General features: G+C 40.0%; 1 protein-coding gene across 1 annotated transcript; it reads right to left on the bottom strand.

Moving 5' to 3' along the window:
* Positions 1-14,763: 14,763 nt before the first annotated feature.
* LOC136882404 (myoneurin) lies at positions 14,764-43,465 on the bottom strand. The gene is made up of 4 exons (XM_067155032.2): positions 43,407-43,465; positions 38,359-38,442; positions 26,173-26,252; positions 14,764-18,119 (listed from the first exon to the last, which is right to left on the bottom strand). The coding sequence occupies exons 2-4, from the start codon at positions 38,419-38,421 to the stop codon at positions 17,501-17,503; spliced, it is 762 nt and encodes a 253-aa protein (XP_067011133.2). The 5' UTR covers positions 38,422-38,442; positions 43,407-43,465; the 3' UTR covers positions 14,764-17,500.
* Positions 43,466-72,089: the final 28,624 nt, after the last annotated feature.

Raw genomic sequence — 72,089 nt, forward strand, 5'->3', positions numbered from 1 at the left:
TCCTCCAACCTTTACTGTTAAGATGGTAATTGTTAAGAATGATGATATGCTTTATTTGTTTGTGACCGAGCTCGATAGCTGCAGTCGCTTAAATGCGGCCAGTATCCAGTATTCGGGAGATAGTAGGTTCGAACCCCACTGTCGGCAGCCCTGAAAATGGTTTTCCGTGGTTTCCCATTTTCACACCAGGCAAATGCTGGGGCTGTACCTTAATTAAGGCCACGGCCGATTCCTTCCCACTCCTAGCCCTTTCCTGTCCCATCGTCGCCGTAAGACCTATCTGTGTCGGTGCGACGTAAAACAACTAGCAAAAAAAAAAAAAAAAAAATGTTTGTGATTATGAAGCTTGCGACATGGAATGTTCATGGCTATTACAGGCAGGAAAGCTTCCAATTACTGAAAGAGAAATGCACTTACGTGGTTTGGGCTTTCTAGGACTCAGTGAGACACATTGGAATGGTAGTGGTCATTTCATTACCAATGGAGAGAATACAGTGTACTTTTCAGGGTGTGAGAATGAAAGCCGGAGTGGTGTCGCTGTAGTTGTTTCAAAGAGACTGTTCAGTGCCGTCTTGGGATATGAACCCATTTCTGATAGGATCATCTGCATTAAGTTTAATGCTTCTCCTTGTAAAATCAATCTGGTTCAGGTTTATGCTCCTACGTCAGCAGCATCTGAGGACGAGATTAACAAATTTTATGAGCTACTAGGACATGTCATCATGAGAATACCAAACAAGAAAATGTTAATAATCAGAGGTGATTTCAATGCTAAGGTAGGAGACGCCGACAAAGAGAGCCACATGAGGTCTGTGGTTGGACACTATGCCCTGCGTGAGAGAAATGAATGAGGTGAGCTCTTATTGGAATTCATCTATTCCTAAACCAAATACTAGACTTTCAAATGCAAAACACCCTTGGATTTCACACACCATATTGTTGCTAATTGAAGAGAGAAATAATTTGAAGAAATGTGGTATACATACCATGGAGGACAACGATAAATACTTTGCCGTGAAATACAGTGTAATTTCGGATCTGGCAGGACACGCATTCTCAACAATGTATGCGAGGAACTAGAAGAACATCAAAAGCAGAACCAGGTATACGACCTCTACAAAAAATTGCACAGTATTACCCGAGAGTTTAAACCACGCACAGGGGTAATAAATGATGAAAATGGCAACCTCATCGGAGATAAAAAGGAAGCTGTAGAAAGGTGGAAACAATGCTGCAAAAAACTACATTCTAAAAGAAAATAACATATAAATAATGAAACAACCTCAATTGGAACCTGATATTTTTTCAGTGAAATAGAGAATGCAATTAAACCTTTGAAGAATAACAAATCCCCAGGTATCGATATTGTTTCAGGAGAAATGCTTAAAGAGATGGGAGAGGAAGGCATCCACGTATTGCGCTCATGCAACAAGGTTTGGAGAACACAGGAGTGGCCAAAAGCCTGGACTAATTCTATCTTAATTCCCCTGCAAAAGAAAGGGTCCGTTAGGGATTGCTCTAACTACCAAACCATAGCACTTGTACCCCCATGCAAGCAAAGTCCTACTACACATACTGAATCAACGCTTGAAGCCTTTCTTACAACCTCAGATATCCCTGGAACAAGCAGGTTTTCTGGAAGGTAAAGGTACACGAGAGCAAATTCTGAACATGAGGCAAATAACTGAAAAATGTTGTGAGTTTTGTGTTCCTGTTTTTGTCTGCATTGTGGATAACAAAAAGGTTTCTCTTCTTAAGCAGCTGTATAATCTATCACACATTCCCAGGACTTGTTAACATCACTATTTTATCTTGCCTTACAAATAACTTACTAGATAGTGTGAGGAAGGTCCACTTATTCAATACCATTATATTACTATTATTATAAACATACTAAACATAGTATAATGCCTTCCTTTCATAATATCAAAGTGGCGATTTATAAATTTGGTTTTATTTTAGGATCAAAAGACAAAGTTTACGTTCAACTGGCTCGCACGACTCCACGAATTTCAATCAGAGGACAAGGTCAAATACATAGGAGACAACAGTGTACTTAAGTCAAGCTGTTTGTAAAAGTCCTCGAAGCAATGGAATAGAGGAATGCTCAACAGGAGGAGTTACAGATATAAACATTTACAAACACATCTATTAGAGTGGATGCCTCAAATTTACAAGACCATTTGTTTTTAGACAAAATATTTTTAACAAGTAGATAATTGATAAATTTATTAATTTTTTGGAACACTAGGCCATTTAATAACTTCCAATAATTTTTATTTCAGTTGACATATGATAATTTTATTTCTTAGACTTAGTTTATAATATTTTATTTAGAATAACAAATAATTTGTAATTTATTTGTAAGGCTAGATAAAATAGTGATGGTAACAAGTCCTGGGAATGCTTGGTAGATTATACAGCCACTGACAAAGAGAACATATAGGTTCTGGAAACATGTACGGTGTTTAGCCAATAAAAGATTATAATAAGTATTGACTAGGTAGATTATAAGTTTTAAGTTATAGCTCACAGATTACTACGTTATTATAATGTGCAAGGTGATGACACCAAAGCGTATGTAACTGCGCCTGTACAGCATGTGTTAAAAAATGTGTACCCTTACGTCTTGTACAATGTTCATAATGGTCCTGCAGATTGTCAGACGTGTTGACGAGCACAGGTTGCCGCAAGTATTAAAAAAAAAAAAAAAAACCAAACCTTGTATCTTCTCTCATAATTCAGGGCATGCTGGAAGCATTTTTCTGGTCAGATAACTCACCTAGGAACATTCCCAAACTACGAGAGAAGAGTTTATTAACTTAACCATTGTGGTTTGATTTTATAATGGTCTGTATTGACTACAATCTCTACTCCAATAATTACACATTTGAAATTTAAAACCAGCCTTGTCAATAAGAGTTATTTAATTATTTGTTATCACCTAATACACCGTACATGTTTCGAGGACCTTGCTGTCCTCTTCCTCAGTGGTTTTTTCACACTACCAAATATCTCTTGGACCTCTTTACTTATTATTAAACACCAAAGTTTTAAAAATTTCTTAATTGATATCTAATATGTCATAAATAAAATAAATCATAAATGTCATAAAAGAACACTAAAACTACACTATTCTATTAACAATCTTCTTAAAATGTCATCCTTGTCTATTATCTAAAAATTTAATCAATTTATTAAAATGAGCATCTCTTAAAATTTTACTAAAATCTTCCAATTCAGAGAGTACATAATTTAAATGTTGCTGGTATTTCCATCTGTCCTCGAACACTCCCTAGAGTGGTAGCTCTTCACTCCAACCTAAATTAATATGCTGTTGTCCATACATCGATATTGATCCTGATATCGATGTTCTACTGATAGGCATGTTGCCCAATGGTAAGGTCAAGGCCAATGTTGGGGATTCGAGAAGAACAAATAAAGACGCTACTTTTTGGGAGTGACATATCTTTGGATATCCTTTTGCTATATATGATCTGAGCAGTAGCCATCTGGTGGGAAAGGATGATTGGCTCCACCAAGCTATATCTGAGGAAGACTTTGGGACTATCCTCAGTAGGTCAAGACAGTTTGCAGACGGTACTTATATCTATAGAAGCCGCGCTGAACTCCAGACTACTGACTAAGGATGACGACGTAGATGTTCTTACTCCAGCACATTTCCTCATCGGTGGACAACTCACTGCACTACCCTGTGGACCTGAACCCCAGGCAAGCTTTCCCATTAAAGAATTCAGGCTCCAGCAGCAACTGGCGGATCTTTTCTGGAAACGGAGTAAAGAGTACCTGCTACATCTGCAAAACTTCCAAGTACGATGCCCAAGAGGAACACTCCCTGTCGTCAGAGTAGGAGACATCGTCCTTTTGCAGGAAGATCACCGACCACGTCATATGTAGAATAAGGCTCGTGTCGTGCAGTTATATCATGGATGAGGTGGACATGCCCGGATAGTTGTGCTCTCCAAGATGGATGGCACTCGCCACTCGCATTGTCAGGCCTTTTCAGCTGGTCATACCTCTGGAGGTTGACCAGGGTGGGAAGGATGTTGGAGATTCAAGATGAACAAATAAAGACACTACTTTCCAGGAGTGACATATCTTTGGATATCCTTTTGTTATGTATGATCTGAGCGGTAGTCATTTGTAAATAAAGTAGTTTAATAATAAATCGTGTGCAACGTAAGGTATACGGTAACTTATTCCCCATCTATTCACAACAGCCAATTATGTTTATGTATGGACAACGGCATATTCATTTAGGTTGGAGTGAAGAGCTACCACTCTCAGGAGTGTTCGAGGACAGATGGAAATACCAGCAACATTTAACTGACATAATCTCTGAATTGGAAGATGTACAATTTTAAGACTCTAATTTTAATAAATTGATTATATTTTTAGGTAATAGACAAGGATAGAATACTCAATCTAAAGTTAGATTCAGAAATGAGTTATCTAAATCATTTGCAATTACAACAGGCCTCCGCCAGGGAGATGGACTTTCGCCATTATTGTTCAATTGTGTATTGGAAAAGGTCATGCGAGAGTGGACTAAGGTATGTCCTCCAAAAGTCAAAATTGGAAAAAATATCAAACTAAATTGCTTGGCATTCGCGGATGATCTTGCGATACTGGCAAATGGTTTCGAAGAAGCTAAAGTTCAATTGGAAGAACTTGCAAATGTTGGATTGCAAATTTCGTATGATAAAACAAAAATAATGCCTACTTTCAGAACTCTAAATTCAGAGCTATTATTAAATAATAATAAACGAATTGAAATTGTAAGTACATTTAAGTATTTGGTGAAAATCTCACTTGGAATTGCAATGAAAAACCATCAATAGAGAGCAGAATATATAAACTGAAGCAGGCACAATGGATAACTTGGCCTACATACAAAAAGAAATGTCTTTTGATTAATGCTAAATTTAGGCATTATAACTCTGTTATTAAACCAGAAGCAACTTATGCTTGTGAAACATTATTTAAACTCAATACTAGATCAACAACAGAACGCTTACAACAAGTTGATCGAAGGATACTCAGGACGATCATAAACAAGAAACATCAGGTGGATGGACAGTGGAGATTGTTGCCGAATGAGGTTATCTATCGGGAAAGTGAGTCCATCAAAGACACGATGAGAAAAAGAAGAATTGCCTTTTTTGGTCATATATTTCGACTAAGTGATAACAGAGTTTTAAAACAATTATTTAATTACTTTTGGAATAGTAAATCAAAAAACAATTAGTTTAAAGAAGTTCGAAGTGATTTGGAGGAGTTGAATATTACCATGCAAACCATAGAAAACAGAGGCGAGAAAAGTATTTTGAAGAATAAATGCATCAGGCTTCCTCTGACCACTGTACAGAGGAAACAATATGTTATAACGGATGCGGAGAGGGCAGCCAGGTCAACCAGACTCAAGACTTTTTGGGAGAAGAAAAGGAAGACAAATTCGTTGTAGTCTGATTTAAGTGCTCCAATGTGGGCGTAAACTCTGTAAATAAATAAATAAATAAATAGACAAGGATGACATTTTAAGAAGATTGTTAATAGAATAGTGTAGTTTTAATGTTCATTTATGATATTTATGATGTATTTTATTTCATTTATGACACATATTAGATATCAATTAAGAGATTTTTAGAACTTTGGTGTTTGGTGTTCAATAATAAGTAAAGAGGTCCAAGAGATATTTGGTAGTGTGAAAAACTGCTGAGGAAGAGGACAATAAGGTCCTCGAAATATGTACGGTGTATAAGTTAATAACACATGATTAATTAAATAACTCTTATTGACAAGGCTTATTTTAAATATCAAACGTGTAATTATTATTGGAATAGTTACGAGAGAAGATAAAGGAGTTTTTTGTGTACGTTTAGCAACCTGTTTTCATCAACTTGTTTAACAATCTAGAGAACACATGCTGCCCTGATGCAGTTAGATATATGTTGCCATCATCACCTTGCATGTTATAATGATGTACTTTGTGTTCAGAGCATGTTTGTAGTTTTAGTACCATTTGTTTTGCCGCATACTATGACAAAGGCGACTGTTAATCTTTAAATACATTTATTTAACTTCAGCTTACAATATTAACTATTTTTACACAATCTTCTTCAAAAAATATATGCAAATCTTCAATACTATATCTATATACTCCTGTTTTTGTTAATAATAAATAGAGCACAGATTTTTAAGCAGTAATAGGTCAGAATACAGACTTACGAAAGCGAGTATCAATTTTGAAAGATTCCCTCTGAATTGTACAAAATCATCTATATATAACTTAAAGTAATTTGAATAAATAGAACCCATCAGAGGGGTAGCTGCCCCAAAGTAATGAATATTGAAACATTCCTAAAATCCCAACGAAAATTAATTAAATATATTTTAATTTCTGTTGTCTTCATAGATTAATCACTAATAATAATGTTATTTGCTTTACATCCCACTAACTACTTTTACGATTTTCGGAGACGCCGAGGTACGAGCCAGTAAATCTAATGACACGAGGCTGACGTATTTGAGCACTTTCAAGTACCAGAGGACTGAGCCAGGATCGAACCTGCCAAGTTGGGGTCAGAAGGCCAGTGCCTCAACCGTCTGAGCCACTCAGCCCGGCGATTAATCAGGAGGCTGAACTTTTGTGGTTTCCGTAAAATTAGGGCATTGTGGATTTTCTCTCTCTAGCCTGTACAATTGTTAAGCTATAAGATTTGCATAAACTTCAGGAGTATGGCCTATTAGAACCTCTAGAATTTGTTTCTCCCTCTACATTTCCAGGGCTAAACTATTACTTCCAAAAAATATGAGGTCTAATAATAACTATATAAAAATTTTATTTAAAAATATGTTTGAAAATAATCTTTTAATAAGTGTACCCTGTCAAGTTCATTTGTGCCATATAATAGGTTCTTTCCAGCACAGCCCTGTACCAGTACATGTTCTTCTTGATCATGTGCAACATGAAAAATGCTTTCCAACACAGCCAACATTTTTTTAAGATATTCGTTTATGAACTAGAGTTTGGCTTTCCAATTAACTTTCGGTATTAATCACTGATGATCGGAAGTCACGGGTTAAAGCTTGTACTAGTCATATATCTTGGTGACGTGCACAGAAAATTTGAATCTCTGCCTCCTAACATTTTCTTGTTTCCTCCATATGATGTTTATTTTTTTAGATAAGTTGCTATTTTTTTTGCAAAAAAGAAAATTATTTATGTAATTAATTAACAAACTTACTTATTATATTAATTTACAAGGAAGAAGGCATTCCTCCATCTTCTTCTTTATGTACCATATCCTCATCGGAAGTTGGCTGTCATTAGGGCAATCTGATGTTCGGCCCCGCGGTGTATGGGGCAACGCGTCTGCCTGTCACCCGGCGGCCCCGGGTTCAATTCCCAGCAGGGTCAGGGTTTTTTAATTGTACATGATTAATAACCCTGGCGTGGGGACTGGGTTTTTGTGTCGTCCTTAATGTTCCTTGCCTAACATTCAACGCTTTACACTTCTGCAATTTCCAAATACACGCGGGTTCATAACATATGGTGCAAAGTAGAGGCAAAAGATCTTCTTAGGTCGACGCCCCAAATAAATAGCATAAAAAGAGAAAAAAAAATCAATCTGATTCTTGTTCTCAGCAAGTTGTCCATGCCAGTTCATAAAATAAGAGAAAGCCTTCCAACACAGCCCATTCATGTATCAATTCCGTAAGCAATACAAAGTCAGCATATGCAGATAAAGCAATATGTGAACATGTTGAAGTACGGCCAATGAAAAGTGTTGGAAAGAACCTTATGATTTCTTAGTTTAGCACTACAAATTTCTCCTATCATATACATACAGTAGATAATTTGAGACTTCTCTTCATGGCATCCAAAAATGTTCTTACAGTCTGTCTTATCTAATCTTCAATGTAGTTAAAGAAAAGCATGTGATAGAAATTGAAATGATTAGTTCATGTTCTTTATTGTCTTCGTGCACTTTCACAATACAGTTTGTTAGTTAAATGGCAGTTACCTTTCAGCACTGCAAATAATTAATTATAATATTTATCCAGAGTGAGTATGTGAATTACTTAGCTTAACAGGATATGCAGTTATACCAACAAATAACATTTTAACTCTTTCACTGTGATAGTAGATTCCATTCAATGTTATGTTCAACTTATTGTTTTCCTGTGGCTGTTCACACCAGCGTTGTAAACAAGGCAATACTTAATTTGTACATGGTTATGCATGTCTTGGGTATGTTCTGAGAATATTACTGGAGTCAAAATCACAATATGCTTTTCTCACACCGTATTTTTCAAATTTTGGCATCTCTTTTAATACTTTTCTAAGTAGTTACTGTAAATGTATCATATGTTGCTTGTATAACACTGCGTAACAAACAAATATTTATTTCTTTGTGTTTTTATTGTATAAAAGCGATATGCTGAACGTGAATATGTCATTAGTATTTTTTAGATGTTTACACTTTTTGATATTTTAATGGTTTTTGAATAGTTATACATTTACCATTTTTTCCTGGCAATTGTAGTTGTTCAAAGTAGGGAGACCATGGAATCGATGGATAGACACAGTGAAATCAGAGATCAGTAAGAGGAGTATCAAGTGGGAGGATATAGAGGAACAGAAACTACATGTACTTTGACAGGAAGAACTGGCGAGCGCTTGTACACCACACTAGGGAAACTGGAGCTGGAAAAGAATGATGATGATAATGACCAGTAGCTCATTCTGCACAACTCAGACACTTATGAAAATATCAAGCTCCTCTTGGGAAAACTAAAATATGGATGTTACAAATGGGATTTTTGTGGTGATTTTAAGATGTTGGGTTTCCTTCTGGGGCTTCGAGGTAGCTACACCAAATATTCTTGCTATGGTATAACAGAGCAGATGGTCAGCATACACTAGGAAAGAATGGCCAAAAGAAAAGAACTCATTCCAAGTGCACACAACATACGAAATGAGCCCCTTGTGTCCACAGAGAAGATTCTGCTACCACCACTCTGTATCAAACTTGTTGTTAAGCAATTCATCAAAGGTTTAGATAATAACAGTGAGGTTCTGAGCCTCATGAGACAAATGTTCCTCAGCTTATTTAAAGCAAAAATAAAAGAGGAAATTTCAACTGGACTTCAAATTCACATGATGTCAAAAAATCAAAAGAACTTTTCTTCTATAAGCATGTAATATTAGTAGCTTTAAAAACATAGAAAAATTCATTATCACATTCAAAATATTGATACTTAAGAAAAACTACTTCTATATTCATAATCAGCATCGCCAAATGAAAGTCCACCTCTGTAACGTAACGGTTAGCACTCAGGTACCTGGCTTCGATTCCCCGTACCGCCAGAAATTTAAGAATGACAGGAGGGCTGGGATGTAGTTAAAAGTTTACTTACCAAATTAAAAGGGGGAGAGGGGGTGGGGGTGAAAACTTTGTTAAATTTTGTTAGGTAATGTAATGTTTTCACAACTTCCAGAACTAGTTTTTATTGCTCTTTTGATTACGTGGCTTCATAATTAGTCAAATTTAAAAACTTACTTTTTCTTAATTTAATTTCTACACTAATTATTTCTTAAAATGAAGATTAAATTTTGCATTGTTGCAAAAACTTACAGAAAGTTAGATTGTAATGTTTTTCACTTTCTGGAAAGGTTTAATTTTATAACTGTAAAAACAGAGGAAATACAAAACTTTCTTCCTGAAAGCCTGTATTCTTCACACAATCCACCTAGCACTTTTAGAACAACTTTGCATTATTGCCTGACACTAAGAGGATTAAGGTTTCTTGTGTTGTGAGAAATGCAGTTGCAAAAGAGTTGAAGCATTTTAACATGAATGGTTATAATGGCTTGCCTCACTGCTGTTTTTGTTTGTTATGTGAAAACATGTTTTTAAAACGTTTGCAGGGAAGTACAGTATTTGACCGTAGCTTTAAACAATCTTGTAGAATTACGATCGAAGTTCACAAGAGAGTTGTTGAGGATAGGTCACGGAAGATCTACGCATTCTTACCTCCTAAAGCGGAAAGTTACATAAGATCTAGAATTGCAGCAGCATTCTCCCAGAAAGGTTATGAGGTACATGAAGAGGTGCCATGTGTTGCTGACAATGCAAGCAACCGGAGAATAGATATAATCGCAATTGACCGAGAAAAGGACTTTGCATATACTTTGGACACTACCATTAGATGTGAGGTCGACTCCAGTCAGCCAGCAGAGGTAGACGCGGAAAAGCGGAGCCATCTATGAACAAACCATTAGCTACATCAAAGAATCATACATCATCTCCTGTATAAGGTTTGTAGGACTTTTCATCTGAGCAAAAGAAACCACATCAAAATATTCTTAGTTCAGTTTTTCAAAAGTGTGGGCTTTTCCAAGAATCTATACTGTGATTTGGCCATCTTGGCCATTAAAGGCTCCATCCAAATTGTTAGAAATACCTATATAGTACTTTGTACGAGAAGGATTAACTCCAGAAAACTCTTCATGGTTAAACATACATTTGGTATTCTTTGTCAGATTTAGGTAGCCTATCGATATAGGAAGTACAAATAAATAATAGTAATAATAACAGCAATAACTAATAATATGTGACCTCATACTCTGTCAAGATATAGTCATCTTGAAATACAAGTCTCCATGAAACTGCTTTGGTACTGATCTTCAAGGTTTTCATGAAAAGATTTAAGGCCTTGTATAAACATTCAAAAAATGCCTTCATTGTTGCAGAATTAGCGTCTTTGGCATCCCTCTCTCAGGGCTTACAAGCCACGTGGGGAATGCTGATAATGAACAGGTGGATCGAGCTGCAAAAGAAGCGGTACTTTTACCACCTAGACCTATGAACGTACCTACTGTATTGGGGATATTTGTACCTGGCATACCAAACCATATTGGCAACCTGGGAATCAGAGTAACTAGCTATCCAAAGTCCCAACAAGCTGCAAGCAATTAGGAAGACAATTGCTGTGTAGTAGTCCTCTTTCCAGCCTTCATGGAGAGAGGCTGAGGATAGGTCATGGAAGATCTACACATTCTTACCTCTTAAAGGGGGAAAAACCCTCCACTATGTTCATGTGGTGCTGAGTTCACCGTGTCCCACATATTCACAGAGTGCCCTGTTCTCTCTGGCCTAAAACAGAACCTTGGCATGCAGGAAACATTCAAACTCGTACTAGCCAATGACTAGGATATGGAGTATTTTGCTTTATTGTGAAAGTGGTTTAATCAATTCTCTTACTCAGGGAACATGCATCTGTTTTGATGTGTTTGTGTACATTTTGACTTGCTGTGTGAGTCATCAGTCCATAGACTGGTAAAAAATGTAGGAACACCGGAAGCAATCCTGACTTTAAGTCTGATCTTAGAGGATTGAATTAAAAAGGACAAGCCCTCATACATGGTGTTTGTAGATCTAGAAAAGGCATTTGAATATGTTGATTGGACCAAGCTACTTGAGATTCTGAAGACGACCATGATTGGATACCCCCCTCTATACAATGTTTATATAGAACAAGCAGTAAAGGAAATCAAAGAGGAAGTTTGGGAAGAGAATCACAATCCAAGGAGAGGAAATCAGAACCCTGAGATTTGCTGATGATATTGTTATTTTGAGATTGCAGAAGATCTGAAGAAGTTGCTTGCTGAATGGTACGGACAGAATCTTGGGTAAGGAGTACAAGATGAAAATAAGTAAGTCCAAAACAAAAGTAATGGAGTGCAGTCGAATGAAGGCAGGTGATGCAGGAAATATTAGATTAGGAAATGAAGTCTTAAAGGAAGTATATGAAAACTGTTACCTGGGTAGTAAAATAACTAGCAGTGGCAGAAGTAAGGAGGACATAAAATGCAGACTAGCACAAGCAAGGAAAAGCTTTGTTAAAAAAACAAATTTGCTCACTTCGAACATTGATGTGAGGATAAGAAAGATGTTTTTGAAGAATTTCGTCTGGAGTGTGGCATTGTATGGAAGTGAAACATGGACAATAACTACCAGTAGCTCAGAAAGATAACAGAAGCTTTTGAAATGTGATGCTACAGAAGAATGCTGATGGTGAAATGGATAGATTGAATCACAAATGAAGAGATACTGAATCGAATTGTGAAAGGAGATTTATTTGGCTAAATTTGACGAGAATATGAGATAGAATGATAGGACACATCTTAAGACACCCAGGACTTGTGGAGTTGGTTTTTAAGGGAAGTGTAGGTGGTAAGAACAGTAGGGGTACACCAAGGTATGAAAGTGACAAGCATATTAGAGCAGATGTAGGATGCAGCAGTTACGCAGAAATGAAAACGTTATCACAGGATAGCCTGGCATGGAGAGCTGCATCAGGCTTACGTTCCTCGACAATGGGTACATGGAAAGTGAAATTTTGAGACACTTTTAGTGTTTGGGCAGAACGTGCATATCAACGAGAGTATTTAACTTACGATTATGTTTAATGTCTCAATTGAAAGATAAAAGAAGAGACTACATGTAGCAAAAAAAAAAAATCATGAAATGTAGTTTTCATGAAATAGCGCTTCAAAGTAAGGCAAAATTTGGGCTAAATATGTGAAGTCACACGCATACTCTTATAAGATGACACCGTGTTGACTTGTGCGCTCTGTTGGAATTTAGCTGAAAAAGCGAAGACAATTTAACAAGTCTAGGAGTGGGAAGGAAAAGGCTGTGGCCTTAATTAAGATACAGCCCCATCATTTTTCTGGTGTGAAAATGGATGGTTATCGAGTTGTACTTCCTCTTGAAGCTTGGTGTGGCATTCCTTCCATTTACTTGTGACAGGCTCCTTGGTCAACTCTTGTTCTTTTCTGACCCCAACTTTATCAAGTTTGCAAAACCTAGGAAGGTTTTCATTTTCATGCTGTTTGTGGCCCTAGTCCCAATACTTTCATTTTTCAAAATGTTGGACCCCTTCCAATTTCCGTCTGATTAGTGTTAATAAAGGATGGTTGTCCAGTTGTATTTCTCTTTAAAACAATAATCACTGCCACCACCAGGTTGCAACAGGTAAAAAGAGAAATGTCCTAATTCAGGTTTTGGGAAGTTTGAGGAGTTTGTATTGTCCACAGTTTTCTTTTCAGTAATGCCTTGAACGTTTGCACACTGAGAACAGTGATGATGACCTGCCTGATTTTAAAATGTCCAGTTTAGGCCTAATTCATTTCTGAAAGAAATAAGATTTTAGTTCAAAATATGTGCTATTACTGTCTGAAGTGACATCACGTTGTGACAGAGGTCATTTACAGGAAATTAGTCAGTTCAGTAGAGATCACTAGGATTTATATTTTTTCTTTGTTTTTAGAAAGCTGTTTTTGAGACAATAACAGATTGTAATTGCCCGTAAATAAAATGTTAAATATTTTAGTAACTCCAGCTTGGAAACAAAATCCTTTTCAACCCAGTGATGCCATATTTCATTTCATCTTGATATTTATTCATTACAAAATGATCAAGATAAATGCAAATATAATTATTTTCTGTGTACACTTCAAACATTTGCCTCCTACTTTGTTCACATCTTTGATTAGGTATACAAAAGTCAAAAATGGGTTCAGTTCAAATTTTGTCTGTCTGGATGAACATTATGGGAAAACAGCAATACAGAATTTCTTTGAACTCTGTATTGAAATTCAGGGATATCTGGAGAGTGCATTAAGTTATGTATTATTTGATTAGTATACAGTGGTGTAGTAATATTAAAGGGGGGTGCAAAACAGGAAATTTCAAAACTGATCTCCTAATCATTCGCATGTTGGACGGTACATCGATGAGATCTTGCTGCACACATGTGATTCCTCAGAAAACATGCATACATGATGCCAACATCATGTGGTTATTACTGCAAGAGCACCATGTGCAACAAATGAAGTGGCCATCCAGATGTCCCAACTGAAGAAGTCTGGGACCAACTAGAGCAATGCGTCTGAGCATGAAATCCCCCACCCCAAACACAACAAGCCGTTGAAGTTGCCCTTTTGGAAGAGTAAGGTCAGCTGCCTGAACTGAATGTGCAGAAGCATGAGAAGGCATTGTGAAGCTGTTATCCAGACAAGGGGTGGCAATAATCCTTATTAAGATACTCAATTACCACGTAGCCATTTTGGTGAATGACCAAGGTCCAGTTTGTTTATGACATGTTGCAAAATGAGATGATGTATCGAGTGTCCAAAGAATGCTTTTCATTTTAATCTTAATTGTTTCAAAGAAGGTTTGTTTTCACTGCACATCTGTTTTCACACATATCATGGAGGTATGAATATACTGTATAAAAAAGTGACCATTTTTTTTCTAGTAGTGAATTTGACCTGCATATTTTTGCACCCTCCATTTTATTCTTCCTTTTCTTATCAAAGCGATTTGCTTTTCCTCCATAGGTGTTTTTCTAATCAAGAGTATCTCGTATGAACAGGACATTTCAAATAAAGTATTTAAAATTGCATTCCTGTTTAACAGAACTGAAGAACTTATACTGAATTTGCTTCCTGATGGTAGATAATGTTACTAATATTTAAATGTAAGAAAGTCTGGAAATATTAAATATATGTTCAAGAGAGAAATATTTGTCCACCACCTGAAATAATTTGGAGAGGGTTAACTAGTGCAGGTTAAAAAAAAAAAAGTAAAATATTCCTATTTTACAAAAGTGAACATAAAATACAAAGTGTCTTAATTTGTTATTGCTAGCGATTTCTAACGATGGTAATTAAAATGCTTTATTATTGGTAGAAAATATACACTACTTAAAGGTGGTAAAAATAAAATATAAGACAAGAAAGTGTAAAGCAGTAAATAAAGTAGTTAAACAAGCTGACATAATTTTAAATTTTAATGCATCATAAAGCAAATATAGCTTATGTGAGCCTAAAAGTAATAACAATACTGATAATAATGGTAATGAATGTGCCCAAGAATTCTAGAATATTCACTTTGCTAAACTAACAATTCTGCTCAGAAATTAACCTTTAGAGTATAGAGCACACGTTTATTTGGTCCTCAGCCCGAGGCTGGATTGCACCTTAACAGATCCACCATCAGTTGTTATAAGCGGCTTAGGTGTCACCGAAGAGGCATATTAGGGAAGTGACAAGTGAGGTAGTTTTCCTCACAGTGCCAAAAGGTGCTGTTACATGTCGGTTTGCCAAGCCCACTGAAATGCATACACCAACTGACCTTATGAAAAACACTTGCACACCATTCATCACAGGGACTGGCTGCAAAAGGAATGGCATTACTAACATCGCTCATGCCTCAGTCACTTTCATATTGTACGAGCCACGGACGAGAAAGAGAGAAGGCAATGAAAGAAACTTGATCTAGCCCATACCAAGAGAACAATAGTCTCCACACTGTATCTCACCTAAGATATATCAGGGCAGGTAGAGAATAAGGAAATATATAATATATAAAATGCCAAAATATTTTGGACTGAATACCACATGCAATAAGGGATACTGTTCCAATCAAAACATTTATGCAAAAAAGTACTGAAAAGATTCAGAACATTTTAAACACAATATTCTGAACATCATTTCATAATATCAAATATAGAAATATATTATTTTTAAGTTATACCCAAATATATTTATACGTGCAAAATAAATAAATTAGTGACGAGCCCACTGCCACACTGGGGTGGAATGCTGGTAATTTCATGAATGAACAGGTCTAAAGAGCTTGAATATAATATTTCGTCGCTGCTGGGAAAAAAACTCCTCTGTGAAATATTTTAGCTTAGAACTTTGGCTGGTAAGGTTCTGTCATCTAAGGTGCAATATTGTGTGAATATTGTCAAGGCATTCTTGCTCTTCATAATGTATGTGCTGCGGGTCAGTATATCTCCAAAAACATTATCACACAGGAGGTTTTGTCCTGGCAACGACGATTTACAATTGGTGAAATTAAACTAAATTATGGGAACATATTTCTGAAATAAGTGACTGTTTAAAAAATTTGGATCAAATGCGAACATAACATATAGGCTCCTGGCACTAAAAGCTTTAAAATATGCATGTAAAATGGCTAGATAGCAAAGGAATCAATTTTGACATTTTGTACTGTAAGATATTGATAGTCAAATACATCGATATAAAAATATATCTATTAATGTTATGTGATCAATTGGTGGATGATATCCTGCAGTGTACCACAGTTTTCATTGCAAAATTTGTTCAAAATTATAAAAATGAGTTGTGAAATACATAAATTTGTTAAAAAATTCTGAATTACATAAGAATTATGAAAAAATGGTAAAATGACTAAAATTCACAATATGTCGAGACTGTAAAACTTTCGCAAGTTATGCAATAGATATTTAAAAAACCCATATATTGCACCTAGTCTACAATTTATAAGAATTCACAAAAAACCCATTCATGAAAATATCGGGTCCCTGGTTATTGTGTGCCACATGCAGTGATGACCTATTGTGGACAGTATCAGGGAAAACATATATAGTAACATTTTAATTTTTTTAAAGAGCAGGTATAGTATAACATTGTTATAAAGATCAATAAATAAGGCAGTATTGGATAGGATATAAGGATAGAGGGATTGAAACGGACTGTCGAGCCTTCATGGATGACACTAAGGTTCTGTCAGAATTATTACAGGCACAGAACAAGAATGCCCACCTCCAAGAACAAGGAAATAAGCGAACACCTACAACAAGATGATCTTGATCAATGCAAAACTGACATACTACCAGGCAGTGATCAGTCTGGAAGCCTTATATGCTATTGAATACTTGAACCCGACAAAAACAGGATTGGTACGCAGTTGGAACTAGAGGAGAGAGAGGTTTTGAGGAAGATACTGTGACGTCAATGAACAGAAAAAGAAAAAATTAAAACAAAACAAGAATTGCACGGTCTCATGATGAAAAAGATCTCATGTGTCACCTGGGAAAGAAGAGCCATGTTCTTCAAGCGTATCTGCAGAATGGATCCAGGAAGATTAATCAACCAGATAGTGAGGTTCTTTGAGACTGGCATCAGGAGGTGAAAAAGGATCTAGAAGAAATGGGAATACAAGGAATGGAAGTCAGCAACATGAAAGCCTACAAGTCAGAATCTAGAACACTAAGAGTTTCCAAGAAAAGATTAGATCCTGGACTCAAACACAAGGGATGGAAAAGAGGAGGAGAATGTAGATGAAAAGAATAAGAAAGTCCTGGGAGTGGATCAAATCTCAGAAGCAGCTGAAATGAAATTAATGTGGTTCAGAGTTGGCCTAAATGAAAAGAAGAAGGAAGGTAATTACTTAAAAAAAAAAAAAAAAAAAAAAAATCGGTGTACAGAGAAAACTGTAATTCTTCTTAGTAAAAATGGTAAGACTGGAAGTGTCGAAGAAATCAGTATGGGATGCTAGAGGTTTTCTGAACTGATATTCAGAACATTCTGCATATGAATAGCAACTGTCTGAAGTCATGCCTACAGCATTATTTATTTTAATGCTTTCTTTCTAATCTCGTGTTTAAACATGTGAAACTTGAGCCAACCACGTGACACCAAAGCATGACAAACATGGCATTGTTCTTTTTGCTCCTCTTTAGGTCTTTCCCAACTTCTGTTATGAAACCTCAGCTGGTGGGATTTAAGGTGAATGTTATGCTGAAATCGAGCACTGCAGATGCTGCAAACAAAGTCACGACGGGTTAAATCAGTGACGAAATTACTTTGGTATCCAAACCTTTTGCGACATGCATCGCACACAAAATATTGATCTTCCAGATGTGTTGCAGAATGTCTCTTGAGTAAACCTCGAGTGTAGAAGTGTTCCTGGCATGTTGGGCATTCATATAAACCGTCTTTCAAATGTTGAAAGTAATGTGTCACTAAAGAAGACTTTTCCTTGAATCGTTGCAAACATATATCACACTCGTGTATCTTGCCATCCAAACTCTTTACAGAGCGTCTTTTAGAACCACGATGGTATTTTGTCTGGTTATGACAAACGTCACATTTATAAACTTGATCACACACTGCAGGAATAACTGGAAGACCCCCATCGGATGGTGAAGAGTCAACTTCAGAATTATAACATTTCCCCTTTTCTGCTAATCTGGAATAAAATAAACAGATTTAATTAAAACTTTATACAATATGAATGAGGATAGGTATATATACTGCAATTATTTTAATAGCTTCCTGAAAATTAATCAAGGACAAAGCATAAGACAAATGAAATGAAATGTCATATGGCTTTTAGTGCCAGGATATCTCAGGACGGATTTGGCTCGCCAGGTGCGGGTCTTTCTATTTGACGCCTGTAGGCGACCTGCGCGTCGTGATGAGGATGAAATAATGATGAAGACAACACATACACCCAGCCCCCGTGGCATTGGAATTAACCAATTAAGGTTAAAATTCCCCAACCCGGCCGGGAATCGACACCGGGACTGAAGCGAAGGACAATACGCTGACCGTTCAGGCAGCGAGTCGGACAGAAAGACAAATAATATGGTTTGACAATTTCAGATAAAAGATAAGAAAACAGTAAAAGAGATTAAGAACAATATGATATTGTTACATAACATATAAATAATTTTGTAAAATTGCAACAGATCCCTTAACTACCAAGATTGCAATTTCTTTGATGGTATTATTAGAGATGCCTAGCATTTTGCAGGTCTTTACAAGAAGATGTGGAATCATTCCACAAGCAACCACCATCAATCCGATCACCTTAATATGTTCAAGGTTGTATTTATTTTTATAGTGGGGCACTGTAGGTTTGTAGATTGGCTTCTTCTCATAAATCTCCTGTGGCTGGTCTGAACTTCTTTCAGATCTCACAGTTGGCTCTAGTATATAGCCAGTTTTTCAGTCTGCTTTGAAGGCTGATATCGATTTGTTTTGTGCTACCTTGTAGAGAAATTCCAGAAACTTCCTCATAAGTGGTATATTCTCTCTTTTTTTTCTTTTTTACTGTAAAGCATATTATTTTAGAAGTTTTAACATGTAAATGACAGTAATATGTAATTCTCATTTATGAATTTAGCTGAAATAAATATACTGTTGTTGTAACCAATGGCTTTATTGGGAAGTAACTACCAATAAAAAACTGATATCTCTTCACAACAGTATTATACAAATAACATTCATAAAGCACAGCTGTATTAGGGAACAGAGTCTTGTTTCTGGTTGTCCAGTATAGGGCTGGTAAATTACCTTGTTTTTGTTGGGTTGGGTTGAGTCCTGTGCACTGAAATATTTGTTTCAAGTCCATTACTGATCCAGTAATTTTGTAGTTGGTACACTTTTCCATTGGGTATATTTTGATTCTAGCTAGATGTGCAGCTAAGCAGTCATGTCCTCTTTCCAATCTGAAGATTGCCACCGCTTCTTTCCTCGGCTCGCTTTTATTTTGGTCCTTAGGCCATTTTTTTTCTTTCCATTTCTGCATCGTAGTAAGTTGGGTAGTTTCTTGCTTCCATTTTTCAAGGGTATTATTTGTGATTATCTTCTTGATTGAGTTAGCTGCCAGAGGTTTGGTTCTCATGTACACTAGTGTCCAAAAGTTAAGCATAATCATTAAACGAGGCCATACCGCCTGATATGAATGTCAGATGAATTGCTGAACAAATGGAAGCTGAATCTCACATCATATGTCACAGAACTTGTCCAAAAAAACAGTGTCAGAAAGGTTCTGATAGCTAAGGTACACCTTTGACAACTAACAAAACTTGGCAATGTTTTCCACAACAAAATATGCTGTTAATAGGGTGTATGGTTACCGCTAATGGCCACACATGCTTCGCAGTAACATGACATGCTCTCTATCAGATATTCCAAGAGCTCTTGTGGCAGTTGATCCCATTCCTCTGAAAGGGCAATGCGAAGGTCTTGGAGGGTCCCTGGTGGAGGCTGACGGGTCTATAGGAATCAGATCTGCAGACCTCACTGGCCAGTCCATGCGATAAATATCTTCCCCAGCCAGAAATTCATCCACCAGAGCAGCACGGTGCGGTTGGGCATTATCGTCCATTAAGAGGAAGTCGGGACCAACTGCACCTCTGAAGAGTCGAACATGTGGTCTCAGTACCTCATCCCTGTATCTCCGAGCGTTAACAGTGTTCCTCGGACCACCTATGAAGATGTGCAGGTCCGTTTGGCCATTCAACATGATGCCGCTCCACAACATGACGCCACCAACACCATACTGGTCCTGTTCCACGATGTTCCTGTACTTGTATCGGCTACCTGGTTCTCTCCAAATTAATGTGCGACGGGAATCTTCTGCAAACTGAAGCGGGATTCATCTGTAAAGAGCACATGCCTCCATTCATTCATGGTCCAGTTTCGATGTTGACGGCTCCACAGTAAACGGGCCCGTCTCTGTGCTAGAGTGAGTGGGACGCATACTGCTGGATGTCGGGCAAATAGCCCTGCTGTTCTCAGCCTCTGGTACACAGTTTGCCGGGAAACGGCAACTCCTGAGACGACTGCAAGCTCCGCCGACAATTGTCTTGCAGGTGCACTCTGATTTCGTCGGGCAGTTACGGGCCAGATATCGGTCCTGCTGTGGGGTGGTTACGCTTGGTCGACCTGATACTGGCCTACGACTAACATCTCCTGTGTCTCAAAATCGTCTCCAAAGCTCAGAAATGACACTTTGTGGCACATTCAAGGATATGGCGACTTTGGTCTGTGTCTGGCCTGCTTCCAGGCGGCTGAGTATTCTACCCTGCAAAACGGGGTCCAAATGGCGTCGTTGTGCCATTATGTTGTCACATTCACCACGAAGCTACACTCCGTACACTACAACAGGGCAAACACGACTGAGGAAATATGGGGCGCAGGCACTGGCTGTGTTTACCTTGCGGCTACACCGCTAGTCAAAGCAGGGAACACTCCTTTCCTATACAGAGCGAACATGGGAGGTTGGTAGGTGCATAAGTTATGCGATTTGCGGTCTATTTCCTGTTGCCCTGCTTACTCGTAACTTACGCTTAACTTTTGGACATACTAGTGCCTTTTTTTTTGCTAGTTTGTCTGCCAGTTCGTATTATTATTTTATTTGAGACTGCAGAAGATCTTGAAGCTGCTGAATGGTATGGACGGAGTCTTGGGTAAGGAGTACAAGATGAAAATAAATAAGTCCGAAACAAAAGTAATGGAGTGCAGTTGAATGAAGGCAAGTGATGCAGGAAATATTAGATTGGGAAATGAAGACTTAAAGTACATGAAAATTGTTACTTGGGTAGTAAAATAACTAATGATGGCAGAAGTAAGGAAGGCATAAAATGTATACTAGCACAAGCAAGGAAGAGGTTTATTAAGAAAAGAAATTTGCTCACTTCTAACACTGATGTGAGGATTAGAAAGATGTTTTTGAAGACTTTCGTCTGGAGTGTGGCATTGTATGGAAGTGAAACATGGACAATAACTACCGGTAGCTCAGAAAGAAAGAGAATAGAAGCTTTTGAAATGTGGTGTTACAGAATAATGTTGAAGGTGAGATGGATAGATCGAATCACGAATGAAGAGGTATTGAACCGAATTGGTGAGAGGAGATGGGTTTGGCTAAATTTGACGAGAAGAAGACATAGAATGATATGATTCATCTTAAGACACCCAGCACAGAATATGCTGACGTGGAGAGCTGCATTAAACCAGTCTATGGACTGATGACTCAAACAACAACAACTACAACAAAAACATATATTACGGGGTGCCCGATAGTAACCTAAATCTGTTTTTCCCTGTATTTTCCATGTATTTTTTCTGCATTAAATTTAGTGGGACATGATACATAAAAGTGACAGTCGAGTATGTTTAATAATAGATGTTATCGGTGTTGTAATGGAAATCGCAATAGCAATAGAATGTTCTTCAAGGAGACATCTTATTTGTCTATTCAGATCCGTGTTGAAAACAAAACCAACTTTTTTGGACAATAAAGGTGTCCCCTAGCTGAAGATGAATCACACTGCTCACACTTCAACTACTATAATTAACTACCTCAAGATACATCACCTGGATGTAATCTTAATTGGATGAACTGCAATTAACCATTGTCCTTCACAAGAAGAGACCACGACATTTTAATGACACAAGCTTCATTAATTTTGAAGACTAGGTTTCAATACTTGTTTTTTATTGTATATACCGTAATTTGTCATGTGTTTGTCAATTTTAAGGTTAAGTGGCTGAAGATGACCTTATTGTTAGGCTAAAATTAGAACCACAAGGTCTTGATGTTCATATAATTACATCAATAATAAAAAGTGTATTTTGAACTAGCAGGTGCCCGCGGCTTTGCCCGCGTTTAATTTTTCTAAGTCATTTAATTAAATGCAAAAGAAAAACTATATTAACATACATTGTTTTCACTTTTAATATTGATCCTTTCGTATTTTAATATTTCAACCCCTTTCAACCCCCACCCGTAGGGGTGTCTTACTCTACAGTTTTCTTTCCCAAACAGTAAGTCATATGAGTATCATGTTTGGTTGCGAGCTATACCAGAATATGCACACGTACATCCATGAACTCGGTCATTTTGGACTTTCCTTTCACTCCTTCTAACCCCCATCCCAATTGGGAATGAACTTTGGCTCAAATGGCATCCAAGTGTCATGGTTCATTTCAGCTACCCCAAAGACTATGAACTTGCCACTAATATCAGTCATTTTTAGGATTTTTACTTTTCATCCCTTCCTTTAGGGGTGCTAGGGGTTTCATGCCCCTACAGTAATTTTTCCAGATATTAAGTTATATGTGTATCTAGTTTGGTTGAGAGCTGTGCTGAAATACACACACACATTCACCCGTAATCTCTGTCATTTTCAACATTTTATTTCTTCACTCCTTCTCACCCGCTATGCCATGGGGTCTGAACTTGGACTTTTCATTTTTGTATAGCCTACCGTGTATAGAAGAAGAAAAACGCATCATATCTTTACATACTGTTAGTTATGCAACCTGCTGATCAGACTTGTCATGCAGTTTACTTACCTTCCCCTTTTTTCCCTTTTTTTTTTTTTTTTCACCGTTCTCACCCCTATGCCGAACTACCCATCAGATTTCATTCAAACCACTTCCTAAATCCTCCCAGGGGTAATAAGAACAAATTGTGAAATTTTCAGTGAAATCGGTCCAATAGTTTTCGAGACTATTCGAGACGTACATACAAACAAGTATTCATTTTTTTATGTATAGATTATAATTAATGTTGTGCAATACAGATCATCATGAAAATTACAATTTACGATATTCCAACAAGTAATCAGTAATATTACAAATACTTCACAGAACACCAATTTTAAGGAAATGATTGCCATTTTTTTCTGCATGGATACCAAAGTGTGCATGGAAAAATATATTACCTCTCTCTTTTAGCACAGAGATATTAAGTGGCTATCACCACTAAATGAGACTAAACATGATACCTTGGAACTTGTAAAATGATTCCCAGAAGTTGTATTTTAGTTACCGATTTTTAGCATTTCAAATAATTTGCCATTCACTTCACGAAATAACTGATTCTTACAATTCTCACATATAAGCTACGACCTCTTGGGGGGAAAGTACATATTTGAATTTGCTGAAAAGATGCTATACAGGGGCACTTGAAGGAATGACTGTGTTTAACCCTAGAACCAGCAAGCGTTGATGAATCGACTGTTTGCCCATTTCTGTAGCGGCAGAGTCGATTCGTCGACACATTTTTATTTCTTCATTTAGTAGCTAACAGATGGTGTGACATGTCTTGTGATCCTAGAAGTTTACAGATGCTTCTCACTCATTTTCGTCACAGAAAAATTCTCCTTGTACATGTTTCCTTGGAAACAAATGAGTGACTTGCTGCTGTACGAACCAAAATATTTTGTAATGACGCTGTACTTGTTATCGCTACCGCTCTTATTTTGAGTCTCTAAGTATATGTATTGGCGAGTTAAAGTACACCTTTGTTCTTGTTATTTCTGTATACAATATTTTCATTTTAGCTTCCTTGTACTGTACGTAGCATAGCTGCTGTAATAACATAAGTTTGTGCACCCGCGTAGGTTATAGGCCGACCAGCATGTATGGAAAAATATAGTTTTTCATACCAATGAAACAAATATTATTGCATAGACTTGAAACTTTCACACGTATTATGTATATATATGTGCATCATTTTGTATATCTTGGATTTTGTGTTTTCATGTTTCATCTTGTATTTTACATTGTTAGAATTTTGATCACCATTTTCAAGTCTCAATTTATTTTTCTCATCAAGTTTCACAGAAAAGTTAACATTACCATCTGAATCTGTGGTTTGTTAGCTTTCCAATGATATGCAACAATGCCCTGGGACATCGTTCACAGTAGGATGGAAACAAGAACCCACTTGGTAGGTAAAAATCACACAAAATGGCTGCCGGTACAGAATTTAACATGGCCGGTTCTAGGGTTAATTTTAACCTTTAGCAGAATTTAACATGGCCGGTTCTAGGGTTAATTTTAACCTTTGAATGAAAACCTACAACCTGCTTTCCAGTCATTGACCGGGTCAGGGATGTAATGAATGAAACATATATAGGCTGTTATTACAATGGGGACGCCACTCCCAAGGTGATTTGTTAATGAGTGATAAATGCTATGAAATGATAATAGAGAGTGTTGCTGGAATGAAAGATGACAGGGAAAACCGGAGTACCCGGAGAAAAACCTGTGCCGCCTCCGCTTTGTCCAGCACAAATCTCACATGGAGTCACCGGGATTTGAACCACGGTATCCAGCGGTGAGAGGCCGACGCACTGCCGTCTGAGCCACGGAGGCTCTTAATTTTAACCTTTAGCAGTCATATTTAAATAGAGAATGTTTGCTCTGCAGGTCGTATTTAAAAGGGGCAAGTTTTACAATTCACACACACATGCTTTAACTAAAGTTTAAATAAAGGGTCAAATTTTTATATACAGGGCTGATTTTGCTACTGATTCTGCTTTTCTAATTTGTTTCACACCTACACCTTTAGTCCTAAGTCTTGTAATCGACGTCCTGTAATCGACTCTCGTGTGATACAGTACGAAACACACATGGATGCAGACCAGGTTTTGTTTAACAAGTTGCACAAAAGTACATAGTTCCCCTCGCCCACCCTTGATTTTCCTATTTGAAGACATTGCACAGTCTTTTCTGTTACTTTTCTCATTGGAATAAATAAAATGTGGTTTCCCGTTCAGCCTTTCACATGTGTCACTTGTTGATTGATGACCTTGCTTTGCTGATCCTCGCATAGACTTTCTCTCGGTCGATAGTTCTTCCACCACTTTTAACTTCTTCAGAAATATCCGTGGAAAATGTAATATCACTGTCAGAATTCTCAACTGCATCAATAATGTCTGAATCGCTCAAAAATGTACGCTTACGTTTGCTATCTATATCTACAGTATATTACAAAAGAAGAAAGCATGGCAAGAATGGAGTAGAGATAGGAAAGAAGGAAGTAAGATTAAGTATCAGGAAATTAAAAGTAAATGAGGAAAAGAATAAAGGGAAAAGAATAAATGTTGAGGGAGATTCACACAAGAGTTGGAAAAGGATCTAGAAAAAGGATGTCGTATGGATTGATTAAAAAATAAGAGAAAAGGAAGTATCTACACAAAACAAGCAAAGGAAGAGAGTGGAAATGTAATAACAGACCCAGAGGAGATAAAGAATAGGTGGAAAGATTATTTCAATAAATTCATGAATGTGACAAATGATGCAGAAGAGTGTGTAGTGGTAAATCAGGATGATCCAGAAATGGAGAGTGATAGGTCTACATTGGTTATGTAGGCTGCCAAGGTGTATATGGAGGAAAAGGAATTACCTGATGATTGGTGAAAGTTTTTAGACTAAATGGAGAAAAATAAACTGAGATGGTTTGGATATGTTAAGAAAATGGAAGAGAGAAGGATACCGAAACAGATGATGGGCACTAAGATTGATGGAAAGAGCACAAGAAGGAGTTAGACACAATCAGGAACAGCATAACAAGAAGGAACCTGGATTGGAACACAGTTAAGGAGTAGCGGTGGTGATTGGATAGAGGAAGATCGAAAGATGTTGTTAATGTGTCGACCCAACTGGAGCTGGAAAAGCAATTATTGTGATGATTAGAGTTGACATAATGAATTACTTACAGAGTTTCTTCTCCTCCATCTTCATCTACTTCTTGATCACCGTCGTCAATGTCTGTAGATACTTCTCCTTTTACTTGCACCTGTCATAATACAATATGTACAATAATTAAACTCTTAGTTGAAATAGTAAAGGAACAAGAAATAAAATATAACTGACATTTAAAAGTCCGGCAGCCTATTTGGTGGCCATCATCGTTAAGGTGTCAAGTCCACATGATCTGACACCGTGGTTAGTTGGTTCAAGTCCCGTTGGTGGAAAAAAATTTCACCACCGGAATGTTAGCTGGAAGGGTAGGAGAGGTGGTGGTATACTATTCTGAATCACTAGGTTGCATGAATACTTTCTTTAAAAAACCCATCCAACAAAAATGGACATGGAAGAGCCCCAATGGACAAACGAAGAATGAGATAGATTTTATCCTGACCAACAAGAAGAAATATTGTACAGATGTTACTGTTCTTAACAGATTTGATACAGGAAGCGACCATAGGCTAGTTCGAGTAACCTTCAGATTCGACCTCAAACTTGAACAGTCCAAAATGACAAGGGGGTTACACTTTTCCAAGAGTATAGGACTTAGAAAAACATCAATCATCATTTCGACAAGCTCTTACCAAAAAACTTAACCCAATAGAAGATCTGAAATACTTGGACGTGAATGAACTTAATGAGAAAATTACAGTCTGTATTCAAAATGCAGCAAAGAAGATCCCATTGAAGAAAACTAATAAGAGGAACCAACTTTCACTTAATACCATACAGCTCATTAAGGACAGGAAGACAATGGACGGGGATACAACAGAATACAAAATTCTTAACAAGACCATTCACAAGGAAATAAGGAAAGATCTAAGGAAATTTAATAATAACATGATCATTCAGACAATTGAAGAAAATAAAAACATGAAGATTTTAAAGAACAACATGTCTACAGGAAGACCAAAAATTACAAACCTTAAGAACCAAAATGGAGAAATAGTCACAGATAGGCAAAATATTACTGAAGTTATTACAGATTTCTACTACAAGTTGTATACATCAACCATTAATAAACCACCCAGTGATGAACATCTAGTCCAGAATTATACACATGAAGTAACACCGGAAGTAACCACTGATGAGATTGAAAATGCACTTAAACAAGTAAGGAATAAAAAAACCCCTGGGGAGGATAAAATAACTAATGAAATGCTGAAATTAGGTGGAAGAGATCTGCTAGAAGCTGTGAGAATACTCCTCAACAACTGTATTAACTCTGGAAGAATACCAGAAAATTGAAAAAATAATGAAGTGATACTTCTCTTCAAGAAAGGTGAAAAGGAAAATTTAGAGAACTATCGTCTTGTGAGTCTATCACACCTTTACAAGCTCTTGACTAAAATTGTAACCAACTGCCTCACAAGAGAACTGGATTTTTATCAACCTGCCGAGCAAGCGGGATTTCGTAAAGGTTTCTTAACTGTTGGACACATCCAGAATATTCATCGTCTTCTTGAAAAAAACCACTGAGTACATCATCAAGATTCATCTGGCCTTCATTGATTATAAAAAGCTTTTGACTCAGTGGAGATTTGGGCAATCATGAAGGCACTTCAAAATGCCATGATAAACTCAAGGTATATAAAGCTCCTGGAAAACATTTATGATCAAGCAACAATGGTAGTCAAAGTAGACGAAAACCTCATCACCAATAAAATCCCAGTCGGCAAAGGAGTTCGACAACATGACACAATCTCTACAAAACTGTTTACCCTTGCCTTGGAAGATGTATTCAAAACCAATTGGGATAATAAAGGAATAAAAATCAATGGGTTATATTTGAACCACGTGCGTTTTGCCGATGACATTGTGCTCATAAATGAAAATCTAGATTAGCTAGAAAGCATGATCCAAGAATTTAAAACTGCCTCTGCTAAGATTGGTTTGGAAATGAACATTAATAAAACAAAAATACTAAGCCCAGACAGTCAGTCACTTGAAATGGAAAAAACCAATAAATAGAAGCTGTTGATGAGTACATCTATTTTGGACACAAGATAAAACTTGGAAAAGACAATTGACGTGCAGAAATTCCTCGCAGAATAGGTATGAGTTGGATAGCATTCCGAAAACTAAGATTCATCCTGACCAACAAGGATGTTCCAATTAATCTGAAGACCAAGGTTTATAATACGTGCGTGCTGTCAGTTACTACTTATGGTCTGGAAACAATGACTCTGACGAAGGAAAGTGCTTGCAAGCTTCAGCGAACACAATGAGCCATGGAGCGACAGATGCTAGGGATCAGCCTTAGGGATAAGATCCATTCAGAGGACATCAGGAGAAGAACGAATGTAACAAGACATCCTAGAAAGAGTAGCAAGACTAAAATGGTAATGGGTAGGACACATAGCACAACAAGACTACAACAGGTGGACCTCTAGAATTGTTCTCTGGAGACCATGGGAACACAGGAGAGGCATTGGAAGACCCCAGAAGAGATGGCTTGATGACATAAAGCTGTTGGCTGGAACACGCTAGTTCCAAGTGGCTCAAGACCGAAGACGATGGAAGCATATGGAAGAGGCCTATATCCAGCAGTGGATTGAAATAAGCTAGAAGGAGGAGGAGGAGGAGGAGGAGGAGGAGGAGGAGGTTGCATCCAAAAGACAGGATTCAATTCCAAACTTCTTCAGTGTTTGTATGGAATGAGTGAATATGATGCTGTTAATGGCGATTCGTTTCTCAGATGAGGACATTGAGCATTATCATCATCTCACATCCAGATGCGCAGGTCACCCATCGGTGTCAACTAGAAAGACCTGCACCAGGTGAGGCGAACATGTCCTCAGACACTCCTGGTATTAAATGCTCTATGACTGATAAATAAATAAATAAATAAATAAATAAATAAATAAATAAATAAATGTCCCCTTTCTTATACGAGGTTGGGAATGAACGAAACCTAACCCCATGGCACTACAGCCCTTGAAGGGCCTTGGCCTACCAAGTGACCGCTGCTCAGCCCGAAGGCCTGCAGATTACGAGGTGTCATGTGGTCAGTACGACGGATCCTCTCGGCCGTTATTCTTGGCTTTCTAGGCCGGGGCCGCTATCTCACTGTCAGATAGCTCCTCAATTCTAATCACGTAGGCTGAGTGGACCACGAACCAGCCCTCAGGTCTAGGTAAAAATCCCTGACCTGGTTGGGAATCGAATCTGTGGCCTCCGGGTAAGAGGCAGGCACACTACCGCTGCACCATGGGGGCTGCCGATTGGGAATGAGGTGAGATAAATTGATATGGCTGCGCCAACCTCAGTTCAGGTGCTAATGAAGATGAATGAAATTGGGTAAAGAGGTGGAAGGAATCAGCTGTAGCTTATGTTTATGAACTGTCCAGGCATTTCCCTAGAAGTGAAATGAAAACCTACAATCTGTTTTCCAGTCGGTGACCGGGTCAGGGAGGGAATGAATGAAGCCCTGCGGCGAGGCCAGTCGCACTCCTCTGGGGAAATAATTAATAACTGACAGTTGAAATGAAATGTTATTGGAGAGTGTTGCTGGAATGAAAGATGACAGGGAAAAAACCGGAGTACCCAGAGGAAAACCTGTCTCGCCTTCGCTTTACATGGAGTGACCGGGATTTGAACCACGGGACCCATGGACACACTGCTGCCTGAGCCACGGAGACTTTTCCCTGGAAGCGAAAATTGGAAAACAAAGAAAACCATTCTCGAGACAGCGGATGATGGGACTCGAACCCATGCTTCTCTTGAATTCAGAGCTTGGCTCCATAGGGCCAGTCTGCTTAGTAAATAAAATAAATAAATAAATAATTAAAAGTCTGCCATGGAAGCAAGGAGTACAAGTTATTTTGGCATGTTAAGCCTCTTGTACAACGTCATATTTTTGACAAATTCAAGACTTCACAAGAATTTTCAATACTTCACAAGTGTACTTGTAAAAATCGCGCGCAACACTTGAGAAGTCTTCGAAGGTCTTGAAAGTGAATTAGAACATGTTCTAATCGGTCAAAAAATTGCCAAGCCTTTGACAGAATTGACCAATGAAGTATGAGTAGGCCAGTTAACGGTGTGCACTAGGCTGTTACATATGCTGGGATCTTCATGGCTGAGGGATGGTGTGTGTGTGTGTGTGTGTGTGTGTGTGTGTGTGTGTGTGTGTGTGTGTGTGTGTGTGTGTGTGTGTGCGTGCGTGCGTGTGCGTGTGTGTGTTAATAGCTAAGTATGAGGCAAATCCCTGTCTATATTCAGTGGACGCCATACAGTACCACAGCAAAATGAAGAAAACGGCAGCGTATGAGGAGACTGCAAGAGAAATATGAAGCTGCTCTTTGCCACGCGGTACTTGGTGACCGGTTGTCTAGCCGCATACTCAAAAGATTGCAATGGACTGTGCCGAGTGTAGTAACACAGAGAACAAAGAAGGAAGAAGAGAAATCAATTTCTCCACCAAAACCATTTATTACTTTTTGATGGAGGTCTTTTTAACACAGCTCGACTTTGGCCCCAGAGCCTAACTCAGGTTACAAAGATGACCAAAATGCTGTATACAGATGATGCTGTGTCACCTGCACTCACACCAGGGGAGTTAAAACAGTTGGTTAATTGCTACAAGAGTGCATGTGATCGATTTGATCTAACAATTAACGTTCAAAAGACTAACGTCCTAGCACAACCTCCACTGGGCACAACCCTTCCACAATTCAACATCTCCATCTTAGCAGGTAGACCACTTCTCATACCTGGATAGTACCCTATCTGTGCGCTGTAACTGTGAAGAGGATGTGTGCCCATGCAGCATTTGGGTGACTATCGCACCGGGTCTTCACAAACAAAGATCTGACCATGAACATGAAGCTTATGGTGGACCAGACTGTTCACGTTTACGACTTTTTTCAACAAATAAGGTCAAGGAACAGAACACCCATCATATCACAATGAATAGGAGGAAGATCCTTTCTTTGCAGAGGTTAAGGGAAAATATGTCTGTCTGCTGTGTAATGTGAATTTGGCAGATACAGTGATGAAGAACAAGTTTGTTTAAAAGTAGACTATCAGATGGACATTTGGGCAAATGCAATCAAATGGGTAAGACATAATTATACATCTGACATTAAAATAAAAGTGCCATCCTCACTGAAAAACAGAGTTGAAGTGACTCTCTTTTTCAGTGGTTACATTACAAATTCATTAACACAGCTAAATTTATAATATACTCCATATGCTGTAAGAAAATGAAATCTATTTCATCACATTTTGTTTTTATAAAATATTCCTAGTAGATCACCACCTATTTTCAAACTTATGAAGCTGCTCTTTGCCACGCGGTATTTGGTGACCGGTTGTCTAGCCGCATACTCAAAAGATTGCAATGGACTGTGCCGAGTGTAGTAACACAGAGAACAAAGAAGGAAGAAGAGAAATCAATTTCTCCACCAAAACCATTTTAAATGAAACTAAGTCCACCTACCTAACACGGTGTACAACTACCTTTAGTCTACAAAACTGCAACCACCCAACAAGGTGGAGGAAGTTATCCTGGGGTGTTTCATACAAGTGCAACAGCAGATGTTGAATTGGGTTCATGTCCCAGCTATTTGGGGGTCATGGCATTAGAGCAAATTCAGTCATATTCCATGAAACAGTCCTTTACAATCCTGGCAGTGTGGCATTATCCTTCTGGAAGTGGCCTCGCCAGCAAAGAGCACAGTTAACATGAATGGATGAACTTGGTTCCAAACCGTAACATCCAGATATTGAACAACTGTCAAGGATTGGTGTACCAGAAGAATAGACCCCAGTGTGTACATCGTCTGTATCATCACACCTCCACCGGCTTGTCTCTGCCCAACAGTACAACCATGTGCCATTGCCTCCAATGTTCCCATGAAAACATCACCTGGGCCATCACACTCCTCCAACGGCCTGTCTCTGCCCAACAGTACAACCATGTGCCATTGCCCCTAATGGAAATCGGCGTTTATGTGCTCGGTGGTGGTGGTGGTGATTATTGTTTTAAGAGGAAGTACAAGTAGGCAACCCTCCTCTAAATAATACTAATCAGAGAGAAAAAATGGAAGGGACCCGATACTTCAAAAAATGAAGGTATCGGCCAAAGAAAGACAAGGGCCACAAAGGGCATGAAAAAATGAGACATTCCCTAGTCGTCGGAAACCTAATTGCGCCCAGGTTGGAAAAGAACGAGAGTTGACCAAGGAAGGTCGGATAGGGTAGATGAAAGTGAAGAGCCTGGCACAAGTAAGTGGAAGCAATGCCAGGACTCAGCTAAGGGCCCATTGTCGCCAACTCTTAAAAAAGGCAGGGGATACCGAGGGTGTTATTCTACCGCTCCCACCCACAGGGGGTTACGTGCTTGACTGCCGATGTTATAAACCAGGAATCTGGAATCTTGGACCAGCCAACATTTTTCCAATCATACACAGTCCAGTGTCGATGCTTTGTGTCCGCTTCATGTGCTGCTGTTGACGGAGTGCAGTCACCATTGGGGTGTAGCTGGGTCTTTGATTCCTCAGTTCCATGCGCCGCAGTGTTCAGTGAACCAAATGCTGTGAAACATTGCCTTGGTCGCTACTGTTGCACATCTAGAGGATTTCCCGAATTGTGGCCCTGCGCTCGTTCCAAACAAACGGATGATGTGTCATTGTTTGCCCTTTGTTGCACTACTTTCAACATGTGCTCACAAGAGCAGCATAAAAGCAGCCAACAAGCCATGCCATTTCAGAGATGCTACAACACGGTCCATGCCAACACAATTTCACCTCTATCAAACTGTGAAAGATCGCTTATTTTTCCCATTCTGCCTCCAGAGATACAACTATCAGTGAGCCTGTAGATCTGCCCTATATATACCATGCTACCAGCGTGTACTTCTTCACACTCAAGGCACGATAGCTTCTCCCAAGTTGCCCAGATTGGGGTGGTCATAATGTAAATGACTCATTGGTGTATGCATCATATATAAAGCATTTTAGTTCATTTCAACATTAGTACAATAATTTTTGAGCTTATTTGACTGCTAAGAGTATGATACATGAGGGGTTACCAGAAATTGCACTTCACAGAAAGGCTAATGCTAACAGCAGTTGGGAGAAAATTCCTACTATCTGCATACATTCACAAGACAAAAGTTCCTTATAAACATTCACAATTTCACATTCAGGAGAATTCAGCTCCTTGGCTGAATGGTCTGCATAGTGGTCTTCAATTTAGAGGATCCTGGATTCAATTGCTGTCTATGCTGGTGATTTTAACCCTGTCTGGTTAATTCCTCTAGTTCAGAGACTGCGTGTTTGTGTTCCCCTCAATGCCTTAATGCTTACCTTAATGTACACACAACATGGAAACATGCAAAATGAATACATCCCTCTGCATAGGGATGGCATTATAAAAGGCATTTGCCGGAAAACTTGGCTTAATCCAAATGTAATGCCGACCCCAAGTAAATGGGGGAAAAATCCAGGAGATTCAGTTAAAAGTTGGATGGATTCTGATAAGGTGCACATAATCTGGGATCACTGATGTGGTGCACTACTTGATCTGTTTTCATTATCATCTGATAGATAAGATGCCAACTGGTATAAGGAGTGAAAGAGACATCAGGGCGGATGTGTGGGGAATGATCAAATGTGAACACGCAGAATTGTGATGAGTGCATCATACGTTCTTAACACAAGAGCGTTTTACTGTCATCGTAGACTACAAAAACATGCTTCATTGTCACCGGCCTGACCACTTCTGTAGACCAACATGACCCCATTTTGTGGAGAGGTCAATGTCAAAATGTGGTCCTGCCAGCTTCACCGCGTATGGAATACATGTAATTTAGTTCGGCAACTGGAACTTCGGCTATTCACAGTACGATTTCTGAAGAGGAGGCTGCACTTCTTTTGTTCATGTAATGACACAGAAAACGCAAAAATTGCAGAGAATCTGGTTACAGTTTGGGTAGCTTCATTCTTTGTATCATGAACTTTGCAATAATCCGGTTAAGTTTTTCCCGTTCTTCAGAATATTTAAAAATTCCTTCAGTGAGTTACTACTAGTGATTGGACCAATTATTTCAAGGACAGATACTTTGATGAGGAAGGCCATATCGACATCATGATAACTGCCAGTGGGAACTTCTTGTCACTAAGTGGCTGATGTGTTGCCTACGCGAAAAGGAAAGTGCTGCATTCGGGCTCTGGTCAGTGGATGGAATCGGCTACAGCTGCTAACACTGGTTCACATGTTGTCGAGAAAGTGTTCATCTGATAAAGGGAAGTATTCTTCCCATTGCATTATATGGCAATGGCAAATCGGCGACAACTGACCACACATGAACCACTTCTCGCGGGTGACGATGGCGACAGAGAGAAACGCCTGTGTGTAAGACCATTACAATTTTTGGGCATTTGAGTACATGTTTACGTTTAGTTGCCAAAATACAGCTGTTTCTTAAAGCTTTACAGACTTAGTGAACATTTAATAATGGAACAAGCAGTGAAGAAACACAAATTGCAAAGAAGGGAAACTACGATGCATAGGAACACACACAATGAAAACATAGTGACAGGACAGAGAGGGTAGGAAAAGTAACAGAAAGGAGAAACAAACTGAGTTTCGATAGGACAAACTCCTTCTATGAAGATGGATCTATGCAAAGATGTGATGTCTTCTAGTTAATTTTATTATTCTGTTGCTCTACCTGCCACACTAGCTTGTTTTAATGTCTATTCCTATCTTACTCCTGTGCATGGTATCATTTTGATTTATAGAACACCAGGGACCCTCCCTGGCTTTGCATGGGAGCATTTTCAAATTTATGGTGTTATGCCTTATAAGATTTCCTTGTAGATGTTATTAGTTCGTTTCCCTCCTTACGTACGAACATAGCTCACTGTGGCATTTTCCAAGGCCCTTCTGGCCATGCCTATTAGCTTGTTACTTTCTCCCCATGCAATCTTTAAAACGATTCCTCAGATTTCATTAAAATGACGATAATTCCTAAGCCATTCGTGCAAATTACACACTGTAAAAGGTACAGTATATGATCTTACTAAAAACCTGAGGTGAATAAACAATTTATTTTGATAAAGATTACGTGCGCGGCTGTGAGCTTGCATCCGGGAGATAGTAGGTTCGAATCCCACTATTGGCAGCCCTGAAGATGGTTTTCCGTGGTTTCCCATTTTCACACCAGGCAAATGCTGGGGCTGTACCTTAATTGAGGCCATGGCCGCTTCCTTCCAACTCCTAGGCCTTTCCTATCCCATCGTTGCCATAAGACCTATCTGTGTCGGTGCGACGTTAAGCCCCTAGCAAAAAAAAAAAAAAAAAAAAAGAGATTACGTGATTAATCTCACAATATACAATAGTTTCTAATTTGAAGTTTAATTTTTTACTGTAAACTATAACATAAAAACGTATATCGAGGGCTAATGTTTACAAAAAGGCATACACCATCACAGACTTTTTTGAATCAAAATCTTCCACAAATACTTAGCTGTTTTGCTCTGACTGCCACTGTTTGGCTCTGTTTAGTCATAGATTAATGCTCAATACACCTAAACCTTCCTCAACAGATGGTCTATACCGGTCTACCTCACATTGGACTTTTCATCCTGTGGGCACACAGCAAACTTGCTCAATATGATATTATTTTGTGTCCCAGGGGAAACATACCTAATTATGAACTAACTTATTGCTGAGCGATCTCTGATCATTATTTATTGAAAGTGCTACTTGTACTGTATAAGGGACTCTCTAGTCAAGCCAGTAAAGTGCTATTTTTAGGAGTTTTTTTTCTCTTATCTCTCTTGTACATGAGTTCCAATATCTGAAATAAATATGGAAAGGACCCCCCACCTCCCACCCCAATTCAATTTCTGTTATTTAAAGTGTATGCTTCAACCACAGTGACAAATTTCAGCACAGTGACGTTGTGGTTATGAACGTCTGTCAAGCAGTCTTGGTCATTGCAGTGATACCAGAGTTTGAAATCGAGACAGAAACTAATAAAAATACAACACAGAGTTACAACCTCAACATATTTTTGTACTGTAGGGATTGCAATTTTCACTTTATATTTTAAGAGGGGTATACTGTGCTTTAGAAATATTCCCAATGTAATGATGAGTTGAGCAGATAAGCTGTGACTTATTGCTTGAGTTTAAGTGACCTTATAAACTAGCCAGCATCCAATCATGTTTACTGGGAATATCATTAGTTAGGTTATTTATTTGACGACATACTGTATGTCTAGTAAGTATTACATTTAGAGTACTGTTGCACTTTAATCTTGGATAGTAAATACTGTGTATTTGCTCAAGGTGAAACTCATTGCCCATCTTACTATCATCAAACACCTGGTGATAAGTTTTAAATACTAAACTCGAACAGAGAAAGTTGTTGTTGTTGTTTCTTATGGTTAGCCCGGATTCCAATCCATCAGCTTTCTTGCGTTCCAGTATAGTTAAGCAAGATTTTCTGAAGTTCTGACTGTCACATCAAGTTTGTTGCAATGTAGCAGATATTCCTTATCCATTTTGCTTCTAGAGTCATGGCAAAGTGTGCATTTTTCGGATCTCAGGATGTTGAATAGTTTCAGATGAGCTGCAAGACAATCGTGGCCAGTGTTAAGTCTGAAGAAGGCTACAGCTTCTCTTCTTGGTTTTATTTTATACTGATCCCATTTAGCATCAATATCATTCCACAATTTGGATTCTGCTGTCTTCATTGCCATTTCTTCATGCCTGTTTTTAATAATATTTTTCAGAATTATTTTTGCTAACATAAAATCAGTCTGACTGGCAGGTTGTTGTAGTGTGGTACCTCTTTTGGCTAATCTGTCTGCCTCTTGATTACCTGTTATTCCAACATGAGAAGGAATCTACTGAAATGAGATCTGTTTGTGGAGTCCTTGGAAGGTTTTTATCATACACAAAATTTCTTTCAGTTTTTTATTTTGAGACATTATTTGACAAGACGGCTTAGATGGCTGCTTTTGAATCTGTAAGGATAACACATTTTTGGTAATCATTGTTTCTGCGTAATAACTGTTGTAGAGCATGGGAAATTGCTTTTATCTCTGCATCAAAATTTGTTTTGGTCTAGTGGGAAGTGGAGTGAGAAGAGAGATGAATGTATTACTGCCCCAGTTCTGTTTTTCTTGTCCTGTGAGCCATCTGTATATATATTTAGCCATTGATTAGACGGATATCTTTCTTCTATTGTACAGTATTTCTTGCAGGCCACAGAGAAAGTCACATAGCATTAAAACGCTGTGCAAAATCACACATTAAACTTGTTGAATTATGTAAATATAGTGAATGACAGGAATTTTACTTTTCTTAGTGGAAATTCTGTAATTCCCATTTAAGAAATTGTAAATCATAATTTGCACTCCTAAATCTTGTATTTATGTACATCGTAACATGTTACTTTTCTTTGAATGTGTAATACAGCAAAATAAAACAATGTCTCTTAATATCATGAGAAGAATTAATCAAAAACAAATATTTAAAAAGGGTTTTTCTTGGATTATAGGTGCTGAGTGACCGTGTTCTCTTGTTTGACTAAGACGTGCTTGGGACATAAGCTGTCTGCATTTCAGTGAAGCCAGTTCGACCACACTGGGCTAGTCTCAACAGGCGGCCAGCTGTGCAACTCTACTCTGTACACTGGTGAAAAACGCATCAAAATCTGCTTGGCAGTTATCGAGATTAGCCCACACAAACACAGAACTGGGAACTTCATTTTATAATATGTATTTAGTGACAATCTAACATGTGCTATATCTATAGGTCATCTATATTTCCTGTTACAGGATGGACTGGCTACATCCAAGAAAGTAAATATCAACAGAATGAAGGATTTGAGAGGTGGTAAGTGCTTTTTAGGAGTTTTCTCTCTTACCCATCTTGTACACAAGTTCCAATATCTGAACTGTATGTGAAAAGGGCCCCCTACTACTGAAAAAGAAATTGAAAAATGGAATTCCTCCCATTTTAAAAATGTTATGGTTAGTACGCACAATTCTTCTCCTGTCCTTTGTCTCTAATACTACCATCCTGTGATATACCAAAACTCCACAGTGCTATCATGAGGAAAATAAATTATCTCTTTTTTTATTTTTTATTTTTAATGACAAGAAAGGACAGGTTAAAACAATTTTCACTTACATTTTGATGACCAGCCTCTGGAAACCAAATGGCCTCAAACTTGACATTGGTCTTTCCTGCCATTCTCCTTGAAGACTTTGTTACCTACAAATATAAAGCTGATACTTGACAAGAGTTTAGTGGTTAAATGTCATAGTTAAACACAGATGACATTAAATCCAAGGAACTTTGACAGTAAGGTTTTTGCAGAAAGGAAAGTAGAGTGATAAAGCTTTCCAAAACAATAGACGGAAATAAACTGAGATGGTTTAGACATGTTTAGAGGACGATAGGAGGGAACGATACCGAAGCATATGATGGAGGTTAAAACTGAAGGAAGGGGAACTAGGAGTAGATCCCCAGACTAAGGTGTTTGGACTCTATCAAGAACAACATAATAAGGAGGAACCTTCATTAGAACACAGCTGAGAAACGGCATCATATGATACCCTGATCCTTAAAAGTAAATGACTGTAGCATCAATAGCATACAATAGTATACTGAGGAGTCTCTAAAATGCCCCTCAATACAAGTTACGCACATTAAAAAAAAAATATGTAAATGCTGTCCAAACATTAAACACACAAATTTTTAAGCTAGAGACCCCTGGTTTTCAAGAAAACAATTGTAATATTATGTTCTATCAAATAATAAAATTTAAAAGAATATACACTATGTGATCAAAAGTATCTGGACACCCCCAAAACCATACGTTTTTCATCTTAGGTGCACTGTGCTGCCACCTACTGCCACGTACTCCATAGCAGTGACCTCAGTAGTTATTCGACATCATGAGAGAGCATAATGGGGCGCTCCGCGGAACTCACGGACTTCGAACGTGGTCAGGTGATTGGGTGACACTTGCGTCAGAAGTCTGTACGCAAGGTTTCCACACTCCTAAACATCCCTAGGTCCACTGTTTCTGATATGATAGTGAAGTGGAAACGTGAAGGGATACATACAGCACGAAAGCGTACAGGCCGACCTCGTCTCTTGACTGACAGAGACCGCCGACAGTTGCAGAGGGTCGTTAAGTGTAATAGGCAGGCATCTATCCAGGCCATCATAAAGGACGCCTCACTTGGTATAAGGAGCGTAAACATTGGATGATTGAACAGTGGAAAAACGTTGTGTGGAGTGACGAATCACGGTACACAATGTGGTGATCCGATGGCAGGGTGTGGGTATGGCGAATGCGCGGTGAACGTCATCTGCCAGCGTGTGTAGTGCCAACAGTAAAATTTGGAGGCGGTGGTGTTATGGTGTGGTCGTGCTTTTCATGGAGGGGGCTTGCACCCCTTGTTGTTTTGCGTGGCACTATCACAGCACAGGCCTACATTGATGTTTTAAGCACCTTCTTGCTTCCCACTGTTGAAGAGCACTTCGGGGATGGCTATTGCACCTTTCAACACGATCGAACACCTGTTCACAATGCACAGCCTGTGGCGGAGTGGTTACACGACAATAACATCCCTGTAATGGATTGGCCTGCACAGAGTCCTGACCTGAATCCTATACAACACCTTTGGGATGTTTTGGAACGCCGACTTCATGCCAGGCCTCACAGACCGACATCACTAGCTCTCCTCAGTGCAGCGCTCCATGAAGAATGAGCTGCCATTCCCAAGCAACTTTCCAGCACCTGATTGAACATATGCCTGCGAGAGTGGAAGCTGTCATCAAGGCTAAGGGTGGGCCAACACCATATTGAATTCCAGCATTACCGATGGAGGGCACCACGAACTTGTACGTCATGTTCAGCCAGGTGTCTGGATACTTTTGATCACATAATGTATTTTCCAACTTAAGGTATCTTTTCCACGTGACTGTCATATACAGTATATTATATTTTACTTAATACTTCCTGCGGTCTAGGGCATCAACTTTGTTGATGCCTACAAGACACACATGTTCCTTGATGGCATGTTTAAAAGCAGACCCTGTATGTACCAATGTAGAACTAAATGCTAGGACAGAAGAAAAGAAGGTTATTGGTTTTACAACCCACTAATTACTTTGTCAGGGAAGGATGGAAAGAAGCTTACCGAGTGTTTTATTGAGGGACTGTCTCTGTATCATTGTCATGAGACATAAAACTGGACTAGAGGATCAACAAAAGGTCATAGATTCCATGAAAAGTGCAACCTTGGCATGTTTATTTAAACTATCAAAATATAGTGGTATGGTTAACTATATGAACAGTACATGTTATAAATGGCCATATCTAGTGATGAATAGATTTTTAAAATCGTTATTACTAAAGTTTAGATGCAATTTTTGAGGTTTCAAAATGAAAAAAAAGTAGAATCTGTAAAAAATAATAGTGTGCTATATTTTATCGCTTAAGTTTCTCTCTAATTATAAACATGATTCTGAAGTTCATTTAATAATATATGACTGTTAAAATACGAGTTTCAGAATAATTTAAGAAGTTGTTAAATTTGTTCATGAGCTCAAATACTTAATTTAATCATTTAAACAAACAATCTTACTTTAATTTGTCCTTATAGGCTATACTATTATGTCCTTTAATCTGATAAGCATTTTGGCAATTTTGCTCAGTTATAATGTTTTCTGTCACCCGTGTAACACCTGTTACAAATCCTGTAACACCCGTTACATTCAAAATAGCGAAATAACAAGTAAAACGGGTGATTGTCCTTTTTTTTTTAATTATATGTTTAGTTTTCCTAGAGATTCTTTGGTCTGCAATAAAATTTGCAAGTTTCTATTAGCTGTCATCTCAGAGAGTTTATTGATTTTCACCATGTACCTCAACAAGTGTGTTGCATTTGTGTAACACCCGTCACAGTATATATTTTTAATATTAAAATACTGGGGAAAGTTTTATTTCAGAAAATAATACCCTATAGTAAACACAAAAGTAAGAGCTATCTTTTGCAAATGATGAGATTTTGATCAATTGTTATTTAATTCTCCAAATTTGTCTTTTTAATTGTTCAAATGTAAGACCCGTTACAATGGAATGCCTGAGGTATGGTCCAAGAAGTGGAGCTGAGCTGGGCTGGGCTGGGAATACAGCAAGATCTGATCCCTGGAAATGGACAAGGCATTAGCAGAGTGGTATCTGAGAAGTGGACAATGACAATGTCTGTTGTCGAGGTGGTCTAATATAGAGAGGCAAAATTCTCATGCCATTGTGGTTGAAAACTGCCCAAGATAGAAAAACCTGAGACGATGTGGGAGGCTTTAATTCCAAGCGGAGATTGATTAGGCCATGATGACAATGAACTATTTTTACAGTTTTCAGAGACACCAGGGAGGTTGAATTTTGTTCTACAGGAGTTTTTTTTTTTACGTGCCAGTAAATCTATGAAGATGCACCTTCAAATACCACCAGAGTGAGCCGGGACTGAACCTGCCAACTTGGGTTCTGTCTGAGCCACAACCCATCTTACTTCCCAATCACAACAATTCTTCCAAGCTTCAAACTAAACCTCCGACTTAATCAGTGATCTGCATTTAGGACTGTCGCCCAGGTGGCAGATTCCCTATCAATTGTTTATTTAGTCTTTTCTTATGTGTTTTCAAAAAACTTGGAAATTAATTGAACATTTCCCTTCATAAATTATTCTAATCCCTTGCTTCTTGTCTTGTAAGTGAATATTTGCCCCAATTTGTCCTCTTGAATTCCAACTTCGTTTTCATATTATGATCCTACTTTTAAAAACTCCACTCAAGGTTATTCGTCTACTAATGCCATTCCACACCATCTCTTCACTGACAGCTTAGAACATAAAATCTCCTTACTCCTAAGTCTTCCCAGCCCAAAGTTTGCAATATTTTTGTAACACTACAAATCACCAAGAACAAATTGCACTGCTTCTCACTGTATCTTTTCCAGTTCTTGTATCAAGCAGTCCTGGTATGGGGCCCATACACTGGAACCATACTCTAATTAGAGTCTTACCAGATTTATATGCCCTCTCCTTTACATCCATACTAGAACCCCTAAATACCCTCATAACCATGTGAAGAGATTTGGTCCAATACAAAGAGGCAAACTGTTATGCCATCTATCAAAATAGTACTCTTTGTCACATTGGCAGTCTGCATTTGTTGCAGGAAGAATTTAAAAACTAAGAATTCAAAATAAAATTTGTTCAAATTTATATTTGTGATTAGGTATATTAATTTTTTTTGTGTCAGTATTGAGCCTTATCTAGTGTATCATGAGACAAAATTACTACACATTATATGGGAATGATAATTGGATGGATTCAACAAGTCTTTTTTCTTAAACAGACAGAAACTGTTAAAGATTAGAGATTAACAGTCAAAACTAATGTAGGGCGAGGTGACCTGGAGGGGATGATTACACTAAGTTTCTCCTTAAAACCACCTCCATCATCTCTTGGCAACACTGTGCATATTGTAATAATTACCAAAGCAGATGTCTCATGCAGAGCTAAAATTAGCATAAGGCCTATAGCCTATCTCAAGACGAAATGACATTTTACAGTTGTAAACATATGCAAGTCGGTTTTATTTTTTCAAGGGAGGGAAGTTTTAAATACATAGAACGATAGAAAATATCTTAAGAAGTATCCTGTGTTGCTTTTAAGTACATATGGTCTTTCATATTTAGTAGGGTTCGCCCATAGATACTGCACAGAATTTTCGAACTGAATCCAGGCCTTAGATAAACTGTTTGCCAATGCATTACATTTCCACATTTTTTTAAAATTCCTCCACATTAAGAATGACATTAATAAAATCCGAATGTAGGTTAGAGTTAACGTAGACGCTGCAGTTGCATAACCTCAATTCACTTTCGTACAATTTTGACAATGAACAGTATTAACTCCTCGGTGATAACTTAATCATGTACAACGGATGAGGCAGGGGAGGTCATGCAAAATTAATATTTATCATCAAAACTAGTGCAAAAGGTCCGAGTTCAGTTTCAAATCTCGGTTGCAATAAAGAATTGGGAACGGGTACGTGGTATCATCCATGAAAGTGATTTACACGACAGTAAACTGAATTATGATATGACCTGTAATATTTATCCAAGTGATTTGTAGGCAAAGCTGTTATTAACTCACCAATTATTTACCTACAGTTACGTGTAACCATTGTACTTGTTCTTCATTCGCTCGGTGGCATTCATTTTTCATTTGCATGTCATCGGAAGAAGCAGTATGGCCAACATATTCCATTGATGAAACCAACGATAAAACTGTAGCTGTAAGATTTCGCTGTGGGTCTATTCTTTATGTTCCACGTTGTCTTTATAAATCCATTGCATAACTGTTAGTTGTGATTATTGTTTTAAGGAGCAATATTAAGTATTTTACAACTTCATTTTGAAAATGAAATGCCGAAATTTGAAACCAATCGTGCAGATCTTAAAGTGGCTGCTTTTGCGAAGAGAGAGTTTGATTTTGCTCTCGATGGGATGGGTTAAATTCACTTGAGCGGCCACAGGGCCACTTTTTCTAACCATTAGACCGAACAATTTAAGCGCGCTCCCTTAATGGACACCAGAATGGCAAGATTTTGTCTAGTAAGAGCTTCTTTTACACTGCAGAATGAGATATTTCAATAAAGACTTTCACAAAGAGATTTCTAGATTATTCTATAACAATTAAGTTAACATTTGTTTTTACATCCTCTAGTAGCCAGATTTCTTTTGCGAGAAGATAAAAAATGGCGTACTCTTGGTTGGCTGGTTTCCTAGCATTCCAAGATATGAGCAATTCGAATTTTCTAGAATCGCCCATCTAGGAATCAATTGTGCCAACATAGCTATTTTATGAAAAAGAAGAAGTCCACGGTCGCTTCTTTCCCAGCGTCGAGACCTCTTCGAGTCGATGAGACGTTAAAAGGGGAAAATCCCTGCCCTATCTACGGTATTATTGTATTTTTTTGCTGTGATGATGATGATGATGATGATGATGAGGATGAGGATGTTTACTGTCTTAAGAGGAAGTACAAACAGGGCCAACCAATCCACTTCTCTTAACCCAAACCACCGATCTAGTTGGTTACGCGATCCGGGTCGTGTACCGGTAGCTGTTAGTTTGCATTTGTCAGCAGTCCTGAATGTGATTTTCTGTGGTTTCCCATTTTCACACCACGCAAATGCTCGGGGCTTACCTTAATTAAGGCCATGATCGCTTCCTGCTCACCGAGTGAGTTGACTACCGTACTCTATTTGGGTCACGTAGCTATCAGCTTGCTTTCAGGAGATGAAATAAAATGCCGTATGGCTTTTAGTGCCGGGTGTGTCCGAGGACATGTTCGGCTCACCAGATACAGGTCTTTTGGTTTGACTCCCGTAGGCGATCTGCACGTCGTGATGAGGATTAAATGATGATGAAGACGACATACACACCCAGACCCCGTGCCAGAGAAATTAACCAATTAAGGTTAAAATTCCCGACCCTGCCGGGAATCGAACCCGGAACCCCTGTGACCAAAGACCAGCACGCTAACCATTTAGCTGTGAAGCCGGACTTTCGGGAGATAGTGGGTTCGAACTCCACTGCTGGAATCCCTGAAGATAGTTTACCGTGGTTGCCCGTTTTCATATCAGGAATGGGGATGTACCTTTTTTAATCCCCTTGTGGGTGGGACAGTAGAATACATCCACGGTATCCCCTGTCTGGCGTAAAATGGTGTCTGAAAAGGGCCCGGTGGGTTTTCACCTTGGAGTGGGGTTGGCGACCACGGGTTCCCTAGCTAAGGCTGGCATTGCTTCCACTTAACTTGTGTTGGGCTCCTCGCCTCCATTTTCTTCTTTTCTATCTGACCTCCTTTAGTCAACACTTGTTCTCTTCCGACCCCGACGGTATTAGATTTACGAGGTCTAGGGAGTCTTCCATTTTCACGCCCTTCATGGCCGTTTCCATTCGAAACCTTCATATTTCGAACGATAAGGGCTGAAAGCCGCTGAGTGGGGAATCTCGGGTATGACCACATGCAGCTCACTGACCTAGATTTTGCTGACGACGGCGCATTGCTGGCGGAAACCAGTGCCGTGTATCTCTCTTCTGGACATGACTAGCCGCGGGAAGTTCGGACTACGCATTAGTGGTGATAGGACAAAAAACATGTTGATTGGTAATCATGCTACTCTCACACCGATCACCGTTGGGAAACAGCCAGTCAACAAGAGAAACAATTCAATTACCTCGGTAGCGTTTTATCGCAAGATGGCAGTGTAGATTTCAGCTTCAGACTTGGCAAAGCTTCATCAGTCATTCAACGCTTGCGAGCCGTTTGGTCCGCTTCAGCGGTCGATAACGAGACAAAACTCAAACTTTATAAAACACTCGTTTTATAACAGCGATCAGTGCCAGTGAAACATGGAAAATTAGGGCGCGGACAGCACGGAAGCTCAATGTGTTGTCACTTTGCGCGACCGAGTCACCAATGAGGACATTTTGTGACAGAGTGGCTCCAGGGAATTACAAGATATTGTGGTGGAACGCTGAATGTGTCTAGCAGGCCACATTCTTCGCTTACCAGACACTCGAGACTTGAAGAACTCTATAATGAGATGGCAGGCAGCCGGAAGCGGGGCAGACCACGCAACGCACTTTGATTAGTGTTAATATACGATGGTTACACAGCTGCTATTCCTCTTAAAACAATAACCGTTACCACCGCTCCCACCACTGTACATTAATTAAGGCCACGGTCGCTTCCTTCCCAGTTCTAGCTTTGTCCTATCCCAGCATCACCATAAGACCTATCTGAGTCGATGCGATGTAAAACAACGGGAAAAGGCACTATTCAGATGACAAATGTAAGATTTTGACCCTTTGAATATGAGGGTATCAGCTTAAAAAAAGGGAAGGGTCACAGAAGACATGCAAATGAAAGGTTTCCCGGGCGTCACAAACCTAATACCGTCGGGGACGGAAGAGGGACAAGAGTTGACCAAGCGAAGTCGGATAGGGAAGAAAAGTGAGGAGCGTGGCACAATTAAGTGGAAGCAATACTAGACTCGTCCAAGGCCTCGTTGTCACTCACCTACGCTCCCCAGATGGGAACACCTGGAGATATGTTTAACCACCTGTTTGGAAAGGTAAGGAATACAGTGGGGGTATTCTACCATCCCCACCCACAGACAGGAACATTTTTCTGTGTCTCCTTCTTCTTCATCTTGTGCTATCTTCTAGTGAAGCTGGCGATCAACATGGTGATCTTGAAATGGAATACAGCGACTCATAACAGGGACATTGTACTCTTGCAGAAGGGCTGAAGTGTCTGAAGAGTAAGGAGCACGATGTGGAGTAGTTTTATGCAAGCGTGGAGAAGGTGTTCATCACTGCAGAGATAAAGCTCTTGACGGTAGTGATGATGAGAAAGAAGCAGAAAACCCAAGATCGAAGCCGCTCAAGAAGAATGGTTGTCATCAAAATATCTGGAGACATGGCAACTTGAGCCAGATGTAGAAGATCGAAGAGACGCTGGAAATGAATGCAAAGCATGACACCAACTTGTCGGTCGACAAGAACAACTGACTGGTAAGGAACACAGCTGATATGCTGAAGCTGTTGAAGGCGTACATTGAGTAGCTATTTGAGGACACCAGACTGGGACAGCAAGGTGTGGTCGAAGCTGGCACTAGCCCCGTCATTTTTCAGGAGGTGGCGCGGCAAGTTGTTCGACAATTTATTGAATAGTGGTAAAACCTAGGAACCGGATCGGATGTACGCCGAAATTGTCAAGCTGGTGGACAACGATGACACTGACATCCTGACAGAATCCTTCAGTGCAGTGTACGGAACCGGCGTAATTCGAAACGATTGGCTTAAGTCCACCCTCTTCACTCTACCGAAGAAGACCAAAGGGATGCGAGGAACACCGTGCGATCAGCTTGAGTAGCCATGTTCTGAAGTTCATCCATGGCAGAATCTGCGTTAGATGATAGGGGGTACTCTCAAAAACGGAATTCGGATTCAGGAACGGATTTGGGACGTGAGATATTCTGCACTGCGTACAGGTTCTGGTAAAGCGTTGTTAGGAGATGGACAAGGGAGTGTATACATGTATTATAGATTACGAAAAGACATCCAACAAATTACTATACGGTATACTGCTGGAAGTGCTACGGAAGATCGGCGTCGACAGCAGAGGCACCTATCTCATCGAAAATATTTAATGGGACCAGAAAGCTATCGTTCGCATCGAAGACAGCTTGTCTGAAGAGATTGAAATCCAGCGGCGAGTCCGTCCTATGCTTTTTACCATCTACTCAGATGTAATACTGGATGAAACACTGGAGACATCCGCGACAGGAGACATCTGCGACAACGGAGAGCGTATCAATGACATTCGCTATGCAGATGATACCATGTTGCTTGCAGACAGCGCAAAATATCTTCATGTCCAGCTGGAAAGTCAACACTACTTGCAACAACTGGGAGCTCAAGATGAATGTGAGAAAGACCAAGTTCATAACCGTGAACAAGCGGAGGTCCATCTTGGCGAGACTCATGTTTGGCACCAAGATGGGCGAACATGTTCGAAAGTTTGTCTCGCAGAAGTTCTTTTACGTGTCAGTAAATGTACCGACACGAGACAAAGATTGTTACAGTGACGTAGAGACGTTTTTCGTGATCACTTTGGTGCACTGTAGGACTCCTGTGCACAGACAGTACGCAGAACTTCTCGCCAATTTGAACTGGAGAAGAAACGGTCACGTGATGCCTGCTGTTCGCACTCTAACAAAGTTGAAGCCACGCTAGTGCCATGCTAGAGTGTCCGGTAAAATTCATGGTGAATTGGCTGCAAATATTATAAAAGAGGCTATAAATCGTAGTACCGGTACGTTTGTTTGAGTGGCGATTTCTGGAGACGTTCATACAAATGGGTTAAAGTTAATGCACTGGTTGTTAGTTGCCCAACCTTATGTTTTTCATGTCATAAGCTTCAAGCTCCACATCTTTACTGAGCGAGCACTTGTAGTAAAGTGTGAGTGGGTGATCCTTCTTTAAACGGATCCAATGAAATTTGCTGATTCCCACAACACTATGCTTTAGGGAGTCGTGCATGTTTTCAGTCGAATGGAAATATTCGGTAGTCATTCTAACTACTTGAAACTTGCAGTGCGCTTTTGCAACTGCATACACACAATCCTCAGGTTTACTCCAGCTGGCTTACTGTGAGCAGTTTGGAGGCAACGAGATATACGTGTACTTGTCTCCTTCTACCGCCAGACAAAATAACAGTTTATAGACATGATAAGGGCTTTTTGGGCTTATGCCGTGTTAAGAAAATAAGGTAAAATTCTTTACGTTTTGCAGAGAACTTTGCTGTCCGTCTTCAGAAGAAAATCTCGACTATTCACGGGGAAGACTTCTCCAAGAATGAAAGTTTGAATTTTGACGTTAGTAATAGAAGTGGAAGCGGTACGTTCATTCGTCACCAGATGGATCACCGTACGCTGTACATCGCTAGCATTTGAAGCGGAAGCTGTCGGCACCATCAGAATCAGTCTGAGAAGTATTTCTCGTGAACAGTCGAGATTTTCTTCTGAATATGCCGAGCGAAGTTCTCTGCGAAACGTAAAGAATTTCACCTTACTCATTTGACACGGCATAAGCCAAGAAAACCTATATCATGTCTATAAGTACGGACCGTGAAAGCATCAATAGTAACAAACTAACAGTTCGGTGAAGTGGTTTTGAAACACCATACTGGATTGCGGCACTTATCAGTGATAGCACTTGTAATGTTTTGTCATCAAACAGGCTGGTTCTTCCCTTTCTCTTGCCGTATACTAATTCCATTTTTTTAAATTTTGGCACTTGTACCCCTTGCTTCTGATCCCCTCAAATGTGTAAATACTGTACTTCCCTTAACAGACGATGTACATTGAATGTGAACAACAAAGTCCTTATCTTTGTTTTCAGAGCAACGCTGTGGCGTAAATAGTGTCGAGGCGAAGACTTCACAACTGTGCAATCATCATCAGTTTTATGAAGCTCCTACCCCTTGTTCGAGAATCATGGAGATAAACCATTCTGAATAGCAGAGTGGTTTCTGGGAGCAACCAATAAGCGGATTGAGAACAGCGGTGGCTTCTTCGCTGCCTATTTCGATGACATCTTCCGAAATGACAAATAAAACCTTATTCAATGATTCTAGGGCAACGTGGACATGAACGGAGATTATCCCGGGCGCTGTGAAGTGACATCCACGTTACGGCAACTCTGATTCGAGAAACACAACTTACGGTAATCCTCGATAGTCGCCAAACTTCTGCGAGGAGATGGCGGTAGCAGCAGCAGCAGCAGCAGCAGCAGCAGCAGAAGAAGAAGAAGAAGAAGAAGAAGAAGAAGGCTTCATGAGATTCACTCTTGGACTAGCTGATGACCGTAAGAAGAAAGTGTGCCTCTTCTTGAACAACGAATTATCGCATATTCAAGACTCAACTCCTATGTGCCTAGATTAATGGAATTTAATTTGCCTAAGACGGTGAAGAAAATTGAAGAGTGGAAACGTATAGTTTTGCCTTTCTGCATCATTTTTTATTTCCAAACCGATGCCAGTCCATATCGTAACGAAGACACGTCCTTGCTTCATTATTGTAGTTTCAAACATCTCAGAGCCGTACTTTCCTGGAATAAAATAGGCTATCCTTGTGACGATGTGGTACTTTACTTTGGAAAGGAATCACCATCTTACCGGAGATATTTTGTTAATTCCAGTCCACGGAACTACCCAACAAGAAATATTAATTTTCTCTTTGGATTCCTGTAGTTTCCACGCACTATTGGTAGACATGTATTTTTCTTATCAAACGGGCTACCTTATAGGCATTCAGCTAGTAAAATCAGCGAACTGTCTCATTATTATTGATTCTGCGGAGCAAGAAACTCCTCTGTGAAATGTTGCAATGACACTGTGAATAGCTGTAACCCTACGGCAGATACGACAATCTGTGTGGAATCTTGTGCCAATAGCTGACACCTCAGTCTGGGAGTAGACACATGCCAGCAGCGGATAATTCAGTCTGTAAGCAGACAGATGCCACCAGCGGATAACTCCGTCTCAGAGGAGACACTTGCCAACAATGGATAACTCGGTCTAAGAGTAAACACTTGCTAACAACGGATAACTCAGTCTAAGAGTAGACATGCCAACAACGGTTAGTTCAGTCTTAAGAATTGACACACTTCAACGACGGATAATTCCGTCCGAGAACAGATGCATGTTAAAACGCACAATCCAGTCTAAGAGCAGACGCATGGAATCAACGGATACTTCAAACTATGTGGGGACACGAACTGAGACGGAGAAAAACTCTTCTGACGGAGTGAATTTGCTAGAAAGAAAGCACGAGGGAGGGAAGACGAGTACAGTTTTCATCCTGGTATGACCATCATTGGATACACTCGTCAGCCAACCAACAAGCATGCCACCTCCTGCGGAGATGTCTTGCACTGCGAATGATGCGTCACTTGTACTGGCACTGCTGACCGGTCATACTACCAATGATTATCACGGACACGGATCTACGCGATGTGGGACACTTGGTTTTGGATCGTCACGCAACTTACGGTATACATCATGATTAGCTTCCAGCTCACTTAATGACATCTCCGGAAATGGATACCTGTTGACCTCGTTGGCCTCATTGCTTCATAATTCATATGAAACTATAATGTATCTGATGATAAAAGTCAAGATATGCCTACGACCATTTTGAGCCAAGAATTGTAACTGAGAAATTGTGTTAGTAAATGTAGAGTTATAAATGCTTCCAGGCTATATTTATTTAATGTATTAATTTCTCTATTCTTTGCATTCCGAACACATTAACAATATACTTGATGGGTTAAAGGAACAGGGCATTTTTTAGATTATAATTTGTATTACAGTAAGGAACCGGAGGTAATAGATAATAAGTACTGCAAAATAATGATGGGGCTACCAGAATGTACAGCTAATAGTGCAGTTAGAATTCTGTATGAAGATATAAGTATTAAAAAAGAATTCATAGGACGAAGAGTAAGCGATTGGTATTTATCAAGGGAAACGTTCGATAAATTTCAAAGTTCTTTGAAGATGTTAAAGCCGGGCTGAGTGGCTGAGACGGTTGAGGCGCTGGCCTTCTGACCCCAACTTGGCAGGTTCGATCCTGGCTCAGTCCGGTGGTATTTGAAGGTGCTCAGATACGACGGCCTCGTGTCGGTAGATTTACTGGCACGTAAAAGAACTCCTGCGGGACTAAATTCCGGCATCTCGGCGTCTCCGAAAACCGTAAAAGTAGTTAGTGGGACGTAAAGCAAATATTATTATTATTATTATGAAGATGTTAAAGGAAAAGCTAGGTAAACAATTGATGGAGAATCCGGCACCTGGGCGACAGTCCTAAATGCAGATCATGGATGGCTGATTGATTGATACATGCAGATATAGCGAGAATGTAACTAATGGTTAAGATTAAAAAAGGTAAACGGGAGGGAAATATTAAATTCAGCATACCAACGTCCAATGAAAGATCTAGAAACGGATGCTAGATAGAATAGGAATGAGAGACTCTTGGGATGAAGAAATTCAGAAGGAAAAAAACTAATGAGTAAGCAAGTAACAGATTGAAATATATTGAGAAATAGAATGCAGGACCAACAGAACATTAAGGGAATCCTGTAAAATTAACAAAAAATTGTCAATGAAGAAAGGAAGAAAAAATGAAAGACTTACGGATAGAGAAGTAAGAGGTATGGTGTTGTGGCTAATGGATATCTGTAAGAATAAGGGTTTAAGAGAGTTGTCGCTTGTTATGTGAAGCAATAATGAAAGAGGCACATCTGTTGAGAGTATGTAGGGAAACATGGGTAGGGATTTCTAAACGAAAATGGAGATTATTAAACAAACAATGGATAGCACCGGGTAGAACAGCAAAATTTTTTTGTACAGTAAAAAATGTAGCAAAAGAGAATAACAGGAAAGAAGGCAAGCACCAATTCAACTTGTGTAGGGTAAGGTACGTGTTATCCTAGATTATATAATTCTGTTAATATCTAGGAAATAAATAAATAAATAAATAAATAAATAAATAAATAAATAAAAGTAGCGACAATTTATAGATTGGGTGTAAATAGTTACTAGGCTTAATTTTAATGTTTAATTTAGTATACATAGTTGGAAAATGAATTCCCAGCACTAGGAAGGAGTTGTTTTTAGATAAACGAAAATCTGGAGGCGTGTTTGCACAGCTGAAAAATGACGTCTATTCAAATTTGCACGCTAGTCGACGAAGAGTGATGCTAGTAGCACCACTATGACCTTGTAAAACAAGTTTGCTTTAAATATACGCTGTTCACTTCATGAGAGTTAGTCATCGTCCAGTGTTGATGTTGTGAAGTAGGTGTAAGTCAAAGTAAGTCAAAACATGCCGTTAAGGAAGCGAGGGAGGCAGTATCAGCAGTTTAATGAGTTTGAGCAGGGCTACGTGGAGGTGGATGTTCCTTCCACGACATTGCAAAAAAGCTTTGTAGGGATGTATCCACAGTGCATCGGTGTTGGCAACAATGGTCAGGGGAAGACACTGTCTCAAAAAGTCTGAGGTCCGGCCGCACATGGGCCTCTACGGAGAGTGAAGACCGCCGTATTCGCCGTATGGCTGTGGTGATCATACTGCATCTGCAGCAGTCATTAGAGCTGTAGTTGACACCATAATGACACAGCGGTCTGTAACAAATCGATTACTTGAGGGACAGCACCGAGCCAGACATCCTGTAGCGTTCATGCCACTACCTCCGTATCAGTGCCATCTGCGACTTCAGTGGTGTCAAGCTAGAGCTCATTGGAGGGCGGAATGGAGAACTGTTGTGTTCTGAGATGAGAGCTGTTTCTGTCTTGCTGCCAGTGATGGCCGTAGGTTTATAATGTCATATTTTAGAAATACCATTTGAAATGGTAAGGACTTTGTATTGAATAGGTAGAAAACTTCATTTGTAATTCATTTTAAGTATTATCTTTAATTTTGCAGTAAATTCCATATTATACACTTTTGTTTCTATGAAGGTGATGTTCAGGAATACATGAAACAACAAAATTCCCCTGTTACGTATACTTTTATAGTAAATATCATAAAGAATATGCGGGTAGTCAAAAAAGAAAGAAAAATGTGGTGCAGGATGACCATGCTACGAGTGCCTCGGACTGCATGAAGAACAAATGAGTCCATCATCGAGGAAATTAAAATTCCTAGACGCCTTTCCTTTCGTGTCTTTTTGCCCACATCCTGAGGTGAGATGGGGAGAACCTTGGGACGCGTATTGTGGAAGGGAAGATCGAAGGCAGAAGAATACGGGGAAGGAAAGTAGTATAATAGACGGGTTCTGCGGCCTCCTCCTCCTCCGGCTCTCGGAAGAGGCCTCCTCCTCAGCCAGTGGCCTCTCACCTCCACCTCAGCCAGTGGCCTCCCAGTGGCCACCTCCACCTCCACCTCAGCCAGTGAGGCCCCAGTGGCCTCCTCCACCTCAGCCAGAGGCCTCTTCCAGTGCTGCCAACTTAACCTAACTAGCGCGAGATAAACAAAGCCACGTGCTTTTTGACAGACAACAACGCACCGCTAACCTCAGTACTGCCATCTTGACGGGCCTAAACCTCAGTAGTGCCAACTTAACCTCACAAGCGCGAGGTAAACAAAGCCACGTGCTTTTTGACAGCCACGTGCTTTTTGACAGATTTGTAAACAAAGCCACGTGCTTTTTGACAGCTGTCATCGACAACAACGCATCGCAAACCTCAGTACTACCATCTTGACGGGCCTAAACCTCAGTAGTGCCAACTTAACCTAACTAGCATGAGGTAAACAAAGCCACGTGTTTTTTGACAGCCACGTGCTTTTTGACCGATTTGTAAACAAAGCCACGTGCTTTTTGACAGACAACAACGCATCGCAAACCTCAGTACTGCTATCTTGATGGACCTAAACCTTAGTGGTACCAACTTAACCTCACTAGCGCGAGGTAAACAAAGCCACGTGCTTTTTGACAGCCACGTGCTTTTTGACAGCTGTCATCCGCCATCTTTAAACTACAGAGCGCTGTGCTGCCCTCTTTCGTCACCTGTCATCGGCAGTGCTGCCATCTTGGCGGGCCTAAACCTTAGTGCTACCAACTTAACCTCACTAGCTCGAGATAAACAAATCCACGTGCTTTTTGACAGCCACGTGCTTTTTTGACAGCTGTCATCCGCCATCTTTAATCCATAGAGCACAGTGCTGCCCTCTTTAGCTACTTACCTTTGAAATGTGGTGGCGGATAATTTGAAAAATGCTTTTTGACAGCAGCCATCTTGCATCGCAAACCTCAGTGCTGCCCTCTTTAGCTAGATACCTGTGGTAGCAGACAATTCCACGTGACAGCAGCCATCTTTAATCAAGAGAGCACCGTGCTGCCCTCTATGTGGTGGCGGCAAATTGAAAAATTCCACGTGCTCTTGTTTGGAAACAAACTCACGTGCTTTTTTGACAGCTACCATCCACCATCTTTAATCAACAGAGCACAGTGCTGTACTCTTTAGCTAGATACCTTTGAAATGTGGTGGCGGCAATTTGAAAAATTCTATGTGCTCTTGTTGGGAAACAAAGCCACGTGCTTTTTTGACAGCTGTCATCCGCTATCTTTAATCAATAGAGCACCGTGCTGCTATCATGCGGGCAATTTCGTCACCTATCACTCGCCATCTTTAATCTACAGAACACCGTGCTGCCCTCTTTATGGCTACTACCTTAAGCATGTAGTAGCGGGCAATTTGAAAAGTTCTGTTAGCTATCATCCGCCATCTTTAATCAAGAGAGCACCGTGCTGCCATCTTTAGCTAGATACCTTTGAAATGTGGTGGCGGCAAATTGGAAAATTCCACATGCTCTTGTTTGGAAACAAACTCACGTGCTTTTTGACAGCTACCATCCGCCATCTTTAATCAACAGAGCATAGTGCTGCCCTCTTTAGTTTGAAATGTGGTGGCGGCAAATTCCACATGGTCTTGTTTGGTAAACATAGCCACGTGCAGCTATCATCCGCCATCTTTAATCCAGAGAGCACCGTGCTGCCCTCTTTATCGCAGTAGATGTAAATTCGTCACCCGTCATACGCAGTGCTGCTATCTTTAGCTAGATACCTTTGAAATGTGGTGGTGGATAATTTAAAAAGAAAAATTCTACAGCAGTCCTCCTTCGACGCTAATTGCATAAGATGGCGGCTATACATGACTCCTTAAGGGTGCTTACGCAAGACGGCTGCTATACAAAGGTTCTTATGAGACGCCCTTGGGATGCTTGCGCAAGATGGTGGTTATACAAGGCTCCTTATGAGACACCCTAGTGATGCTTGCGCAAGATGGCGGTTGCTCTTATGAGGCGGCTTAAGGGTCCTTGCACAAGATGGCTAGAGACGCCCTAAGGATGCTTGCGCAAGATGGCGGACACAAGATGGCGGCTATACACGTTTCCTTATGAGACGCCTTAAGGGCGTGGCGGTTGCTCTTATGAGGCGGCTTAAGGGTCCTTGCACAAGATGGCTAGAGACGCCCTAAGGATGCTTGCGCAAGATGGCGGACACAAGATGGCGGCTATACACATCTCCTTATGAGACGCCTTAAGGGTGCTTGCGCAAGATGGCTGCTGCTCTTAGCTTAGAGGCTAACGTGTCGTGCTAGTTCGATTCATTAAATTTAGGGCTTAAATGCAAAATGTTAAATATCTCGAAAGCAGTGCACCGTAGAGCAAAACGGACAAAATTTTTCTGCCTAATACCTAGGTTCGCAGTATGAGGAACAAGAAAATCATAGTCTAATGATGGGATCAACGGTTCGGTTCCTACTTAGGCCCTTTGGCATTTGCTCTGTTTTAGCTTGTATTGAAGCGAGTCTTCGTAACATGATCAGGTTTAGCTATGGTAGAGAGTATAACGTGCCGTGCAGGTTCGATTCATTAAATTTGGAGGCTTAAATGCAAAATGTTAAATATCTCGAAAACGATGCATCGTAGAGCAAAACGGACAAAATTTTTCCGCCTAATACGTAGGTTCGTAGTATCAGGAACAATAAAAAACATAGTCTAATGATGAGATCAACTGTTCGATTCCTACTTAAGCCCTTTGCCATTCGCAGCTATCTATTTCTACAAGATGGTGGCTGCTCTTATGAGAAACAAGATGCCTTGAGACGTCCTAGGGATGCTTACGCAAGTTGGCAGACACAAAATGGTGACTATACATAGCTCCTTATGAGACGGCCTAGGGGTGCTCGCACAAGATGGCGGCTACTCTTATGAAGAAAGCTAGCTTAGAGGCTACTGCGCAAGATAACAGCTGCTGTTATGCATGTGGTGGAGGGCAATTTGAAATTCTATGTGCTTAAACAACAGAGCACCCTGCTGCCCTCTTTAGCTGAAATGTGGTGGTGGATAATTTGAAAAATTCTTTTGACAGCTATCATCTTTAAACAATGGCGACTATACATAGGCTGTTAAGGCCTTATCATTCTCCTCCTCCTCCTCCTCCTCCTCCTCCCCTCCTCCTCCTCCTTCTCTACCTCCTCCTCCGCCTCTTATGTCAAGGCATAGCTTTATATCGAACAAGTTTAAACCTGCATCGCGAAGGCAAGCGTGTGCAGCGATAACATTATTGTGCATGTTTAGAATTTCGAAACATAAGAAGAGTAGAATCAAACGCTGTACTCGATACGACATGTGATCAGAACATTGATTGATGCGTTCAGAAAACAAAATAAGTGATCAAGACTAGAATCGAACGATGTACTCAATACATCATGTGTTTAGAATATGTCAGGGGATACGCTTGTTCTAAGAAGATCAGATTGAAACATAACAAGACTAGAATAGAACACTGTAATCGATGTTGTTAACTTCAACATGTGATCAGAACATTGATTGATGTGTTCAGAACACGAAATAAGTGATCAAGACTAGAATCGAACACTGTACTCAATACAACATGTGTTTAGAACATGTTAGGGGGTACCCTTGTTCTAAGAAGATCAGAATGAAACATAACAAGACTAGAATCGAACACTGTAATCGATGTTGTTAACCTCAACATATGATCAGAACATTTGTTTGATGTGTTCAGAGCAAAAGTACAATTTTGATGATTTGCGCAGCTAACTCGCTCGGTAAACGATGTGGCCAAAGTATAACTTCAAATTATTTACCTTCCATCATTCGTCTTGTGTGTAAAAATCAGTCGAACAAGCTATCGCATAAACATAGCTGAAAAAAAATCGTGATAGGGTATGGAACCCAGGGGTTACATCTTGTCAGAAGAGCAAAAAGGATGAAAGGACTCTTCCTCCGCCTTACCGCACATTCCTTGGCTAAAGGGCTAATGGGCTAAAGGGCTAATGGGCTAAAGGGCTAAAGGGCTAAAGGTGCAACAACCTCGTCGATCGCTATCAGCAAGAACGCTTGTACTTTGTAGAAAATTAATCTTTATTTGTAAATGGTTTCATGTTCAGAACAAGGAATGGAACCTAGGGGTTACGTCTTAACGTAATAAAATCCCCGAGGTGCGATGAGTTACGTTTTTCGAACTAGTGTTTGGAACACTGAACTTTTCAAGATGATAGCAGAGAGTTTAGCAATGTTCTGTTGTTGGATTTTAAATTCCGCGCTACAGCATGCATAAGGTGGCAGCCTTGAGGTTTACCGCCGTAAAGATGGCAAGAGTGAGGTTAACAATGTTCTGTTGTTGGATTTTAAATTCTGCGCTATAACATGCATAAGGTGGCAGCCTTGAGGTTTACCGCCGTAAAGATGGCAGCAGTGAGGTTAGCGACGCTCTATTGTCCTTCAAAGTGAGGTTAGGGTTCGTCAAGAAGACAGCTGTCAAAAAAGCACGTGGCTATGTTTACCAAACAAGAGCACGTGGCTGTGACGTCACGGTCACGTAGTATACCGCCTCAGCATGCAAAGTTTAATGTCTACAACTACGTAGTAAACATTCTGCTATGTTCACAAGATTTTTTACACATAACTATTCTTTATGCTTTAAGTTCATTCACATAGGCTATGCTAACATAGCAGCACAAACACATGCGAACTTTGTACATTCTAATGGAATAAGTTTAGTACTATGTGCATCATGGATACATGATGTGTGTACGCATTTAAACTTGACTATACGTAATGCTGCTGCTTTGTTTTTTATAAGATTTTTATACATTGCTATTCTTTATGCTTTAAGTTCGTGCACACACAAGCGATAGTCGTACGCTCTGGCAGGAGAAGTTTAGTACGACAGTCGATGCATACATTATCGATAGGTGATGTGTACACGCTTTAGAACATAGCTCATCTTTATGCTTTAAGTTCGTGCACATGGGTTTGGGATACACAAAAGCGATTGCTATATGCTCTAGCGGAAGAAGTCTAGTACGATAGTCGATGCATGTAAAATCGATAGGTTATGCTAAGATAGCAGCACACTTACATGATTTTAGCACAATCTAGTGGAAAAAGTTTAGTATGATAGTCGTTTCGTGCAAAATCATTAGGTAATGTGTAAACGCTTTGAAACAAGGCTATTCTTTGTACTTTAAGTTCATGCGTACAGGTTATGCTAAGATAGCAGCACAATCTAGCGCAAGAAGTTTAGTACGAGATATGCAAAATCGATAGGTGACGTGTACACGCTTTGAAGCATGGCTATTCTTCGTACTTTAAGTTCATGGGTATAAGTTATGCTAAGATACCAGCACAATCTAGCGGAAGAAGTTTAGTACGAGATTCGATGCATGCAAAATCGATAGGTGATGTGTACACACTTTGAAACATAGCTATTCTTTGTACTTTAAGTTCATGTGTATGAGTTATGCTAAGATAGCAGCACGATCTAGCGGAAGAAATTTTGTACGAGAGTCGATACATGTAAAGTCGATAGGTAATGTGTACACACTTTGAAACATGGCTATTCTTTTTACTTTAAAGTCATGCGTATAGGTTATGCTAAGATAGCAGCACAAACTGGCGGAAGAAGTTCAGGGTGATCTGTACACGCTTTGAAACAAGGCTATTCTTTGTACTTTAAGTTCATGCGTCTTAGTTATGCTTGCGATAGTCGATGCATGTAAAATCGATAGGTTATGCTAAGATAGCAGCACACTTACACGATTTTAGCATAATCTAGTGGAAGAAGTTTAGTACGAGAGTCGATGCTTGCAAAATCATTAGGTAATGTGTACACGCTTTGAAACAAGGCTATTCTTTGTACTTTAAGTTCATGCGTCTTAGTTATGCTAAGATAGCAGCACAATCTATCTGAAGAAGTTTTGCACGAGAGTCGATACATGCAAAATCGATAGTTGATGCGTACACGCTTTGAAACATGACTATTCATTGTACTTTAAGTTCATGGGTATAGGTTATGCTAAGATAGCAGCACAATCTAGCGGAAGAAATTTAGTACAAGATTCGATGAATGCAAAATCAATAAGTAATGTGTACACGCTTTGAAACATGGCTATTCTTCGTACTTTAAGTTCATGTGTATAAGTTATGCTAAGATAGCAGCACAACCTAGCGGAAGAAGTTTAGTACGATATTTGTTGCATGCAAAGTCGATAGGTAATGTGTACACGCTTAGCAGCACAATCTAGCGGAAGAAATTTAGTACGATATTTGATGCATGCAAAATCAATAAGTAATGTGTACCCGCTTTGAAACATGGCTATTCTTTGTACTTTAAGTTCATGTGTATAAGTTACGCTAAGATAGCAGCACAACCTAGCGGAAGAAGTTTAGTACGATATTTGTTGCATGCAAAGTCGATAGGTAATGTGTACACGCTTTGAAACATGGCTATTCCTTGTACCTTAAGGTCACGCGTATAGGTTATGCTAAGATAGCAGCACAATCTAGCGGAAGAAGTTTAGTACAAGAGTCGATGTGTGCAAAATCGATAGGTGATGTGTACACGCTTTGAAACATGGCTATTCATTGTACTTTAATTTAATGGGTATAGGTTATGCTAAGATAGCAGCACGATCTAGCGGGTGAAGTTTAGTTCGATGGTCGATGCATGTAAAATCGATAGGTCATGTGTACACACTTTGAAACAGCAATTCATACTGCTGCTCTGTTCCCAAGACTTTTAAGCATAGCTAACCCTAATACTGCTCTTAACGACGTCGAGCTAAGGATTGATTACGTGACCGTGACGTCACAGCCACGTGCTCTTGTTTGGTAAACATAGCCACGTGCTTTTTTGACAGCTGTCTTCTTGACGAACCCTAACCTCACTTTGAAGGACAATAGAGCGTCGCTAACCTCACTGCTGCCATCTTTACGGCGGTAAACCTCAAGGCTGCCACCTTATGCATGTTATAGCGCGGAATTTAAAATCCAACAACAGAACATTGTTAACCTCACTCTTGCCATCTTTACGGCGGTAAACCTCAAGGCTGCCACCTTATGCATGCTGTAGCGCGGAATTTAAAATCCAACAACAGAACATTGCTAAACTCTCTGCTATCATCTTGAAAAGTTCAGTGTTCCAAACACTAGTTCGAAAAACGTAACTCATCGCACCTCGGGGATTTTATTACGTTAAGACGTAACCCCTAGGTTCCATTCCTTGTTCTGAACATGAAACCATTTACAAATAAAGATTAATTTTCTACAAAGTACAAGCGTTCTTGCTGATAGCGATCGACGAGGTTGTTGCACCTTTAGCCCTTTAGCCCTTTAGCCCATTAGCCCTTTAGCCCATTAGCCCTTTAGCCAAGGAATGTGCGGTAAGGCGGAGGAAGAGTCCTTTCATCCTTTTTGCTCTTCTGACAAGATGTAACCCCTGGGTTCCATACCCTATCACGATTTTTTTTCAGCTATGTTTATGCGATAGCTTGTTCGACTGATTTTTACACACAAGACGAATGATGGAAGGTAAATAATTTGAAGTTATACTTTGGCCACATCGTTTACCGAGCGAGTTAGCTGCGCAAATCATCAAAATTGTACTTTTGCTCTGAACACATCAAACAAATGTTCTGATCATATGTTGAGGTTAACAACATCGATTACAGTGTTCGATTCTAGTCTTGTTATGTTTCATTCTGATCTTCTTAGAACAAGGGTACCCCCTAACATGTTCTAAACACATGTTGTATTGAGTACAGTGTTCGATTCTAGTCTTGATCACTTATTTCGTGTTCTGAACACATCGATCAATGTTCTGATCACATGTTGTACCGAGTACAGTGTTCGATTCTAGTCATGATCACTTATTTTGTGTTCTGAACACATCAATCAATGTTCTGATCACATGTTGAAGTTAACAACATCGATTACAGTGTTCTATTCTAGTCTTGTTATGTTTCAATCTGATCTTCTTAGAACAAGCGTATCCCCTGACATATTCTAAACACATGATGTATTGAGTACATCGTTCGATTCTAGTCTTGATCACTTATTTTGTTTTCTGAACGCATCAATCAATGTTCTGATCACATGTCGTATCGAGTACAGCGTTTGATTCTACTCTTCTTATGTTTCGAAATTCTAAACATGCACAATAATGTTATCGCTGCACACGCTTGCCTTCGCGATGCAGGTTTAAACTTGTTCGATATAAAGCTATGCCTTGACATAAGAGGCGGAGGAGGAGGTAGAGAAGGAGGAGGAGGAGGGGAGGAGGAGGAGGAGGAGGAGGAGGAGAATGATAAGGCCTTAACAGCCTATGTATAGTCGCCATTGTTTAAAGATGATAGCTGTCAAAAGAATTTTTCAAATTATCCACCACCACATTTCAGCTAAAGAGGGCAGCAGGGTGCTCTGTTGTTTAAGCACATAGAATTTCAAATTGCCCTCCACCACATGCATAACAGCAGCTGTTATCTTGCGCAGTAGCCTCTAAGCTAGCTTTCTTCATAAGAGTAGCCGCCATCTTGTGCGAGCACCCCTAGGCCGTCTCATAAGGAGCTATGTATAGTCACCATTTTGTGTCTGCCAACTTGCGTAAGCATCCCTAGGACGTCTCAAGGCATCTTGTTTCTCATAAGAGCAGCCACCATCTTGTAGAAATAGATAGCTGCGAATGGCAAAGGGCTTAAGTAGGAATCGAACAGTTGATCTCATCATTAGACTATGTTTTTTATTGTTCCTGATACTACGAACCTACGTATTAGGCGGAAAAATTTTGTCCGTTTTGCTCTACGATGCATCGTTTTCGAGATATTTAACATTTTGCATTTAAGCCTCCAAATTTAATGAATCGAACCTGCACGGCACGTTATACTCTCTACCATAGCTAAACCTGATCATGTTACGAAGACTCGCTTCAATACAAGCTAAAACAGAGCAAATGCCAAAGGGCCTAAGTAGGAACCGAACCGTTGATCCCATCATTAGACTATGATTTTCTTGTTCCTCATACTGCGAACCTAGGTATTAGGCAGAAAAATTTTGTCCGTTTTGCTCTACGGTGCACTGCTTTCGAGATATTTAACATTTTGCATTTAAGCCCTAAATTTAATGAATCGAACTAGCACGACACGTTAGCCTCTAAGCTAAGAGCAGCAGCCATCTTGCGCAAGCACCCTTAAGGCGTCTCATAAGGAGATGTGTATAGCCGCCATCTTGTGTCCGCCATCTTGCGCAAGCATCCTTAGGGCGTCTCTAGCCATCTTGTGCAAGGACCCTTAAGCCGCCTCATAAGAGCAACCGCCACGCCCTTAAGGCGTCTCATAAGGAAACGTGTATAGCCGCCATCTTGTGTCCGCCATCTTGCGCAAGCATCCTTAGGGCGTCTCTAGCCATCTTGTGCAAGGACCCTTAAGCCGCCTCATAAGAGCAACCGCCATCTTGCGCAAGCATCACTAGGGTGTCTCATAAGGAGCCTTGTATAACCACCATCTTGCGCAAGCATCCCAAGGGCGTCTCATAAGAACCTTTGTATAGCAGCCGTCTTGCGTAAGCACCCTTAAGGAGTCATGTATAGCCGCCATCTTATGCAATTAGCGTCGAAGGAGGACTGCTGTAGAATTTTTCTTTTTAAATTATCCACCACCACATTTCAAAGGTATCTAGCTAAAGATAGCAGCACTGCGTATGACGGGTGACGAATTTACATCTACTGCGATAAAGAGGGCAGCACGGTGCTCTCTGGATTAAAGATGGCGGATGATAGCTGCACGTGGCTATGTTTACCAAACAAGACCATGTGGAATTTGCCGCCACCACATTTCAAACTAAAGAGGGCAGCACTATGCTCTGTTGATTAAAGATGGCGGATGGTAGCTGTCAAAAAGCACGTGAGTTTGTTTCCAAACAAGAGCATGTGGAATTTTCCAATTTGCCGCCACCACATTTCAAAGGTATCTAGCTAAAGATGGCAGCACGGTGCTCTCTTGATTAAAGATGGCGGATGATAGCTAACAGAACTTTTCAAATTGCCCGCTACTACATGCTTAAGGTAGTAGCCATAAAGAGGGCAGCACGGTGTTCTGTAGATTAAAGATGGCGAGTGATAGGTGACGAAATTGCCCGCATGATAGCAGCACGGTGCTCTATTGATTAAAGATAGCGGATGACAGCTGTCAAAAAAGCACGTGGCTTTGTTTCCCAACAAGAGCACATAGAATTTTTCAAATTGCCGCCACCACATTTCAAAGGTATCTAGCTAAAGAGTACAGCACTGTGCTCTGTTGATTAAAGATGGTGGATGGTAGCTGTCAAAAAAGCACGTGAGTTTGTTTCCAAACAAGAGCACGTGGAATTTTTCAATTTGCCGCCACCACATAGAGGGCAGCACGGTGCTCTCTTGATTAAAGATGGCTGCTGTCACGTGGAATTGTCTGCTACCACAGGTATCTAGCTAAAGAGGGCAGCACTGAGGTTTGCGATGCAAGATGGCTGCTGTCAAAAAGCATTTTTCAAATTATCCGCCACCACATTTCAAAGGTAAGTAGCTAAAGAGGGCAGCACTGTGCTCTATGGATTAAAGATGGCGGATGACAGCTGTCAAAAAAGCACGTGGCTGTCAAAAAGCACGTGGATTTGTTTATCTCGAGCTAGTGAGGTTAAGTTGGTAGCACTAAGGTTTAGGCCCGCCAAGATGGCAGCACTGCCGATGACAGGTGACGAAAGAGGGCAGCACAGCGCTCTGTAGTTTAAAGATGGCGGATGACAGCTGTCAAAAAGCACGTGGCTGTCAAAAAGCACGTGGCTTTGTTTACCTCGCGCTAGTGAGGTTAAGTTGGTACCACTAAGGTTTAGGTCCATCAAGATAGCAGTACTGAGGTTTGCGATGCGTTGTTGTCTGTCAAAAAGCACGTGGCTTTGTTTACAAATCGGTCAAAAAGCACGTGGCTGTCAAAAAACACGTGGCTTTGTTTACCTCATGCTAGTTAGGTTAAGTTGGCACTACTGAGGTTTAGGCCCGTCAAGATGGTAGTACTGAGGTTTGCGATGCGTTGTTGTCGATGACAGCTGTCAAAAAGCACGTGGCTTTGTTTACAAATCTGTCAAAAAGCACGTGGCTGTCAAAAAGCACGTGGCTTTGTTTACCTCGCGCTTGTGAGGTTAAGTTGGCACTACTGAGGTTTAGGCCCGTCAAGATGGCAGTACTGAGGTTAGCGGTGCGTTGTTGTCTGTCAAAAAGCACGTGGCTTTGTTTATCTCGCGCTAGTTAGGTTAAGTTGGCAGCACTGGAAGAGGCCTCTGGCTGAGGTGGAGGAGGCCACTGGCTGAGGTGGAGGTGGAGGTGGCCACTGGGAGGCCACTGGCTGAGGTGGAGGTGAGAGGCCACTGGCTGAGGAGGAGGCCTCTTCCGAGAGCCGGAGGAGGAGGAGGCCGCAGAACCCGTCTATTATACTACTAAGGAATGCGACCAGATAGGAAAAAAGAAAAAAGTACGATAAGTGGTTTGACTATGTACTTCCTCTTAAAATGATAATCGCCACCACCACCACTCTCCAAGGAAAGCTCAGGACTGTCCAAGATAACGAAAGTATATCAGATATGTTACAAGCACCAATGGGGGTTACGACGCTCAAGAATGAACAAAACCACTGACGATGAAAAGATAATACACTGAACAGTAATGAGGGAGAATGGAATATATATTATCTTTGTCTTCTTGGGTACAGAAAAGGCGTATGACAGCTTGCCAAGAGACAAGAAGGAACGTGCCAGTATATCTCATCTCACCTACCAGGTGTTCAAAATGTGGTAAAATCTTTCGACATCAAACATCATAGATTTGTTCGCAAATACAGTATATGTGCTACCGAACACTGAGAGCCTGCAGAGCGTCGACTTTCTGCGAGTGAGCATACGGTATAATGGGAGACGACAGCCGGTTTGTTCGGTATTAGACTAATAACAAATACCCGTTAAAGAAGAGGTATTCTATTGTGTAATTGACTGATTTATATTTGCTTCCAGAGCTGTAGCCGGCCCCGTGGTGTAGGGGTAGCGTGCCCGCCTCTTACCCGGAGGCCCCGGGTTCGATTCCCGGCCAGGTCAGAGATTTTTACCCTGGACCTGAGGGCAGATTCGAGGTCAGTCCACTCAGCCTACGTGATTAGAATTGAGGAGCTATCTGACGGTGAGATAGCGGCCCCGATCTAGAAAGCCAAGAATAATGGCCGAGAGGATTCGTCGTGCTGACCACACGACACCTCGTAATCTGCAGACCTTCCGGCTGAGCAGCGACCCAAGGCCCTTCAAGGGCTGTATTGCCATGGGGTTTGGTTTGGTTTGGTTCCAGAGCTGTATCGAGATAGGAGATGGTTATTCTAACTGGTTCACTACAAATAAAGGAGTGCAACAGGGCAGCACTTTGTCACGATGGTGATGGAGGAAGAAATGAAGAGAGTGCAGAATAAATCTAATGAGGACTTCAATGCATTAATCTCTGCAGGCGATGTGGTGATTTGGGGAGGAACAGGAGAAGACGTTCAACAGAAATTAAACACTTGGCATCAGTAGCTTAAGCAGTTTGGCCTAAAAATCAGCCACACAAAAACAGTAGTGATGCCAGTCAGCAGTCAAGCTCTAAGTTACACGTTAAAATCCAAATGGATGGCGAGAAACTAGAAAACGTTAACCATTTTCAATATCTTGGTCGTACTGTAACTAGTGACGTAAAATCCTCTGCTGAAATTACTAACAGAGTCCAAACAGGAGCACAATTTTATCACCAAGTTAGGTCTCTTCTCTCGGATAGCCAAATACCTTTAAGTACAAAGAGAACCCTTAATTAGGTATATATCGTGCCAATAACTACATATGCTCTTGAAACCTGCACGATCAACAGTAGAGATAGTAGCAAACTTCAAGCTGCAGAAATGAAGTCCCTGAGGTCAATGCTACAGAAAACAAGAAGAGATAAGATTTAGAATGAAGAGATCCATTATAATACACAAGTAAAGAAGTCGCTAAGCGAAAATGTAAGAACATCAAGGTTCAAATGGTATGGCCGTGTAAAAAGGATGGATCAAATGAGAACAGCAAGAAATTGGCTAGAAAGGGAACTGGAAGGCAAAAGACCTAGAGGCAGACAAAGGAAACGGTGGATCAGTGAAGTAAAGCAGGACCTGGATGGAAGAGGAGTGGAATGAAACCAAGTTGAGAAGGAAGAAATGTACCTAGATAGACAAAGATGGAGATCGCTCTTGTACTGCACCCGGGCGACTGGAGACGGTGATGACGACGACGAGTAATGTGATATAGGATACTCTGTGACATACTGGTATTTTTTCCTCGTCAGAAAGTAGAGTCGACAGTAATCACCACAACCACCAACTGCCTCTGTGGATCAGTGGTATAATGTCGGCCTCCAGACCCCATCATAGCGGGTTCAAACCCGGCAGAGGTTGTCGGATTTTCGAAGAGCGGAAAAAAAGTCCATTCGACACTCCATGTCGTACGATGTCGGCGTATAAAAGATCTCTGGTGACATCTTTTGTGTTTACTCGACAAAATTAATGAAATCTCAGCTGTAGACGCGCAAGAGAGTTTCGGTATATTCTGCCATCTAGTAGGCCTAGAGTAAAACAGAACGTCGAAACTGATGAGCAGATTGCGTCAAATTAGAATGTCTGCATACGGTAGCTGAGGCCATACGATTATTACCACCACCGCCTATAGTAAATGTGTTTGCTTTTTACCGTAGTAATGAAGGGATTTAAGATGCTTGTCCTGGTATGTAGAAGAGCCTTGCATTGTCGCGTTTCGCTCGAGCGTGAGCAAGGGATCAGTTTGTTGGACAGTACACGCACGCACATTAATGGTGTCCCGACATAAACAATCAGCACTGCCCCACTCCAGTACTGAAAAGGAGGGGAGAGAGTAAAGGGATAGTGTTCAAGGCCACTCCAGTACTGAAAAGGAGGGGAAGGGAGTGAACACGTGGTGCTGAATACACAGTGTGTGTGTATGCCGGCGTTATACTGTAACATTGTAATAAGATGGCTCCTATCCCATAATAGGTGAATCGAGGACGTATTATTGGCATGTGAGAGGCTCACATGGTCCCCCAAGCAATAGCACAAGCAATACCATGCAGTCTTAGGACAGTTTGGAGATGGATAGAAATATGGCAAGAACGAGGTGAAGAAGGATTGGTAGATCCGATATAACGCAGCTACAAAATATTCCTAACTAGTATAAAATACTTTTCGGTTAAAAACCTCCTTTACCTCTTAATACTGTAAGTATCAGAGTAGCTTACTTTTTAATTGTTTTATGTTAAAATGCTATTTGTTCGGGGCGTCGACCTATAGAGTTCTTTTGCCCCTACTTGCACAATATATGAACCTGGATGTAATTGGAATTGCGGAAGTGTTGAATGTGAGAAACGTTAAGAACGACACAAACACGCAGTCCCCAGGCCAGGGATATAATCATTTACAATTAAAACCCCCTGGCCCGGCCGGGAATCGAACCCGCGGCGGCCGGACGCGTTGCCCCGTACACCGCGGGGCCGGACGAGTGGGTAACCTAATGCTGTACTTCAATACATCCGGCACTGTGCCCATTTCGATCACAACGATGTCTTGTAGCGGGCTGTCTGCATGCAGTCCATGCAGCAATGCGTTAAGCGAGAAGGTGAGTCATTGTGCCTTCGACACTACCCCTTCACTCTCACCCCTTCTTTTCAGTACTGGAGAGGGGCAGTGTTGATTGTTTATGTCGGGACACCATTAATGTGCACGTCTGTACACCGCTAGATGGAGTAAGTTTGTGAGGCTTTATCGCCCGACAGTGAACTAGGAGCGAGTGATGCTCGTGACGAGCAAGGCGCACTCGTAGTTGCTTAGTAAACAAAGACAGAGATTAATTTTGCAGTTGGTTGGGAGCGCGCAACTGTGGGCTTGCATCCGGGAGATGGTAAATTCGAGCCCCACTGTCGGCAGCCCTGAAGATGGCTTTCCGTGGTTTCTCATTTTCACACCAGGGAAATGCTGGGGTTGTACCTTCAGTAAGGCCACGGTTGCTTTCTTCCCATGCCTTGCTCTTTCAATCCCATCGTCGCCATAAGACCTATTTGTGTCGCTGCGACGTAAAGCAAATTATTAAAAAAATGCATTTATTCTATATCATTTTATTTTTTTAATCCCTAGACATAATTTAATTTCCGTTCAGTCTACTTTACAAGAATAAAGAATACAGATACGTATTATATATATTTAAAAAACTGCAACGGCAAACAAAACGTAATTAACTGAATTAAATAAACATGAGGAACACAATTAACTACCGTACTTTATTTCGTTTTTCGGAGTTCTAATTCATATATTATTTATATTTTATAGAAAGTATTGTTTAAAATGATAATTACTGTATATTTAATGTTTTCAAGATAAAAATGGTCTACGGTATTTAATTTTAATTGATTCAGTATTTGTAAAACCAAGATGGCACCGAGTATTACGTTAAATATAAGTAATAAAAAGACAAATCAGAACAAACGTTAATGTTATATAATTGTTTTGTCGCTTTCTAATAATAATTCAAATGATTGCCTGTTGTTTCCTGCGATTGTCCTTATCGCGAGCATAGTTCGCTCGTCATCTTGAACCTTAATATACCGAGCTCGATAGCTGCAGTCGCTTAAGTGCGGCCAGTATCCAGTAATCGGGAGATAGTGGGTTGGAGTCCCACTGTCGGCAGCCCTGAAGATGGTTTTTCGTGGTTTCCCATTTTCACACCAGGCAAATGCCGGGGCTGTACCTTAATTAAGGCCACGGCCGCTTCCTTCCAATTCCTAGGCCTTTCCTGTCCCATCGTCGCCGTAAGACATATCTGTGTCGGTGCGACGTAAACCAATATAACAAGAAGAAGAAGAACCTTAATATAGGCTAGTTTCAAGCGCTCTCCGCTCGGAGGAAACACGCTCGAGTCCAGGACATTCGAACGAATATGAGCGAGTGAAAAACCTACATTGCAGTGCTCTAGTATGTAGTTCATGAGCTGTGATCTTCCCAGAGGTTTTCTAAACGAACTGATTTTCTAAACGAAGACCCGCGATAGTTGTTTCGTGTTAAGTACAACCTTGTGGATATTGTTCATTTTAGGTGAAGAAATTACTGCAGACCTCAAAGCCATTTTTTAACACAACTTATGTAAAAGATAGCTTGTCCTCGCGACTTCATTTCTTAACACGAATTGTCCCCCCATCCCCAAGAATTGCGACTGCGAATACTAGTTTTTACGAGGAATCAATCCTACTTCGAGCACAACTTTGAACGTGACATACAGTGTCTCAGTGGCGTAGGCAAGGAGGGGGATAATAAGGACATATTCTCCCCGCCCCCCATGAGGTGCTTGTATTCCTTATTAGAAATAGATATTAAAATATAATAAGATAATAAAAGCCCGTTTACAAAAACATCAGTTTAAAATGTGTTTTATTATTTGTATTATTATTATTACTATTCATATCAGCGCCGGTAAGAACCTCCCTGGCTCAGGTGACAGTGCGTCGGCCTCTCACCGCTGGGTTCCGTGGTTCAAATCCCGGTCACTTCCAAGTGAGATTTGCGCTGAACAAAGCGGAGGCGAGATATGATTTTCTCCGGATACTCCAGTTTTCCCTGAATATTTCATTCCAACAACACTCTTCAATATCATTTCGTGTCATCTGTCCGTCAATAGGGGCCGTCATTTTTTGTAAGAGTGATACGGACAAATTTTTTATATCTTCGTTCTTGCCAATATATGACCTTCTAGGTACTTAAAGTACTGTATTTTAGAAAAATGAACTCGCGAAATATCGAGAAATTTGATTTATTACGCGAATTGGGTAAATAATCACGAAATATGCCCAACTTGGTGCGAAAAATGCGAAGAAGTAGCGGGAAAGCTCTCCAACTGGACTATTGTGGTTTCCTTTTCAGTTTCTTCATAGCGCTGTATAATCTCTACACAAATGCATACAAGGCGATGCGCACTGTGTGTCGGAAGAACATGTATTCAGTTCCGCGATCTCGAAACCAATCTATAAAAATCGATATCTGTTATCGATCACAGCAAATGGCGCTATGGTCTCAAGAAGACCGGTCGTAGGTACACCAGTGCGCAGTGAGAGTTCGCTATTTATGAACCTTTTTCGGTTAATGTCCAGCATTTAAGTATAGAAATGCCGAAAACTATCGTCAAAATAGGTTTTTTTGGGGCCGAGGAAAACAACAGTTCTATGTATTTGATATTGGCAAAAATGTAATGTTTGTATTACATGGAAACGAAAAGACACGTGCAATAAGCACTGCAGAGTGTCAGAAAGACACACAAGGAAGAAGAATGAAGCAAATTAACATAATTCTAAGCGGCAAATAACAATCGGCGATACTTCACACATCGCCAAGAAGTTGCAAAAAAGAGAGAGAGCAATTTGTAGTAGACATGTAAGCAAATTCCTCTAGATAAAATGGATGATCCTGGCATGAGGAAGTGGATGAACATAAAAGGAAGGATAAATAATACTGTCTTTATTGTTAAAATATGACGGTATTAGTAGTCCTATTGTAAATAAATCGCCTGGTTGAGTAGTTATTGTTATTGTTATAGTTATTGTTTTCACGCCCCACTAACAACTGTTACGATTTTCGGAGATGCCGGAATGTTGTCCCGCAGGAGTTCTTTTACGTGCCAGTAAAACTAGTGACACGGGGCTGACGTATTTGAGCACCGGACTGAGCTAGGATCGAATCTGTCAACTTGGGCACAGGAAACCAGAACTCTGCCTGCTGATGTTGAAACCATGCTAGTTTGTACTTCGGAGAAACGTAATTCAACATGTAAAAAATGTAGGCTATGTATACATCCATATTACAGGGCAGATCACCAAACTTTATTTTGGGGTATCAGTGATTTCTATATTTCTATAACATTTTGTATACGGGTATACGGTATTTGGTTGTTTTAAGATTTTGTAACAAGGATACCTTATACGAGATCACTTTAAAAACCCATACCAAAAAAATAGATTTACGCCTTAATATAAGGAAAATTTCGCAAGAAACATCAATCAGTTCGGCAGTTTATTTCACGAAATACCGACCGAAATAGTGTCAGTTTTAACTCCGAAATCAACAGTTTCATTTCACAAAAAAATAAGGCCTTTAGCTCATTAATCATTGCCCCAGAACAGTGTGACAGTCTTCGGCAGCCGGCACAATTCCTATCCTCGCCGCTAGATGGGGCTTCATTTCATGCCTGACCCTGTTGAAATTGAAAACAGACTGTGAATTTTCATTTTTCACCCCCCTCCCCGTAAAGTGTATTTAAATGT

Source organism: Anabrus simplex, chromosome 10, assembly GCF_040414725.1.
Source record: "Anabrus simplex isolate iqAnaSimp1 chromosome 10, ASM4041472v1, whole genome shotgun sequence".
NCBI classification, from domain to species: domain Eukaryota; kingdom Metazoa; phylum Arthropoda; class Insecta; order Orthoptera; family Tettigoniidae; genus Anabrus; species Anabrus simplex.

Bases quoted from the DNA above. Each gene is read 5' to 3' on its own strand.
- LOC136882404 (XM_067155032.2), bottom strand. From the start codon at position 38,421: ATGGCAGGAAAGACCAATGTCAAGTTTGAGGCCATTTGGTTTCCAGAG. The intron at 26,253-38,358 runs GTAAGTGAAAAT...GTATTATGACAG, and splicing joins CAGAGGCTGGTCATCAAAAT to GTGCAAGTAAAAGGAGAAGT. The intron at 18,120-26,172 runs GTAAGTAATTCA...ATTTTATTCCAG, and splicing joins GATGGAGGAGAAGAAACTCT to ATTAGCAGAAAAGGGGAAAT.